Source organism: Nicotiana tabacum, chromosome 7 (assembly GCF_000715075.1).
Source record: "Nicotiana tabacum cultivar K326 chromosome 7, ASM71507v2, whole genome shotgun sequence".
Classification (NCBI taxonomy): domain Eukaryota; kingdom Viridiplantae; phylum Streptophyta; class Magnoliopsida; order Solanales; family Solanaceae; genus Nicotiana; species Nicotiana tabacum.
The window spans coordinates 152,177,228-152,248,833 of record NC_134086.1 but is presented as its reverse complement, the minus strand read 5'-3'; the positions used below and the strand labels follow the sequence as shown (position 1 = coordinate 152,248,833).

At 36.3% G+C, this 71,606-nt stretch overlaps 5 protein-coding genes and 1 long non-coding RNA gene across 10 annotated transcripts; 4 read left to right on the top strand and 2 right to left on the bottom strand.

Annotated features, from left to right (window-relative positions):
• Window positions 1-23,593: 23,593 nt before the first annotated feature.
• On the top strand, window positions 23,594-27,284 carry LOC107793822 (uncharacterized). Of its 2 annotated transcripts, none has more exons than XM_075217874.1 (2): window positions 23,594-24,579; window positions 26,873-27,284. In XM_075217874.1, the coding sequence occupies exon 1, from the start codon at window positions 23,741-23,743 to the stop codon at window positions 24,569-24,571; it is 831 nt and encodes a 276-aa protein (XP_075073975.1). In that variant the 5' UTR covers window positions 23,594-23,740; the 3' UTR covers window positions 24,572-24,579; window positions 26,873-27,284. The 2 variants fall into 2 exon arrangements, with proteins under 2 accessions (XP_075073975.1, XP_075073976.1); XM_075217875.1 differs by having other exon boundaries at window positions 26,517-27,091.
• Window positions 27,285-30,599: 3,315 nt separating this feature from the next.
• LOC107793821 (large ribosomal subunit protein eL36y-like) lies at window positions 30,600-32,309 on the bottom strand. Its single transcript, XM_016616263.2, has 4 exons — window positions 32,171-32,309; window positions 31,322-31,425; window positions 30,962-31,161; window positions 30,600-30,825 (listed from the first exon to the last, which is right to left on the bottom strand). The coding sequence occupies exons 2-4, from the start codon at window positions 31,421-31,423 to the stop codon at window positions 30,795-30,797; spliced, it is 333 nt and encodes a 110-aa protein (XP_016471749.1). The 5' UTR covers window positions 31,424-31,425; window positions 32,171-32,309; the 3' UTR covers window positions 30,600-30,794.
• Window positions 32,310-39,703: 7,394 nt separating this feature from the next.
• LOC107791631 (uncharacterized) lies at window positions 39,704-44,986 on the top strand. The gene is made up of 5 exons (XM_016613726.2): window positions 39,704-41,116; window positions 41,846-41,904; window positions 42,650-42,778; window positions 43,091-43,226; window positions 44,444-44,986. Exons 1-5 carry the CDS (start codon window positions 40,412-40,414, stop codon window positions 44,720-44,722), a joined length of 1,308 nt encoding a protein of 435 aa, XP_016469212.1. The 5' UTR covers window positions 39,704-40,411; the 3' UTR covers window positions 44,723-44,986.
• A 453-nt stretch (window positions 44,987-45,439) lies between these two features.
• LOC107791629 (beta-amylase 7-like) lies at window positions 45,440-53,895 on the bottom strand. Of its 3 annotated transcripts, none has more exons than XM_016613723.2 (11): window positions 53,545-53,895; window positions 52,177-52,764; window positions 51,680-51,964; window positions 51,340-51,417; window positions 50,890-51,093; window positions 50,436-50,630; window positions 49,512-49,676; window positions 48,819-49,079; window positions 46,880-47,098; window positions 46,510-46,729; window positions 45,440-45,828 (listed from the first exon to the last, which is right to left on the bottom strand). In XM_016613723.2, exons 2-11 carry the CDS (start codon window positions 52,603-52,605, stop codon window positions 45,800-45,802), a joined length of 2,085 nt encoding a protein of 694 aa, XP_016469209.2. In that variant the 5' UTR covers window positions 52,606-52,764; window positions 53,545-53,895; the 3' UTR covers window positions 45,440-45,799. The 3 variants fall into 3 exon arrangements, with proteins under 3 accessions (XP_016469209.2, XP_075073974.1, XP_016469210.2); XM_075217873.1 differs by having other exon boundaries at window positions 45,440-45,872; window positions 46,421-46,729; window positions 53,545-53,859; XM_016613724.2 differs by lacking the exon at window positions 51,340-51,417 and having other exon boundaries at window positions 53,545-53,859.
• A 4,620-nt stretch (window positions 53,896-58,515) lies between these two features.
• Window positions 58,516-59,372, top strand: LOC142162359 (uncharacterized). The gene is made up of 4 exons (XM_075218706.1): window positions 58,516-58,660; window positions 58,785-58,873; window positions 58,947-59,228; window positions 59,325-59,372. Exons 1-4 carry the CDS (start codon window positions 58,516-58,518, stop codon window positions 59,370-59,372), a joined length of 564 nt encoding a protein of 187 aa, XP_075074807.1.
• A 5,089-nt stretch (window positions 59,373-64,461) lies between these two features.
• LOC142182591 (uncharacterized) lies at window positions 64,462-66,746 on the top strand. 2 transcript variants are annotated; one of them, XR_012711405.1, is made up of 4 exons: window positions 64,462-64,709; window positions 65,107-65,228; window positions 65,368-65,461; window positions 65,989-66,746. It is a non-coding gene; the product is annotated as an uncharacterized LOC142182591 (long non-coding RNA). The 2 variants fall into 2 exon arrangements; XR_012711404.1 differs by lacking the exon at window positions 65,107-65,228.
• The last annotated feature ends 4,860 nt before the right edge of the window (window positions 66,747-71,606 follow it).

Here is a 71,606-nt window from a genome sequence, read left to right as displayed (position 1 = left end):
AGTATAATGCGGGTATGCAAGTGAAAATTTTCTCGGAGAATCGAGGAAACAAATTCAAATTATTCTTTACCAACTAGGTCGCCCACCAGTATAATGCGGGAATACATTTTTTGTCTTTTCATTTCATGTTCTAGGTCGCCCACCAGTATAATGCGGGTATGCATTTATGTTTTCATTTCATGTTCTAGGTCGCCCACCAGTATAATGCGGGTATGCATTTATGTTTTCATTTCATGTTCTAGGTCGCCCACCAGTATAATGCGGGAATACATTTTTTGTCTTTTCATTTCATGTTCTAGGTCGCCCACCAGTATAATGCGGGTATGCATTTATCTTTTCATTTCATGTTCTAGGTCGCCCACCAGTATAATGCGGGTATGCATTTATGTTTTCATTTCATGTTCTAGGTCGCCCACCAGTATAATGCGGGAATACATTTCTGTCTTTTCATTTCTGTTCTAGGTCGCCCACCAGTATAATGCGGGTATACATTTCTTTTTTTATTTCATGTTCTAGGTCGCCCACCAGTATAATGCGGGTATGCATTTATGTTTTCATTTCATGTCCTAGGTCGCCCACCAGTATAATGCGGGTATACATTTCTGTTTCTTTCATTTCACGTCCTAGACGCCCACCAGTATAATGCGGGAATACATTTTTGTCTTTTCATTTCATGTTCTCGGTCGCCCACCAGTATAATGCGGGAATACATTTCTGTTTTTCATTTCGTGTGCTAGGTCGCCCACCAGTATAATGTGGGCATACATTTCAATTTTTCATTTCTAGGTCGCCCACCAGTATAATGCGGGTATACATTTTCATTTCATGTCCTAGGCGCCCACCTGTATAACGAGAGAAATACTTTTCAGTCTTATACTGTAGATCTTGAAATCAGTAACCCACCGGAAGGTAGAAGGTTACAACAGGAATTCCTAGCAGGAAACAATAAAAAATCCTCAGCACCGGAAAACAGAAGGTTACAACAAGAGGTCCCAGTACAAACTCAAGCGCATGAGTCAAAAGGAAGAAAAGACGCGTCTTGAAAGAAGTGGCATGTGAATATTGAATTATGCCCTGCATAACAAAGCTTAATGAAGAAAGCCATATCCCCAGTAGACAGAACGGAATAATGAAAACTGGTATTCAGAAAAGCAAAAGGCCAGTGTCATCCCCAAAGTCTCTGAAGAAAAGCACCGGAAGAAATGCAAGCAGACAAGAAAGCATGGCAACAAGAACAAGTTGCAGATAAATGAGATCTTATGATCCGCAGTCTAGCCTAGCTTCTTGTTTTCTTTTAAGCATGGTGTAATAAGGAGGTCAGCAAACAAGTAAAAGTAGCATACAACAACAGTAACATTGCAGTCCCATGGTAGTCCCAGCTACCAAAACTTCCCGAACTACATTGACTTGATTCCTGTTTTAGCCCAGGATATGTAGGAAACCTCTGAAGCAAAGGTTCGGTTAAATCTTTTTCAAAAAATGCTTCACATGGAGTACTCGGATGGGCAAAAATCGCTCGCTTTATCTTTGCACGAAAACCCTTCGAGTCTTCGGGCAAAGAGGGGCAGCTGTAAGCACGTGATTTTTGCCCTATATGAGAATTACTCCCAAAATATTCAAAAATAAAATGATTTTCCTTGGTGTACAATTTTTTGATATTTTTGAATAATTATTTGTATTTTGTCTGTGCATGTTTATTTGTTAAATTAATAAAAATACAAAAATATGTCGTATTTTGTATGTAGGATTTAATTACACAATTGTTAGTAATTAAGTTTGTTTTACAAAAATTGAAAATTACAAAAAATAGGCATCTTCTGCATTTTTAGCATTTAATTTCCATATATACAATTTTATGCTTAATTATTACTTAATTGTGCGTTAATTGTTATTGGGAGTTAATTTGCGCTTTTATAACTTAATTTAGTTCTTAATAATAATTTAAGTATTTTTATAATTTAGTTTTAGAAAAATAAAAGAAGAAAAGAGAGCAAAAAATACAAAGAAAAATCAGATTGGGCCACTTCTTCAATTGTAAGCCAAAGGCCCAAAAAATTTCTCAACCTTCCCCATGACCCGGTCCATAACCCAAAGACCCAACACCCCTATTATCTTATATTTTTATAAAACAAACAAAAGAAAACCCTAAAAAAGGGCTAAGCCATCCGCCCCCCCTCCCTATCTTCTTCTTCTCCAAGCTTCACCAAGCTCCAACCATGGCTGCCCTTTACCCTCCATTCTCACGCCCAAACAACTCCTCGCGTCTTCTTCGTCGAACTCAAGCTTGAGCTCAGGCTGCCATGGCTTCCACCCTCCCCCACCTCGCCATCGCGTCCAACCCGTCGACCAAACAACAACTATCGACCACTCTGCCAGACGACCCCTCTACGTCCAGCCATAAGACGACCCCCTTACCATTGTGTCGTCTTCTTCTTCGACGTCTTCACGTCGATCGTCACCTCCGAACGACCCTCAGCCACTCCAGAACAACACAAACGAACCATGCTGCTATTTCTGATCCTTCGCCGCTGCTGCTGTTTCTTTTTCCTCCATTGTTGATGCTGCCGCTTCTTCGATTATCTTCTCCAACTCCTCCGAGCTGCTGCTTCTTCGCCATGGCCAGCTGCGTTTGCTTCACGTTTCTGCTTCTGCTGTTGCTTCATCTTCTTCGTCAAAGTTCGAGGGACTTTGGTTGAGTCGAGGTCCGGTACGTCGAGTTTTCTGTTCGAGTTTTGATTGGGGGTCATCAAAACAGTCCCTACATAGTCCGAGGTCGTCGTTGGTTAGTCGTTGTTCGTCGTTTCGATCCGGTTAGTAGATTTCGAGTTTTATTTTTGTCTGTATTTCGTTTTGATATTTCTCGAATCTAAAATCGGTAGATGTTTGATTTTTGTTTTGTTCATGTTCATTGTTTTGTTAATTTTTCAGTTGTTCATGTGAAATTGTTAGTTTAATATTTGTTAGATTCAAATTGAAATTTAATTAATTATTTCTTCAATTTGTTTCATGTATTTTATGTATTTTTCAGAAATTGTTAATATTGTTAGATTCAAGTTTAAGCTCATAATTGGTTCTTGTTCGATCTTGTTATTTGTCTAAAAAGAATTTAGTTGTAGTCGGGGAGTATGTTGGTTTAATCATGTGAATCCGTCATGTTTTGTTGTTTAAAAATAGATTTAATTCATGTTCATCTTTGTTTGAAGTTCGTTTTTAATTGAGTGATTTAATGAGAAGTTATGTTTTAATTTTTTTTTTGGAATCATGTATCTTTGTTATAATTTTGTTGGATTTAATTTTTAAAGATCAATTGATTATTTGAAGTATAGTGATTTGAATAAGTTTATTTGTTTTGTTTAAGCTTAATACAAGTTTAATTCGAATTTGAATAAAACTTGCTTGTTATTGTTGTTGAATCTTTTCATTAATGTTCATACTTTGTTTGATTGTTCTTGAATCCGAAATTAGTATAAGTTTGATTTTTTTTGTTTATTGTTCATCATTTATGATTATTTCTTGAGTTTGTCTCATAATCTTGTTAAGTTTAATATAGGAATTGTTGGTTGTAATGTTGTTAGAGTTGATTTTAAGTTCAAATGATTATTGAATTTAGAAATTTGAATATACTTGTTTGTTGTTGTTGTTGAATCTGAAAGTAGGTTTGTTTGTTGCTAAAAATATTGTTCAATCAAAATTTTAGTTGTTCTTTGTTTGTTCGATTTGTGTTCATGTGATATTGTTGTTGAATTGGTTCAGCAATCATGTTCATGTGATTTGTTGTTTGAACATTGTTAGAAATTGGTCATATTTGCTATATTTTGGTTGAAATTGATTAAGTGAAGTGTTTATAGCTGATGGGGGTAGTTTGGTAATTTGCAGTACGTTCAGGGGTAGTTTGGTAATTTCACTAAGGGCAGAGGGGTATTTTTGGAATTTAATTTCTGAATAATTATTTATTTTGAATGTTCTTTCCATTAAAATTAAGATAATATTAAAGTAATTAAGCATGTGGGACAAAATGTAATGGGTGAGGTTTGATATAATTGTTTAATTTAATGGGGGACAAGACATAATGTAGTGGAAGGAAATATGATAATTGTTTATGATAAGCATGGGGGACAAGATGTAATGGGGTGGGGTTGATATATTTGTTTAATTTAGTGAGATTAAAATGGGGATGAGTGGAAAGATAATGGGTTTGGTAAGAGAAAATGGGTGTTTTATTAATTAATTAAAGGGTTTGGGGATGTGATATATATAGGAGGCTTGATCAGATTTTAAAGGACGGACAGATAGAGAAGGAGAGAGAAAAAAAGCTGAGTATTTAAGAGAGAAAGAAAAAATCCGAAAAATATTAAAACTTTCAAGAAAGAAAAAGAAAAGAAAAAAAATAGAAATAAAAAGAGCTGGAAATTAGAAGAGAGAGTAGTACACACCTGATAAATATTCTGATATACGAGTTTAGAAATTAAGGGTTAAACATTAATTAACCTTTCAAATCTGAAAATTCCCTTGGTTTTTGTCCGTTGTTTGTTGACAGTGTTTCTGGATTTTATTTTGATTTTCAAATCTGTCACTGGGATTTCTGTTGACTGGATTGCTGGTTATTATTGTTGTTGCTGTGTTACGTACTACGTGGTTGACTTTCTTCTTCTTATATTGGCAATATCAGGTACACAACTGTAATTTTGACATTTTGTAAGCTGAAATGAAGAATGAAATGTTAAATTTCTAATTTAGTTTTTTTTTAATTGTATTTAGGTCATTTCATGTATTATTATTCTGTAAATCGCCGTCGTTTGCATAATTAGGCATATTGTAGCGATGTATTAAATAATGTTTTGCTTTAACCTGATTATTAGGTAGTATATATTTAAGCATGTTCATTACTGATTAAACTGTCAAATAATAAAAATAGAAGAAGATAATGTAAAAAATGGCTTTATTAAATCAGTTTGGCAAAATTGATTAAGTTCCTTATTCATAAGGGTTTTAGTATCGCCAACGTTAAGTTAATCGAAATCATGTAGCTAAATTCAGTTAAAACAGGAATTAATTTTGCGAATCAAGTATTAGGACATAATTTGAATTAAAACAAGGATAATCAAGGTTAAATTATTTAATTTGTAGAAATACGGTTTAGTAATCAAAATTATTTCTAATTTTCATTATTTGTAAATAATTAATTTCAATAGCTCAAGTCATCTAACAATATGATTTTCAATCCGACTATGGGATAATTAGTTTTGTTTTTAAAAAAAAAAATTATTTGACAATTCCATGTTGTATTTATAATTATAATTTTAGTAATATTACTTTCCATTAATATTTGTTTTAAACTAGTATCTAATATGTTATTTTAAGTACGTAGAGATTGATTTTATAATTATAGAAAAACTTAGCAATAATAAAATGTAGTCATTAAAGGATATTCATAAAATAAGGAAGGATTTCGCTAAAAATAAATAGATGTAAACAATATAAAAATTTTGCAGGATTCTCCAATCTCAATTATTTATTTATTTTAAAAAACAATACTTAGATCCCGAGATGGGCCGTTTTAGTAAATTTCACGGTCCTACCCAAAAGTATAATAACGCGTAGTCTTTTGGCGCATATTTAATAAAGTTATTTTCTTAAATATGAGTGTGCATTTATGTAATCCAAATCCCGATCTTGACGGAGTCAAAATGCGTCAACAAATCACGTGTACACTGGTTGTGACGTGGTTCGAAATGCATTTTCACGACGTTGCAATTCTTGTATAAAATAATAATAAGAATAATGATAAAAGCGGTTAAAAGTTAAATTTTGCACATAGGTTCAACATGTATTAAATCAGATAATCATGCCAAATATGACAGTTGAGCGACCGTGCTAGAACCACGAAACTCGGGAATGCCTAACACCTTCTCCCGGGTTAACAGAATTCCTTATCCGGATTTCTAGTACGCAGACTGTAATATGGAGTCATTCTTTTCCTCAATTCGGGATTAAAATTGGTGACTTGGGACACCTTAAATCTCCCAAGTGGCGACTCTGAAATAAATAAACAAATCCCGTTTTGATTGTCCTTTAATTGGAAAAAACTCCTACGCCCCTCGAGGGGGCGGAAAAGGGAGGTGTGACAATAAGAACGACGGATGTAACTCGCCATTTGATTTCGCTACAGCTTTTGATTTGGTGATAGTTAACTCGAGTTTTCCGAAGAGGGAGGAGCAGATAGTTACCTTCCGGAGTTTGGTGGCCAGCCTATGTTGGGTCATGAGGTACTCATTCGGGATGACCTTACAATCAGTAAGGCCTTGAGATCAAGAGGTGTAGGAGGAAGAGGGCGGTGTGCGGACAACCTAAGATCAAGTGTAGTAACTTGACTAAGGGCAAAGCTCTAGAGTTGGGAGAGAGGTTGCTGGCTATGAGGGTCTGGGGGAGTAGGGAGCGTGTCTATTATATGGTTCGCGACTACGAATTACATTAGGGTAGCTGCTAGAGAGGTCTTAGCTGTCACAATCCAAAATTACCGACACATTACCTGACCCGAGTGAACCAAACTATATAATGCACCCAAACTATTTACATAAAAATCAATTTAACTGCGGAAGCTCTTTGAAAGTCTTATATATTTTAAAGTTAAATGATTGAACAATTTTCCAATTCAAAATTATATATAAAGCATTTCGTCATAATAATGAGACCAAATACAACAAATGTTTTTTAATATATGTCATCTACCATCCCATTACAGAACTATCTATGGAGCCTCTATACCAAAGAATAGAATTAAACACTTGGCTAATGCTCGAGTAACATAAATTAAGAAAATAACATGACAGCTACCACAAAATAGGAGTGGTGCCTCACCATATACCTCAGAAAGAGAGTCATCCTAGACATGTTAGCATGGCACGATCATACCTTATCCTAAATCATGTAAATTAAGTGGGGCCCTGGATGGGGTCTCTGAGGTCTGAGTACACCATTGTGATACTCAATAAGTGTCATAAACTCTCTCCAACTCAAGATCCTCGAACAAGATTCTACAAAAAATATGTAACCAATATTTGATATAAAGTGATAAACAATTATTTGAATCATGCTCTTTATCATTTTGAATAAAAGACAAGTGAAATGTAAGCCTTGCTATAGAGTTTTAGAATGTCTCTATCAATCCATGATTTTTATGGAAATCATATAAAACCATTTCAATCTCATTAAGTCATTGAAATTATTTTCGGCTCCTTAGGCCTAAATATAAGAAAGTTATCTTTTACATTTTTACCGGGAGTACTATACCGATACCAACATAATGAACAACTACTAAGTGATCAATCTAGCAACAAGTATTTGGCCCTACTTGTCTGGGTGGCTTCCCGTAGTGCCGTATGAGTCGACTTAACCTTATTATTTTAAGTAATTATTATTTGCTCTCTCAATGAGGTACTTTATCCCACAAACCTTGGCTTAGCATTGGAATATGTTCCTACACTGACACGCGTAGTTTCATGGTAACGAACTCAACATTCGAACCAATCTCAGTGGTATTCACTAATAACTCCCAAAATATTTAACATATCAAAAATAAATTCATAGCATAATTACCTTAAATGATCTATTTTTATCAAATCATGATTTTCATAGCCAACCAAACCATTTGAATAAAATCAAATGAATAACATTTTTCATGTTAAAGCCTTTAGCAATTTAACATCAATTTAAAAATACAGTCAAACCTCTCTATAACATGCTCGTTTGTTCCGAAATGGCGAAGTGCTGTTATGGAGAACATATATTATAACATAACGTGAAAGTTAGTTCTGGAAAAGCTTGACTTTTATAGTGAAATGTTGTTATATAGGGATGTTGTTATAGAGAGGTCTGATTGTACAACAACTACTTCCTTTGTTTAAATTTCAAAAGACAAACTTTTTCATAGAAACATATCTTTAGCACCCAAGCGTTTATATTCTTATCAACATATAAGTTTCAATAAAACTTATAATATTTCCTTAGATGTCATTTTGCCAACAAGTTTTGAAGACAAATTTTTTATAAAATTACGTAACACTTCATAAGTAACAAATTTAGAAACACACGGTGATATCTCTCCCGCTTGTCCCCACTATTACATATGCACATTTACAAATAATTCAATGTATCAACTCAAGACATGCTTTTAAAGAGAATCCCTCAAGAAGAGTAAGTCTCAATCAACTTACCTCAAACTTCAAGCTCCAAAAATACTATAATTCTCCAATTGATTAAAGTGCTCAAATGTTGCCAACAATTCGACATCTACAATTAAATATGCCAACTACATTAAAACAAATTCGAAAAGATTCATAAATATCCATTTAAGTTTCATAAGTCGTCAACAAGCATTCAACCATCCCAAATTATCTAATAGGTTTACCCATTAGCATATTCAACTTATTTTTTATCATTTAGTACCCATTTAGAGTCATTAATGATACTATATTAATTACCCAACATTATCAAGTCACTATTTATTGTCTTCTCCAACAAAACCCTAGGTTCAAGAACTAGTGTTCTTTCTTAGCAAAACGGTGATTCCCACTTAAATTTGTTCATAAATTAAGTTATCAAGTATATTGGAATCATTAGAAACTCAAGACAATTCCATTTATATCAATTCATCACTATTCATCTTCTTTTTTGCTCAAAATATCATTTTCAAGACCCACCCTTAGGGGTCACACAATATACCATTACAATTACAACTTCAAATAAAATTCACAAACATGCTATCCATACTCCAATGTGTCGTATATATGAAGCTCAATTAAAGGGATTACCTCTTGGTGGAAGAATCTCATTTTTCCTTTTTTTGGTATTTTTGAAGACTAAACTTATTTTCTATGGATTTAATCCATAATAATGTTAGTGTTATCACTAAATGATGTTATATAATCATCCTAGTATCAAAATAACTTACCTTAAAGTGTATATATGGCGGAAGAGCTCCTCCTTCTCTCTAGAAATCAATTCCAAGTTGAAGAACTAACGTATTCTCTCTCTAAACCCATGTTTCATCCCTTCTAAAATGGCCCCTAAAGCTGTGTAGCCTACGTACAAGGCCTTCCCTTGACCAAAATATGAAATTGGCTACGCAAGTTGCGTAGCCTGCTGCGCTACCACCTTATGGTAAAAAGTCCATAACTAATTGTAGAAATATCCAAATGACAAACTGTTTGAAGCACTAAAAATTAAACCCATAAAACTTTAATTGACTATGTCATACACCATATAACTCTTCATATCTTTAGAGTTATGCTTATTTGAAGTTAAGTTTTATGCGAACTCACTTGAAACTTTAGCCCATCATATAGTTTTCAACTTGACTTAGTCTTATGTCTCTTCTTAGACTATAAATCATTCCAAATATACGTCATACACATATTATCATGTTCAAGTGATATCATTCGTATCATTATCCCTTGCTCACATGTGGATTAATAAAATTAGCACATGTCGGTCTTTTTTTAAAACCTTTAAACACTTTGAATTTTCCGAAGTTTTACATTAGCAGTCACGAATGGTTACTCCGGAGCTCACGAAGGGGACTAATGGTAGAATGGATAAGTCTAAGGTAAAGTAGAAGCCGAAAAAAGCTCATTTGAAGCTAGTAGAAAGCACAAACGAGAGGGAAAAAGGACATATCGCGAGTGTTATAAGAGGCCGAAAAAAATGTGAAGTTAGCGATGATGGCAACTAAGACTGCGGTGTTTGAACGTCTCTACGAGGAACTAGGAGGAAAAGGTGGGGACAAGAAGTTGTACCAATTATCCAAGATGATGGAGAGGAAGACTTATGACTTGAACCAAGTGAAATGCATTAAAGGCGAGGACGACATAATATTGATGGATGAGGCTCATATTAGACGAATATGACAGACATACTTTCATAATCTATTGAACAAGGAGGGGGACATAACCATTGTGTTGGTGAGCTGAAGCACGCCGAGAGTCGGCGTGATTTTAGGTATTGTAGACATATTAAGGTAGAAGAGGTGGAAGGGACGATGCGTAAGATGAGCAGGGGCATATCGACAGGGCTAGACGAAATTCTGGTGGAATTTTTAAAAGAACGCGGGCCGAGAAGGCTTGGAGTGGCTTATTAGCTTATTTAATGTTATTTTTAAGACGAAGAAGATGCCCGAATAATGGAGGTGGAGTATGATGGTTCCATTGTACAAGAACAAGGGTGATATCCAAAATTACAACAACAGTAGGGGTATAAAGTTGTTAAGCCACACTATGAAGGTTTGAGAGAGGATGGTGGAAGCTAGGGTGAGGATGAGTGTGTTTATTTTCGAGAACCAGTTCGGATTCATGCTGGGGAATTCGATTATGGAAGCTATTCATCTGATGAGGAAATTAGTGGAGCAGTATAGGAAATGGAAGAAGGACTTGCATAGATGTTCATTAACCTTGAAAAAAGTACGAAAAAGTTCTAAGAGATGTTTTGTGGAGGTGTTTGGAGGTTAGCAGTGTTTCGGTAGCGTACACTAGGGTGATCAAGAATATGTACGATGGTGCTAAGACTCGAGTGAGGATTATGGGAGGTGACTTGGAACACTTTCCAATTGTGATGGGGCTACACTAGGGATCGACCCTTAGCCTATATTTATCTGTCTTGGTGATGAACATACTGATGCGACACATTTAAGGGTAGGTGACATAGTGCAGGTTACTTGCTGATGATATAGTATTAATCGACGAGATGTGATGCGGGTTAATGCGCGGTTGGAGGTTTGGACACAAACCTTGGAGTCTAAAGATTTCAAGTTAAGCAGGACCAAAATAGAATAATTGGAGTGCAAATTCAATGATGGGATTCATAAAACAGACATAAATGTTGTTTGCCCAAGTAAAGGTGAAGCTTTGAACCAGGTCCATCTTGTGAAGCACAGTTATGATCAACTCAAACATGTGAGATGCACGTGAAGGAGATAAACCTAACTTATCAGAAGTGATATCTCCTGATCATGATCGAAAAGATTGCATATTGGATAAGGATAAAGACTCCTTACACAAAGAGAAACACGGCTCAAGAAATGGATAGAGTTAGAGGGTGAGACCAACTAAAACTTTTCCACCAAGGAAGAGTAGTATATGTATTCTAGTCAATCTCTTTTACTAACTCCATAAATATCAATGTTGTTCTCTTTTATAGGTAATGCACATAAACAGAAGTTAAACGTGAATTGAGAGCAAAATAGCAAGGCAATTTTGCAAGCAATTTATGTGTGATTCAAGTGTGCAAACCTGAAGCTACTTGAACCAGATAAAAGAACCAGTTCCAAGTGTCTGTCTTTTTATTCTAGTTCAATTGTAGTAGGAGATTTTACATTGTACCTTTTAGCTTATTTAGGACCAATTGTATTGGGTACTTAGAGTTTTCAAGTTAGAGTTAACTTGAAGTTGTCGCAACAGTTGAGGTTGTGTGCTACAACGGGATTAGAGTTAATCCTAGGTTTACAAAAGAGTTTTTGTAAATGCAATTTTTGGCTCAGTGATTTTAGTGGAGAGTATGGGAAAATCCTTCTGGAAGGTAAGTCGTGGTTTTTTCACCTTTTGAGCCAGGTGTTTTCCACGTAAACTTTGTGTTCATTATTTTTGTATTTATTATTCCGCAATAGTACTAGTTGGAACACATAGAAGAACTGGGTCTTTTTATAATCAAGTTAAGCAAAAATTAGGTATCATACAAATCACCCCCATATTGTGTGGTATTGAAGTATAAAACATCAATTGATATCAGAGCGGGTTATCTTTAAAGAGGCTAATATCTTAGGAACAGATCAAGATGAGTGCACCACCTGAAAACTGGGAAGGAAAATCTATCGTTAGGCCTCCACTTTTTAATGGCAAGTACTATTCCTGGTGGAAGAACAGGATGAGAGACCACATCATATGAGAAGACTATGAACTTTGGGACATTGTTATTGATGGTCCCTTGGCTACTACAAAGAAGAATGCTGAAGGAATATATGTGCCAAAGACTAGAGCTTACTGCACTGCTGAAGATTTGAAGAAGTGGGAAAAGAATGCTAAGGCCAAGAAATGGCTTGTGTGTGGACTAGGTCCAGACGAGTATAGCAGAATTCAAATTTGTATTATTGCTAAGGAGATCTGGGATACTCTACAAGTGGACCATGAAGAAACTCCTCGAGTAAAGAGATCAAGAGGAATACTGTTGTATTGAGAATTTCACCATGAAGGAAGGAGAAACCATCCAAGAGATGTACACAAGGTTCACAACACTAACAAATGAACTTAAGTCTCTTGGAAGAATTATCCTTGAGGAAGACAAGGTTGAGAAAATCTTGACAAGGGTCTTGCCAGTAACTTGGGAAAGCAAAATCACTGCTATTTAGGAATCAAAGAACATTGCTACTCTCAAGTTAGATGAGCTGATTGGAAATCTCACTATCTATGAACTGAGAAGGCAAACCATGAAGATGGATGCACCCAAGAAGGAAAGAAGCCTAGCTCTCAAAATAGCTAAAGATGTAGACTTAGAGGATGATGAAATGGCTACGATTACAAGGGATTTCAAGAAGTACCTAATGAGAGGAAATGGGTCTTCAAGAGGTGCAACCTTCAACAAACCAAGGGCTCCTGAAAAACAAATCAACGAGGGCTGCTACAAATGTGGTAAGACTGACCACATGATCAAGAATTGTCCTCAGTAGGAAATTGAATGGAAGAAAGAAAGGGCTGAACGAAGAAATAAGAAGAAGGAACATATTCAACCCAAGAAGAACAAAGGATCAACAAAGGCTATGGTTGCTGCTTGGGTAGAAAGCTCAGATGAGGATTCAAAAGATGAAGATGGAGATGAACAAGCATTTATGGCCATTGGAGAATCAGATAATGAACAAGAGGTAAGTGTGACTCATCTCAAAGACAAGATTAAATTTTTGTCTAAAGAAAGGGTATCTGAGTTACTACTAGATTTCATTGATGAGTCTGAGGTCATATACAATAAGAAGGAACAACTGTCTAGGGAATGCGTCATTCTAGAAGTTAAGTGCAAAAATCTGGAACTCAGGGCTAGTGAAAGTGATAGTAAAAATACTGAGTTGAAGAACCAGGTTCTTGAACTTGAAACCACAGTCTTAGAACTTAGATCTGAAATTTAAAACTGAAATTAGGAACAGGTAAAAAGAAAGTTGATCACACACACCTCACCTTAGAAGAAAATTTAGGAAAAATGAAGGATGAGTTGTACAATAGAGATGAGCAGATAAGAGTCCTAAAATAAGATCTAGGCAAGGTGAAGCATGAACTAGACAAAACTTGCAAATGGAATAAGTCCTCTGATGCAATATCCTGGCTACAAGAGCATCACAATAGCAATAAGAGAGGACTTGACTATGGGACTCTAGCACCTAAAAGGTATCCCAAAAGCAAGTATATCACACTTCTTGAAAACAAAATCTGCACACATTGTGGAAAGACTGGTCACTTTAAAAGTGAATGTAATGCAAAAAAAAAAGCCAGTCAGAAGAACAAAATCTTTGTTCAAGGAAAAAATAGGCTTCCAAGATGGGCTAAAAAGAATTTAATTCACCATTTTGCCTATAGAAAGGGACCCAAACTAGTTTGAGTTCCTAAGACTAACCCCTGATTTTCTCTTGCAGGTCAAAGTAAAGGGAAGCAACCAAATATGGTACATGGACAGTGGCTGCTCAAAGCATATGACTGGTAGTAAGAACTAGTTCCTTTCACTTGAGGTTCTCAAAGGAGGAAATGTCTCCTTTGGAAATGGTAAGAAAGGTGAGATCATTGGGGTTGGAAAGGTAGGTAAGATAGACTCACACTCCATTGAGAATGTCTACTTGATAGATGGCTTGAAATATAGCCTAATTAGTGTATCACAACTATGTGACAGAGGTAACTTGGTAGCATTCATCTCTACCAAATATTTTGTGATAAATCTTACCACTGATAAGATGTTTTGCAGGGAAAAAGAGTAAACAATATATACATTGTAGATCTGTCCACTCTTTCAGAAAATGAACTCACTTGTCTAAGTATGTTGGATAAGGATCCCCTCCTTTGGCATAAAAGACTAGGACATGCAAGTCTAAGTCAACTCAACAAATTAGTCTCCAACGACCTGGTGATAGGGATACTTAATATCAAGTTTAAGGAAGACAAAGTTTGTGAGGCTTGTGCAAGGGGGAAGTAAGGTCCTCTTTTAAAAGCAAGAAAGTAGTAAACACGACCAGGTCGATGGAACTGGTTCATATGGATCTCTGTGGTCCAATGAGAACATTAAGCAGAGATGGTAAAATTTATGTGCTGGTGCTTGTTGATAATTACTCTAGGTTTACTTGGACATTCATCTAAGGATGAAGCATTTGACATGTTTATTGCCTTTGTTAGAAAATCTCAGAAACAACTAGGTAATCAACTTGCATCTATTAGATCTGATCATGGAGCTGAATTTGAAAATGCTAAGTTTTCTGAATCATGTGATGAGCATGGTATAGATCATAATTTTTCTGTCCCTAGGACTCCTCAACAAAATGGAGTAGTTGAAAGAAAGAATAGGACCCTTGAAGATATGGCTAGGACTATGCTTCTTTCTAGTAAACTGCCCCATAGCTTCTGGGCAGAGGTTATAAATACTGCATGTTACATCATAAATAGGTGCATGACTAGACCTCTTGTAGAGAAGACTCCCTATGAATTACTTAAAGGGAGAAAACCAAATATATCCCATCTTAGGGCATTTAGATGCAAGTGCTTTATGCACAATAATGGAAAGGACTCCCTAGGTAAGTTTGATCCCAAAAGTGATGAGGGGGTATTCTTAGGATATTCTTCATTTAGCAAAGCTTATAAAGTGTACAACAAAATAACTATGTGTATAGAAGAAAGTGTACGTGTTATTTTTTATGAAACTAACATTCTTTCTGAGAGACATGAACATGAAGATGAAGCCATTGGGCTAGTAAAAGAATTAAGTGAAGGCATAGCTCAAGCTGAAATAACACCAAAAGAAGGAACATGTGATGGAATAGGTTCTTCCATCCAGGGCAACATGACAGGGGGAACTGAACAAAGAAGAACTGAAACTAATCCCTGAATGGAACTTGTCCATGAGCTTGTTCCTTAGCAATAAAACATGGGAGAAACATCAAACAGAAATTAGTTGGTTGTGAAACCATACAAGTATCAAAGTTCTCATCCCATTGAGAACATAATTACTGATCCAACCTCTAGAGTTAAAGCTAGATCACAATTAAAGAATCTGTGTGCTTTTGATGTTTTCTTATCTCTTATTGAACCTAAAAATGTTATTGAGGCTTTGCAGGATGCAAACTGGGTAAATGTAATGCAAGAGGAACTCAATCAGCTTGAAAGAAGTTAAGTTTGGCATCTGGTTCCAAAACCCAAGGACATATCAGTAATTGGCACTAAATGGGTCTTCAGAAACAAACTTGATGAAGATGGAACTGTTACAAGGAACAAGGCAAGGTTGGTGGTTCAAGGTTACAGCCAGGAGGAAGGCATAGACTATGATGAGACATTTGCTCCAGTTGTAAGATTGGAAGTAATAAGACTCCTCATAGCCTTTGCAGCACACATGAAATTTATTCTTCATCATATGGATGTCAAAAGTGCTTTCCTAAATAGCTACCTAAAGGATGAGGTGTTTGTCAAACAACCTCCAGGTTTTGAGAGCAAGGAATGTCCGGAACATGTGTACAATTTAGACAAGGCTCTCTATGGACTCAAGCAGGCTCCTAGAGCATGGTATGAACGACTGTCCAAATTTCTGCTTGAACATGGTTACAAGAGAGGTAAAATTGACAATACTCTATTCTTGAGGGAAAAATGTAAGGACCTTCTTGTAGTACAAATATATGTTGATGACATAATTTTTAGGGCAACCACTGAAAAATTAAGTAAGGAATTTGCAAAACTTATGGGGAGTGAATTTGAAATGAGTATGATGGGTGAACTTAATTTCTTCTTAGGCTTGCAGATTAAGCAAAACTCAAATGGAACCATGATCCATCAGCAGAAATATGCAAGAGAGTTGATTAAGAAGTTTAAAATGGAAGAATAAAAAGAAATAGACACTCCTATTGCAACAGCCACAAAATTGGACATGGATGAACCTGGTTCATCTGTTGATCAGAAGTTGTATAGGGGTATGATTGGTTTACTTTTGTATCTTACTGCTAGCAGACATGACATTGTTTTCAGTGTAGGGCTTTGTGCTCGATTTCAAAAAAATCCAAAGGAATCCCACTTGACTGCGGTCAACAGAATATTGAGATACTTGAAAGGCACTACTGACCTTTATCTTTGGCATCCAAAAGGTAGTAACTTTAACCTAATGGGATATGCTGATGCTGACTATGCAAGTTTCCTGGTGGATAGGAAGAGCACCTCAGGTATGGCACATTTCCTTGGGTCATGTCTAGTATTATGGGCCACTAAAAAGCAGAATTCAGTGGCCTTATCCACTGCTGAGGCTGAGTATGTTGTTGCTGCCCCCTGTTGTGCTCAACTGTTGTGGATCAAACAACAGTTGATAGATTTTGGCATTGAAGTTGGTTACATCCCTATATTTTGTGATAACACTAGTGCTATTAGTATGACTAAGAATCTCGTTCATCATAAAAGGACTAATCACATAGATGTTAGGCACACTTCTTAAGGGACAACTATGAGAAATGATTGATTACTATAGAATTCTGTGCTACTGATAAACAGATTGTTGACATCTTTACTAAAGCGCTGTATAGAGAAAGCTTTGAAAGGAACATGTTAGAATTAGGGATGATTAAGATCATCTAATAGGACCTGCTCAGAATGCACCGTGAAAAAAAAATAAAAAAAAATTGGCTAGGAAATCTGGAACTTGTGTAAATATCTAGATTAATTTTTGCTCATTTCATACTGTAAATAGTATACTCCTGTAACATGTGTTGATATGACTCATTGATCTCTAACAAAATTTTCTTTATTTTTGGTAAATTGAGGCATGATCAAGAGGATTCTAAGTGAAGAACCTGGTTTATCAGTATTGGTTCATCCGAATAATGAGGTATGTTTTCTATATTCTGCACAATTAGAAATATAAATATTTAAATCATGAGCAGATTCCTACCTATGCTCAAAAATATCAGAAAATCCTATCCGTTTATTTTTTGAACCAGTTCCGTTTCTACTATAATTCTCACCACAAAAATTGCCTAAAATCTAGGGAAGCTTAACCGCTCATTCAACCTAAAATTTCAGGTTGATTGGACTTCTAATTGACTGCAGAAAGCTACTTTTAGTCATTAATTAAGCTTCTCTCTTTAAAAAACCATCATCCCCGTCTGCCACCCTCATTATTCTAAAACCGTGAAATTTTTTACTCTCAATTATTCTCTCTTCCAAAAGCCAAGCTCACAAATTCTCTCAAGAAATCAGTCACAATGTCGAACCCTCAAGATAACCCAGGAACTCCTCCACAACCTACCTCTTCTGATTCCTCCAGACCTTCTCAACCCAGTACAACCCCCAACCTAGGAGGAGACATGTTAAGATGTTTGCTCGTAAAACTGTGGCTACAGGTGCACTGTCAAAAATATTGAACGCACAATTGAAGGATAGCCAAGCCAAGAATCTGAAAACTCAGACGATTCGTTCAAGTCTGCGAGTGAGGGGGAAGGAACTGAGTCTTCTGACTCTGAGAAGGCTCAAAACTCCCCTTCTGAGGTACGTTCTACCTTGGTTGAGAATTTAGACAATAGGTTTGTTCTGGTTGGGTCTGTTAGAGATGTGGAAATGCTTGAGTTGAGAAGGAAAGGAGGTAAAAATAAAAATGAAAAAGAAAAGAGAGAGAGGGTACGAGCTGTGATGTGAGGGGAGCAGGGGTAGAAGTAGTTGATTCGTCACCCACCTCTGAGATGATTAGACCAACAATTTGTGGGACTGAGGATGAAATTGTAGGATAAAGTGGCAAGAAAACAAGGGGAAGTGGATCAGGGGAGGCTGCTGAGGGTTTGGTAAATTTAAGTTCTCAAGTGGATGAACCCGGTTCATCTATTGAATAAACCCTAGTAGACCTTTTGAAGAAAGTATGTGCCAGTTATAATCCTAAGAAAAGGAGAACACCAACACCTAAGGTTCCCAGTACTACAAAGAATACCAGGAAAAGAAAGGCTAATTCCCCAATAATTGCTGAAATTTCCTTGCCAAAAGGGAGAGCCACAAGAAGTATAGTGAAATAGAGTGAGAGTGAATTACAAAAGGCTTTGGCTGAAAGCAAGAAGAAGAGGGTGGATAAAGGAAAAACTAAGGTTGCAGAGTCCTCTGAGGCTATTGATGTTGAGGAGATGGAACAGGTCCATCAGGAGAAATATACAACTGTGGAGGTTCAGATCCCAAAGCCCAAAAAGACCAAGACTTCTTCTAAGAAGTCTTCATATGTGTCTGAAACTACTGAACCTTCATTGGCCAAGAGGACAAGGTTTGCAGTGAAAACCAAATAAGTTAGAATTACCGAGGAGGAATGGAGTGGTGAAGAAGAGAGTGAGTCTGATGGTGAACAAGACAAGCTGGCCAAGTTTGGCAAAAGAAAATTTTTGAATGGGAGATTGCTGAAAAACTTTGTAGAACCAGGAATGGTTTGATTGGTTGATGCACTAGCTGTTCAGGGCTGGAAGGACATGGTCCTTCAGATGGATGGAGGGCTAGCTAGGAATGAAATCATTGAATTCATGGCCAATGCAGAGGTCAAGGATGGCAGAGTCACCAGCCAAGTACAAGGGGTTCAAGTGACCTTCGATGCAGAAAAGCTGAGTGAGATTCTTGACATCCCTGCTGAGGGATATGATGACTACGCAAGGCAAATATGGAAAAGTTTGGAATCCCTTCCTAATGCCCTTGAAATCACCAGGAGATTTTATGATGTCCCTAAAGTGAATGAGGCCAAATTTGTGCATACGAGTGAAATGAAGCCACAACACAAAGTTCTGTTTGAATTTGTCAACAAGTACTTGCTGCGTAGGTAAGAAAGACGACACATTGCTAACTATATGGAATTGGTGTTAATGGAGTGTCTTAAAAGTGGAAGGCAGATCAACTAACCTGCATTTATTATCAAGCTACTAGACAAGGTTATAAATGGCTCCAAAGCCCATGCTACTCCTTATGGATTTATTCTGACTATTGTGCTTGATAGTTGTAACCTGGTTCATCTAGGAAGACACCTATAAACAACAAAGTTAGAGCCCTAGTGCAGGAGAGTGGAGCAAAGGATGCTGAGATAGTTAGGTTGAAGGCTCGCTTAGCGGGGGTTGAATCTGAGAGGGATGCTCTCAGAATTGAGCTCACCAAGGAAAAAGAGAAGAATGATGCCATTCTTCAAAATATGTTGACCCTTCTCCAAGCCCAAAACCAACCCTCTAGCTCTCCCAAGCCTTAGGACTCCTAGCCTTAATTTCCTGACCTTGTCTAGTACCACCAGTGGTCCAGATTAGGGATTTCTCTTTCTTTTGCTCATGTTTTGAATATTTTTGCTTTCTTTTTGTGGATTGTGGCAGAATCATATTTTCTATCAATGAATTCAACTGTTTTTGCTCTTGTTGACTGTTAATATTTCCTTGATAGTTGAATATGTTTGTTTGATTACTGATGATTAATCCATGATTGCACTTGCAGTTGCCCTAGTGACCATGGGTAATTGTTACAATTCTGGGAATCACACTTTGTTTATGCAACTTTTCGATGATGCCAAAAGGGGAAGAGATATTGTGCTTTATATATTCTGAATAAGTGATGTTTATAACCTAATGAACCTGGTCTTTGATGATAAGTAAATTTTTCTAACTTTGTATTGATGGATAAGGTGAGTTCTGACATGGCCTAAGTGAGTGAAACGCACAGAGTTTGTCATTATCAAAAAGGGGGAATTTATTGGCCCAAGTAAAGGTAAAGTTTTGAAGACTGACAAAGGAACTCAAATATGGACCGGGTCCATCTTGTGAAGCACAGTTATGATCAACTCAAACATGTGAGATGCACGTGAAGGAGATAAACCTAACTTATCAGAAGTGATATCTCCTGATCATGATCGAAAAGGTTGCATATTGGATAAAGAGAAAGACTCCTTACACAAAGAGAAACACGGCTCAAGAAATGGATAGAGTTAGAGGATGAGACAAACTAGAACTCTTCCACCAAAGAAGAGCAGTATCTGTATTCTAGTCAATCTCTTTTACTAACTCCATAAATATCAATGTTGTTCTCTTTTATAGGTAATGCACATAAGCAGAAGTTAAACGTGAATTGAGAGCAAAATAGCAAGGCAATTTTGCAAGCAATTTATGTGTGATTCAAGCGTGCAAACTTGTAGCTACTTGAACTAGATAAAAGAACCAATTCCAAGCATCTGTCTTTTTATTCTAGTTCAATTGTAGTAAGTAATTTTACATTGTACCCTTTAGCTTATTTATAAGCAATTGTATTAGGTATTTAAAGTTTTCAAGTTAGAGTTAACTTGAAATTGTCGCAACAGTTGAGGCTATGTGCCACAATAGGATTAGAGTTAATCCTAGGTTTACAAAAGAGTTTTTGTAAAAGCAGTTTTTGGCTCAGTGATTTTAGTGGAGAGTTTGGAAAAATCCTACTGGAAGGTAGGTCGTAGTTTTTTCACCTTTTGAGCCAGGTGTTTTTCACGTAAAATCTCCGTGTTCTTTATTTTCTGTATTTATTATTCCGCAACAGTACTAGTTGGAACACATAGACGAACCAGGTCCTTCTATAATCAAGTTAAGCGAAAATTGGGTACCACACAAATCACTCCCCTATTGTGTCGTATTGAAGTATAAAATATCAAGTTAAGCAAGACCAAAACAGAATATTTGGAGTGCAAATTCAGTGATGAGATTCATGAAACAGACATAGATGTGAAGCTTGATACTGAAGTCATCCCCAATAGAGGTAGTTTCAAGTATCTCAGGTCTATTGTCCAAGGTAATGGAGAGATCGACGAGGATGTCACACATCGTTTTGGAGCGGGATTGATGAAATAAAGGCTCGCATCCGATGTTCTATGTGATAAGAATGTGCCACCAAAATTTAAGGGTATATTTTACAGAGTAGTGGTCCGATCAGTTATGTTGTATGGGGCTGAATGTTGGTTAGTAAAGAACTCTCATGTGCAAAAGATGAGAGTAACTGAGATGAGGATGTTGAGATGGATGATTGTTTATACCAAGAGATATAAGATTATGAATGAAGTTATTCGGGATAAAGTGGGAGTGGCCTCCGTGAAAGACAAGATGTGGGAGTCAAGGCTGAGATATGGGCATGTTAAGAGGGGAAACATTTAATGCTCCTGTTAGAAAGTGTGAGAGACTGACTATGACGGGTTTGAAAAGAGGTCGAGGTGGGCTAAAGAAGTGCTGGGGAGAGGTGATTAGGTAGTACATGACGCTGCTCCACCTTACTGAGGACATGACCCTTGATAGGAAGGTGTGAACGTCAATGATTAGGGTAGAAAGGTAGTTAGTAGTTGATAGTTTCTCCTTTTCTTACCTATAGTATTAGTAACACTCATGTCGCTTCATATTTTTAGATTTATATTGCATCATGTTGTTTAGTTCGTTTCAGTTATCGTATTTCTCTGTTGTTATTATTTAGTACTATTTATTCTTTTCTCCTTCTTTTTCTTCTCTCTTCCTTTTCATACTTTTCCCCTCCTTCTTTCTTCTCCCTCTTTTTCTTCTTCTTCTTCCTCACACTTTCTCTGAGCCAAGGATCTATTGGAAACAACTTATCTATCTTCACTAGGTAGACATAAGGTCTGCGTACACACTATCTTCCTCAGACCCCATTTGTAAAAATATAATACTAGTTTCTTTTGTTGTTGTTGTTGTAACTTTTAAGATTAAATTGATTGATCACAAACATCCAATATTGGGTACACACCTATGTTGGATCGGTATGCGCGGATTGAATGCAACCATTGTAATAGCTACGTTAGAGAGTAACACTTCACCTATTTTCACCTACAGGCTACAGTCGAGCCAGCCAATCCTGAAGATTGAGATCGAGCTTTAGTTGATCATTGACCAAACCAAACTTTGTCCAAAATCGAGCCGCAAACTAGACAAGTTGTGACGTTAATTGAATCAAGCTAAAATGCGAGTGCCAAACAAAGCCTCCAGACATTTCAACCTCGTAAGCATAATTTTCACAAATTTAATAAGTTTTCTTGTAAAATAAGAATGAAAGTATCAACAATACTTATTTAAAACAGAAAAAATGAGTAACCACGTGATTTTATATTCAAAAGAGTTTTTCAACTTTTAAAAGTTTGTAAATGAAAGGTGCAAAATTTATTGAAAGTTAAATATGTTGTCAGATAGCACAAAGACCAAATTTGGTGTATTTCCTATTCCAAATCTGTCCATTTTTATTTTTGTGTTTCTCTTTTATACGTATCTTAAGAAACTATTAATGAGAACAAATATTTTACTATTATACCTTTATTTATTCGTCATATTTAGACTTTCTATATTATGTAATATTTTTTACATAAAAAAATAATTAATACTAAAGACAAAATAAAAAAATAATTATATTTTAATTGTCTAAAGTAATAAATATTTTAGGCCAATTATTTTTAATAATCACAATAATTAAAATGGACTTGTGAAAGTAATAATTAAGGACCAAAAGCATATGTCCGAAATTCTCCGAGAAAAAAAAAGAAAACTTACACAAATGTCTCAAATAAGTCTCAACTTACCAACCTCTAGCCATTAGTTATAGACTTACCAAAACTAGCCAAGCGCATATAAAAGTTGAAAAATCAAATAAATAAGGTTTTTTCTTTCAAAGAATCACATGCAAAAATCTCTCTCCATATTTTAAGCGTGATTAGCAACATTAGATGCAAGACGGAAATAAAGTGATGAAATTCATTGAAAACATATAGATAAGTCAATATATAAAATTTGAGGAAGATTGGAGGTGATTTGGACTGGTTTTGTATCAAAATTTGTAGTTAAATCGAGTTCAAAAAATTCTTCTGCAACACATGTATCAAACATGTATCACACATGTATCTCACACACAGATATACATGTGATACACAATTGATACAAATATGATACATATGTGATACACAAATGATACATAGTGTGATATACATATCATTTTTTCATGTTCAGTTTTTACTTAGAATTTTCAATTCAAACCATCTCAAAACTTCACCAAATCATCCCAAAACCGAGATTCAAGATCTTAAAGATGTAACCAATCTATTCTAATAACACCCACTTAAAAGAAAGTAAAAAATTTGACATTTTTTTGTTACAAATAGCTAATTGGCTAATATTATTAATATTTTATGGATTGACCAATTTTTATAATGAACTACTTATAAATGGACATATCTAATAATTTTTTTTTTTTAAAAAAAAAAAAAAGAAACAAAACTAGAATGTGCTAACTTGAAAAGACCGAGGAAAAAAATTGAAAAGACCGACATGGAAAAAAAAACATGATAAGACCAAGAGAACCCCACCATTTTCAACATATATCAATGACTACCCCCATAAAACCCTAATTCTCAAACCTCTTCAAAACTGCACTTCCTTTTAGCGGAGCCTCTCCTCCGTGCCACCCCTTCTCCGTCGTCTAATCTCAAATCCACCCAGAACCCCATTTTTGTTTCTGGCTCAAATTCAGCCAAAATGTCGATGTCGAAGAGTTCCAAAATGCTTCAATACATCAATTACCGTATGCGTGTAACAATCCAAGACGGCCGTCAATTGATCGGAAAATTCATGGCTTTCGACCGACACATGAACCTCGTGCTTGGCGACTGTGAAGAGTTCCGCAAACTTCCTCCGACAAAAGGATCCAAAGAAGAACGTGAAGACCGGCGTACACTTGGTCTCGTACTTCTCCGTGGTGAAGAGGTTATTTCAATGACTGTTGAGGGCCCACCTCCTCCTGATGAATCCCGGGTTAAGTCTACTGCTGCCGGTTCTGCTGTTCCCGGCCCGGGGCTCGGTCGGGCTGCTGGTCGTGGTGTTCCTACTGGGCCTTTAGTTCATGCTCAGCCTGGACTTGCTGGGCCTGTTCGTGGTGTTGGTGGGCCTGCTCCTGGTATGATGCAGCCTCAAATTTCCCGGCCTCCGATGCCGAATGTCTCTGCTCCCCCAATGAATTACCCGCCGCCGGTGATGAGGCCGCCTGGTGGTGGCCCACCAATGCAAATGCAGATGCAGAGACCTGGGGGTCCACCACCGCCTATGGCGCCTCCACCACAGTTCAGGCCTGGTGGTGGCCCACCACAGTTCCCGCCGCAGTTTGGTCAGCGGCCAATGGTTCCTCCGCCTCCCATGATGAGGGGCCCACCTCCACCTGGTGCTCCACCTCGACCAGGAATGCCTGGTGGTCCTCCTGGTCAACCGCCTCGCCCGGGTATGCCACCCCCGCCTCCTGGCGGTCAGGTTCCTGTTTATGGGCCTCCTCGTCCTGGTATGCCTCCACCACCTAATCAGCAGAATCAGCAGTAATATAACCGGTAAGTACTGCCAACTGACTTCAAATGTCTGTGTTTTATACTCCTTCATTATGCATAAATGTGTTTCATTATGTTTTAATTTTGTATGCTAATTTGAGTTATTATGATGTTAGTGGTAGTTGACCTTTTTTCTTAATTGAAGTAATAGTTGAAATTATAGAGAATTACATCTAAGTTTAAAATATAAAAAGCTTAATGAATCTGAGTTCTAGGAAATTACGCGAGCTGTAGATGTGACGTTATTAATGGAATAGTGTAAAAATTTAGTATCATATAAAAATGGAAGTGAAGGGAGTTGTTACGACATTTGACATGCTCAAGAAGTATGAGTTTCGTTTACTGCTGTCTAGCTTCAAACTTCAAATGTAGTTCTTTAAATCTAATCTTACGTTCAAAGTTTACAGACTCAGATGTCGGAGTAGGAATTTACTAACTCGCCTAATTTCTTTTAGGCGATGGAACTTGGGCTTACTGAAAAAATGGCTAGTATGATATACTCTATGTTGCTGTCTAGCATGAATCTTTAAGTTTAGCTCTATAATACTTATCTTAGCTCAAATTCTTGTAATTCGTTGATGAGAAATTTTGTTTCTAGAGTATATTTTGCTATTAAACTTCGAATGTTAAACACAGCTATCTCAAGGTTGAGCTAGAGTATGAGAAAAAAATTGGATGGTAGGTGCTCTTAATATTTGTTACTACTTTTATGGTTATAGCGCATAGTTCTAGCTCTAGCATCAGGTGTTATTTGATAGGGCTCTTTTTCTCTAAAGTTGATTAGAGGCTCTTTTAGTTTTCATTACCAATATCATATGAGAAAAGAATAATTTACGTGATCTGTTTAACTAGCTCTCATGTCCATGATTCTTCTGAAGGTTTTAAGAATTTCTTTGTTATCGAATTGAGAAGGAAGTACTCAAACTTTAATTCCTGTATAAAGTCATTTGAGGACATTTTCTTTTTCGGATGTGTGATTCTAGGACATATGCTGAACTACTATCCAACCGCTAATAATTAACATCTTTTGGAAAGATACTTCTTATCATTTGCTTGTTGCAGTTAGGTTTTATATGGTTTCTCTTGTGTTCAATTGTGTGGTGATCTGCAATAAGATTGGTTCTATGTCAACTGAACGGGATCTCTTCTTTGATTTGGTTTCTGTTTTATGTTAGATAGCAGGTTTGTCAGACATGAAATCATGTGCGTTGTGCATATTGTAGGCATATATATGTTGATGAGTTTGTGATATTTGATGTAGTGTGTGCCCTTTTGGAAAGACAACTAGACTAAACATTCTTTTTCAGGAGTTTCCACCTTTTAAGGTCATAGCACACGTAGTTGAACACTTGTTATACTTGTCAGGTTAGCCTTTTCTTGGATGCCCTTGGTTCTTGTTTGAAACCAGTTGTTGAACACAGAACAAGCACCATAGCTGACCTTTGGCATTAAATAATTTAGGTTCGTTTTGTTTGTGTAAAACTTTTTTTATTTTTTGTTATTGCAAAAAGTGAAGTTATTTTTTGGAAACAAGCTTGTGTGTTTCAAAATTATAACCTTTTTTCTTGTGTAGAAAGATGAAAATTTATTTTGAAGTTGAAGTGTGAAGGAGTTGTTTTTCACCAAATAAACAAACTCTTCTTCCACTCGCATTCTCAGTAATAAAAGGACTACTACTACTACAGAACACATCAACTTCCTTAAACTTTTTTTGAGAAGGAAACTTCCATAAACTTTCCTTCCAATCAAATTCATCAAAAAACTTTTTTCCAGATGTCATCCAATGGGCTTCTTAGTCCCGATTGCATTTGCTAGTAACTTGTATAATTACGTGAGAAGCTGAAATCCTTAACTATTTTTTTTATGTCCGAGAAATCCATATGAAATGTAGAACTAATGTGAGTTCTTTCCATCATTTTTCTTCTTTCTTCATCTTTTAGGTTGCTACTGGTTCCTATTTCCTATTGCACTGATGATCTTCGAGCATGGCCAAGATTTTGAGTAATTTGTGGGATATCATTTCAGAGGCTCATTTTTTCCTTTGTTATGTGTACACGACAAACTTATGGTTACTTTGTGAATTGAAAGTGTGATACTACTGCCTAGATATACAGAAAATGCGTGTGAATCATTTTTCTTGCATTACTAGGAAAAACCTCGGTTTTCTAGGAATGCTCCAGTCATTTTATCAATGAATTCTCTGGAAGAATTGTTCTCTCTTTCCCCTCCCGTTCCTTGGCTCTGTTCCTGGTCCATCTTGAATGATAACTCATTTGTATTGTTTTTCTGTGAGCAGTGTAGGGCTTACTGTAAAGGTCAACTAGTCATATCTTCTCCTGCATGCGTGAATGGTGGTGTTACAAGTATCACTGGGCTAAGGCGGTTTCTATTATGTTGAGCTGGTCAGATGATCTATCTTCATGCTGTATGCACCCAATGTTCGTCGGTGTTTGCTAGAGTCCTGTAACTTTGCGATATAGGAGATTTCAGACGGATGTAGTTAACAGTATTTTTCTTTTCTCCTTTTCTTTTGAATATTAAAACTGTGTTACTATTTTGATGTGACTGAATGAGAACTTAAGTGGTGCTAGACGGAGCTGGAATGTGCGGCTTGCATCTTTATTTCTTCCATTCCCTGGATGGCAAGAATAATTGCAGATGCTCAGTACTAGGTTATTTTTTCAATTCATTTGAAATTTTCTGCCAAATATGAATGTCGAGCTTTTAGTGTGAGGGAAAGGGGTGGATGATGCTTCAGTGAATGGGAAAGAATTTAGGGGTGGCAAACGGGCGGGTCAAAATGGGTAATTTAAAAACGGATAAATTATCTGATTCGACCCATAATTAATACGGATAAAAAAGTGGGTTATCTGGTGGATAATATGGATATATCCATGGCTTTTTGAATATGATCACTTTTGGGAGAATTCTTAATCTCTCAAACTTGAGGAACTCCCAATTTTGAGTCTTTACAAATGTAAAAGTTAACCCGTTAGTTATCCATTTTCTAGGTGGATGATATGATTTTTATCCATATTCGACCTGTTATTAAAAAGTTAAAGTTTATTATCCAACTCATTTTTTAACGGATAATATAGGTGAATAATTATTTTCGTTTAACTATTTTGTTACCTCTATGAAAGATAAAGGCGTGGCATGGAAAGGATTATATAGGCTATGAAGTCTCAAGTGGAAGAGGATTTTGTAGGTGTTTATATCTGGTGGAAGAGTATGACTTGGTAGATTATTTTGTGGCTCGGGTTTGGGGAGAAATTAGGGATCTGTGCTGGCCATAGTCAGCTGAGCTTAAGCCTACTGATACTCCTCTACTATCCCTTGTCTTTACCCCGTAAGCCCTAACCACAGTTATAGAATTTTTTTGTTATAATAGCAATTCGTCGTTCTGAGGTTGCCACAAAAGGTGGTTCCACTGTTATTTTGGTTATGTTGAGCTGCTAAAATAATTGCATACTATTCATTGCTCAAGTCATTTTTTCGTTCCACTTGTCTACGACAAATTTCTACTGACAAAGGTCGTGTTTTAATGGAAGAATAGCGGCTTACTCTGAAATGGCTTTAGTGGCAGAGGCATAAATCGCCTCGCGACTTTTCAAGGAGCTCCATTGAAATTTTTCGTTCCTTCTTGAGTTTGCGGCCATAAATATCCCTGCTATTCTGGGGTTCGCCTAACTTTACCCCTTAAATGTGAATATAAGCACCATTTGTCTTCTAGGTTTGCAAAAAAAGAGCATATATTATCCAATTACCAGAAGACACCCACAAAACTGTTAAAACTACCCTAAACTCATTTCATTTGCATTGAAATTTCAAGAAGAAAAACCAGCTTTGTATACCCCCCCCCCCCAACAACCACCACCACCAGTGGATTCTCACTTCTTTTGGGACCCCTCCAAAAATTCCTGTTTTCATCTCGCTCATGCAAATCTCCGTAAAAGAGACAATTCTATGCAATAGAAGGTCCATCTGCTGCAATTTAGCTGAGGAACCGAATTATCTCGAGCTACTCTTCTGACTTCTCATTAGCATCCCAGCTATAGCATGTTCCTGACCTTTTCAATTATGAAATGGATGGCTCCAAGCTGCTTAAAGGAGGCATTCTGCTGCAGGTTGAGATGGAAGTTGGAGAAACAATTAAGTAAAATCCTACACTATCTCCTGATCTTATTTCTTCAACTTTTCTAAATTGACAAATTCATGAGGATTACAAGATAAACTTTCACACCTTCCGTAAGAATTAGTGAGGCAATATATTACACCCCCACCACCACCACCACACACAAAATTATCCGCCCACAATCTACTAGCATCCGAAATTCCTTAATGCAAGACGGTACCATCACAGATGAAAAGGTGAATTGGAAAAGAGAAGTTCTTGAAGGAAGATAAAAATTGACATACTCGAAGGTGAAAGAGAGTTGTGATATCGTTTATTTTTTTAAAAAAAATTACGTGTAAATCAATCAGTTCAGTGTTAGATTAAACAATGCTTGTGCTGTTCTCTATTAGTTGGACCATATGTGTCATGTTTTACGAACTTATAAAGCAAGTGGTGCTCAGGATAAAATTTGGAAAATAAAGTTAAACTCGCCCTTAAAGATAAGGCATAATTTAGGCCAAACATTCTTCCTTATCTCTGTTTTAAGGATTGAGGGGATTTATTGACTACTCAAATCTGCTTTTCTAATATATTAAAAGGAAAATAAATATTTTGAAATGACCAGGTCGCACTTGAGTCCTAATTTAAGAGACTATCAAGCTGAATGGCAAACTATCTTCAAACATTACAAATAATATCAAGCTGAAAAATCAAAGATTTCAACATGAACCTGGCGTTTAGAGAAGAATAAGGCCTGGGTCAACATGTCAAAACTACAGCAAAATTGAGAACCATTAAGAGCCGCTCAGAAAATCCTTTGCAATTTCATTGAATCAGACTCTGGATTGCCCAGAATCATAGTTTTAGACTTCATCATTGCGGGAAGAAGATACAGTGACCAGCCATTATTGGCTAATCTCCAAGAGTCCTAATTAAAAAGAGACTATCAAGCTAATGGCAAAAAATCTTAGAACATTCCAAAGTATATATCGGGCTGAAAAACCAAAGATTTCAACATGAAGCTGGCATTTAGAAAAGTGTAAGGCATGGTTTAACATTTCAAAACTAGAGGAAATATTGAGAACCATTCAGTGCCACTCAGAAAATCCTTTGCAATTTCACTGAATCAGATTCAGGATTCCCCTAAATCATAGTTTTAGGACTTAATCATTGCGGGAAGAAGATAAATATCCATTGCCTTGACCAGCCATTATTGGCAAATCTCTAGAGTCTAGACTACCTATATATCAATTGCATTTGAGTTCTAATTAAAAAGAGACTTCAAGCTGAATGGCAAACAATCTTCAAATAGTATCAAGCTGAACCACCAAATGTTTCAACATGAATCTATCGTTCAGAAAAGGACAGGTTCAACATTTCAACACTATTAAGCACCGCTCAGAAAATCCCTTGCAATTTCACTGAATCAGATTCAGGATTCCCCCAAATCATAGTTTTAGGACTTCATCATAGCGGGAAGAAGATAAACATCACTGCCTTGACCAGCCATTATTGGCAAACCTCTAGTCTAGACTACCTATATATCAATTGCATTTGAGTCCTAATTAAAAAGAGACTTTAACCTGAATGGCAAACAATCTTCGAATAGTACCAAGCTGAACCACCAAATGTTTCAAAATGAATCTATCATTTCGAAAAGGTCTGGTTCAACATTTCAACACTATTGAGTACCGCTCAGAAAATCCTTTGCAATTTCACTGAATCAGATTCAGGATTCCCCCAAATCATAGTTTTAGGACTTCATCATAGCGGGAAGAAGATATTCCTCATTGTCTTGACCAGCTATTATTGGAGAATCTCTAGAGTCTAGAGTACCTATATATCTTATACATCAGTAATATGTGTATACATTTTAATTCACATGGTACAAATGAGTTGCAAAATATAAACGTTAAGAATTTCGAACCATTTTCATTCTGAAACAACAAATTACAAAAAGCTAAGGGTTAAGTGCTTCAACATCCAAATAAAAAGAAAAATGATAAATCAAAAATTTTCAGTTAAGAAAAGATACTAAAATAAATCTTTGCTAAGCAGTTTTCTGTGCCTAAAATTTCATGAAGAGGTCTTAACATGCAACTCATTTCTTCTTTTCACCACCTCCGGCAGCCCTGGATCATAAAAGACAAAGATAAGCACTTAGTCAGACACACAATGGGTATGAGAACGCAGGGAGAGGGGAATCAAGGAAAACAATGATCGAGAATCCTAAAGTATAATATCCGAGTTGAAAATGCTGTCAATTACCTCATTTTACGGAGAACATTAGACATCTCTTCACGTTTCTTCTTTGCTCTCTTGTGAGTGCCCAGCTTCCTCTTGGCTACTTTAAGAGCACGTTTGTCCTTTCCAACTTTCAGAAGTTCAGTAATTCTCTTCTCATAAGGTGCAAAACCAGCTACTTCCCTGATAAGGCCTCTAACAAAATGTACTCTTTTGCTGATTTTCTAAACAAGAGACAAAGAGCAACAAAACTATTAGAAGTCATCTAAATGGATTTAGATATTGGAGAATCGCTTTTTCTTTTTGATCAGTTAGATATCCAGAATGTCTAACATCCAAAACATTAAAAGACAAAGAGATCAAGTATGAAAACGAACGACTTACCCCTTTCCTATCAGAAGGGCGGGGCACCAACTCTTTCTTAGTAACAACATGCCCTTTGTTAAGGCCCACAGAAAGGCCTGTATTTGGCTGCTTCGGAGCCATCCCTACAAATACACAAGGCACATTAAAAAAAAACAGGCTACTAATTGTAAGCAGCAATTATTCAACTATGATAGGCACATGATCAAGTGTCTGGGTCTGGTCATACACACTACTTTAACACTATACATGCACCAACACTCATACTTAACTAATACTATAACATATGGAGTAGAAAATGTATCAAACTAACTTTATTTCTTCCTGCAATGCTCTTTAAGTAATATAACCAAAATGGAGAACTATCCTTTTGAGTCAAACTGATTAAAAACGGAAACTTAAATCTCTATCCATTTCTTCTGTTTTATACCGAAGATTACACCTCTACTCATCAAAACAACCCTGACCTTAACAAACTAAGTAATTTCATCTCCAATAAAATCACTAAATTAGATATTCAACTGCCCTTTATGTCAAATAGCTTAACACTACAAAAATTGCATCCCTCTTCATCAAGTACTCCCTGGCCTAACTTTATATAACAAGAAAGAATAAAAGAAAACTGCAGAAGCTGAACAATCTCCTTTTCGAAAGATCACTTTGATAATATCTAAAATTATATGTCAATTCTAATATAGTAAAAGAAGCACAGAATTACTAATTAAGCAGATAATATTACACACTAACCCAATCATCTCCAATTGAAATATTGAATTACTAATTAAGCAGAATATATAAAAACAGAATTGTAAGAGAGAAAAAAACAGCAGAGGTTTTATATTTTCATTTTGATTTAGCTAGGGTTCTGACCTTTGGAAGAAAAGTTGCGGTGAGAAGAAATCTAGGGTTTTTCTGATTGCAATATATACAGCATTTTATATATATTCTGCATGCTGACAGGAAGAAGGGTAGTTATGGTATTTGGTATTAATGAAATAAGTACGATAATGTTTTGATGATAAAGCCCACGCGGTTTCTATTTGTGGAGATAGCACCTTCAAAACTTGTAAATGTAGCAAAGGCACTCTTTCTGAGAAAATGTGGAGTTGTATTATTGTTATAAATAGAATTTTATTTATGGTGAATATCTATATTTAGAGATATTCTAGGGTTCATTACTTGGTGGCTAAGTCACTCTCTCCTTATAAATAGATGGTTTTATTCCATTGTAATTCATCTCAAAGCAATAAGAATTCCCCCTCTCTCTACTTTGCTCTGCAATACTCTTCTTCTTCTTTTATTATTTTATAATACGTTATAAGCACGAGACTCTAATCAATTGAGTAGAAATTTTGGGATTGAGCATAATGATTGTCAATTGTTCCATGAAATTCCTTCGTGATTAAATTATGGATTTAAGGTAAGTATTTTACTTTTCTCTTTCAAATTTTTGACATTCTATAATTTGATTTTAAATACAAGCAAAGACGATTAATTGTGATTGTAACTCTAATGGAGTTTGAAATAAATTATAACCACCCAAAGTGGTAAAATTTCTATGCCTTGCCATAATCAAATTCATATATGATTGTGGGCAAAGAATTAAAAACTCATCCCATTGAATTTGTTCCATTCTCATTCCCTTAAGAGAATGTGATAACAGTATGTAATAAGTTTGAAAGAAGACAAAATTATTACTATGAATGTATCAATGAATGTGGACGTGACAATAGACGAAATTATAATCGTCATTATTGTGACAATGAGAACAATAAGGATTCTCAAAATAATTCTTCACTATGTGAAAGTAATATTTGTCATCGATTTGACATGAGATTTTGTAAAGCACATATAGATGATTATGGTTCATTCATGATGTGAATGTGACAACATATGATTTATGAATACATATTCATTCTTGGAAGGATATGAGTGTGCTAGTGGTATATACCACACTTACCTCTAGAAGGAGCTTTGAGAGGAAATAAGAAAATAATGTCATTATTATGGCATAAATGGTCATTGGTAACGTACTTATTATACGCCAAAATATTTTGGCAATATGATTATTTAAAGACAACGGTAATGCAAGAAACAGATCTTGCATATAATTTTGACCATAACCATAATGGTATAACTTCCTTCTTAAAAGAGATATTCACCATATGGATGTTGATGAATATGTGGTACTACAAAATTAATTGGGAACTCGGCAAGAGCCAATTATACTATTTTGGAGAAACACAATTGATTACCAATAAGGTATTATGTTGTAGTAAGTATCAAAGAAGCTTATTCAGTTTCCAAATTATATGCGAAAGCAGTTGGTTATATTGAGACTATAAATAAAGGAAAGATTTGATATCTTCTATTACTACAATTTGTAGCGGGGTAATATGTATATAAAAAATTACCCGCTTTATTCTCCAGTTTGTACTACACAAATAAAAGAATACCACACTAAAGTGGATGTTTATTGATATAAAAACTCATATCATAATAAACTTGGAGTTTATTGATAATTGCACACGTCATGGTGTAAACCTGAAGTTTATCAATATTGATAATTTATTCAGTTGGCACAATTGGTTTAACCATATCAATTTAAGTATGATGTGCAAAAATAATAGAGAATTCACATGGATAAATATTAAAGAACTAGAAAGTCCTTTATGAATTCTCTTATGTTGACTGTTCTCATTAGTTAATATACCGACTAAAATTGGGATTGAATCCCATGAATGCTGAAAATATCAAAGGTGAATACGGGTACATTCACCTGCCATGTATACTACGCAAGATGCATCTATGAGATGGTTACATGTGCGATTATTATTAACCTGCAACCTGGTGTTTGCGAGGTAACTGCTCAATAATTTAATTTAGAGCATATTCCAATTTTTTTTTATTCAAGATAGTTCATCTTGATAAGTTGGTTTACATCACAGTTGGTTTAGCAAAATGATTTATTGAGTGTCTCCACTTAATAGCTAAACAATTGCTTATGAGAATAAAGTTATCTATATATGTTTGGTATAGGTTATATACGAAAGTATATTACATTATCCCCTCACAAGTGGTTCATGGTCAGGAACTAAATAATTCTATCTTATTATTATTGATGTGCGGTGTATATTTTGATTAACACCATGACACACAAAAATGAACTTTCAAAGTTGAGAAAGCAAGTTAGTTTTTCTAACACGAGGGGGAGACATGATAAACAGTTGAGAAAATGTTACGTAGAATGAATTATCATTTGTATGTCTAGATCCTCAAATACGATAATATGAACTTGAAGTTCATAAAAAGATAATTCATCAGCAATATATTGCAAAGTATGCTAGACGCATTTGCTGGCCAAAAGAAAGTAACTATATTCCCATTGCAAATGCTCATATTAAGTCCTAGAAGGACAAAATCTATAGTACGCTTAAACCCTATAGACAAATCGGTTTCAACTAAACTTCTTGATAAAGAAGATGATCAAATGATCATAATAAATGAGGCAAGTGATCTAGAAGATCACATGACATAACACTTCATAAAATCTCATGAAAGATTCAGGTACCTGAATATATGAATAAAGAGATCTCTATGTTATGTCTTTATGAAAAAATATTGGAACCGATATAAAATGTTTGTCGACGACATCTATCATAACGCTAAGTATAGATGAGGATCTTAAGTCTATCGAATATAGACACAAAAGTATTGTCCAAATGGAAGAGACACAATTCAAGTAGAATTGATTCCATATGAAAAACATATAGTTTTGGACCTGTAGTTCAAACACTTGAAAGTATAAAGTGAATGATATGTGCAATCAGTTTTCGATATCTTATCTGTCTAGCATGACATGAAAATTTGATATGCATCTAATTAAAGTCTATTATATGACTATCCTTATATGACAATTCTTAAATGATTTAAATCGCTTAAAGCATATACAATTCTTGGTCCTGAAGTACCATATCCTAAGTACTATTTACGCACATATGCTATAAGCATGATAATGTGATAGCGACGATTTTCAAGGTGCAACATATTCATTGGACTTAATATGGCTATTTTATTCACCAAATCTCTGTTGACGTCAACCTTCAAGAAGCTAGTGCACAAGATTGGAATGTGAAGGCTTAAAGATGTGAATTGATGCTCTTATCAGGGGGAGTTAATGCGCGTTGTACTCTTTTTCCCTTTCAAGGTTTTGTCCCATTGGGTTTTCCTTGCAAGGTTTTTAACGAGGCAACCAAAAGGCGTATTATTAGATATGCGTACTCTTTTTCCTTCTCTAGAAATTTTTCCCACTGGGTTTTATTTAGTTAATGTTTTAACGAGGCACATTATCTGTTGAATAGACATTCAAGGGGGAGTGTTATAAATAGAATTTTATTTATGGTGAATGTCTATATTTAGAGAGATTCTAGGGTTCATTACTTGGTGGCTAAGTCATCCTCTCCCTGTAAATAGATGGTTCTATTCCATTATAATTCAACTCAAAGCAATAAGAAGTCACTTTGTACTTTGCTCTGCAATACTCTTCTTCTTTTATTATTTTATAATAATTATAAAATTATTACGTTTTATAAGACAGTATTTATGATTTTTTAAATATTAGATTAACTTTATTTTGTTTATAAAAATCATAAGTTATAGCTTATAATTGTACTTCAAGTGCATTAAAATACATCTTTGAATTTCACATTGAAATTTAAATAATTTGACCCCATTACCCAAAATCAGTCATGTTTCTTTTCTAGATAAATTACTTTTATACTTGAACAAGGGTCTTTCTCATAATGATAAAGTTCTGGAATTTTGGTGTGTTGATGTACCTGTATCGGTGGGAAAAAACATGTATTCGTTAGATAGTTAAGACATACACAAATTGATCCATACACTATCATTAGTAAAAATTAATGAACTTCTGAGAATCTTGTATTTTATGCGACAAAAGTTTTTACTTGCTACATGATTGTATCTCTTGTAATAATTTATTCATATTTAAAAGAAAAAAGCAATGTAAAATTCTCACTAATTTTCTATAAAAATTTCATTATTGTCAAATATAAAACATGTCTTCAATTTGTGCTTGTTGTATTGGTGCTTTCCATTTATCAGTTTGTCCATTATTTATCAAGGAATGAGACGATAGTAATGGTTTTGAAGAAGTCATTTGAAATTAAAATGCCTCAAAGAGAAAAAGGAATTTAAATTGATTTGTAAGAAAATAAATTAGCACAATAATGTTTTCTGTATTTATTGGATTGACTAGATTATCGATACATGCAATGCACGTGTATCTCATGTCAATCAATACAAACATTTTAAAATAATTTTATTGTTTAAAGTATACATGAGAGTGACGAGTAACGTGAAGTTTTTATGTAACATTACTTGACATATTCCCTATGAAGTTGAAGCTGGTTAGTACAGTGTGTCAATGTGTAATGAAATTAATTTTGATGTTATTAGGTCCAAACATGTTGTACAATCGTATCTCACACCTAATATTTTATTTGAAATAATATATATTTCATTTTCACGTTTTAATTGGTATATCATGATCAGAACTTTTGGCATCTATGTAATTTTTGATTCACAATTTGTACATACACGACATGTATTATCATGTGATAATTATTAAAAAGCTTATACACGTCAAGACAACAAAATTATGATAGAATCAAATGAAATCTAATATTGTTCATGGAAAAATCATTTGCATTTACCTGCTCATTAAAAAGCTAACTATTGAGGCCAGTTCTTACAATTCTTGCAACCTTATTTTTCCAACTAAAACGACCAAGCATGACAGCCTGATTGAAGAGCTCTAGATCTTAATTTTTCACCCACCTAATAATTCTACTTTATTAGGGTTGTCATATGATTGATATTAACTAACCCGCTAGAATTTATAGAACATAAAATGATAAAACTAAATTTAAAGTAAAACTACTCAAATATTAAACAGATTAAGCATTTGCACAGATTATCATTACCAAATCACTACCATAATCTTTATTTTCCTTTCACATATATAAAAGAGTATAATTTCCGACATATATTCAAATACTATCTTTACATAAATTTATAAATAACCATATATTGATGCTTTATGTTGTTTTAGAATATCTAAAGATGATGTAATAAATACGACACAATGAAACAGAAGTAGCCACCTAAAAAAAATCCTTTAAAAAAGAATCTTCAAGCTAAAAATAAAATCACCAGCGAAATAAAAATAAATGTATACACATACAGAAAAAGAGGTGGTGGTGCAGTACTTTTTCCAACATACAGACATAAAAAAGTAACAAATATATATCCTTTTAATTTTTATGTGCCAGATTTATACTATCAAGAAAAAATAGTTGTTAACACATTAATTTGGAATAGGACTATGCATTACAAGAATTACAAAACTTAAACTTATGACAGAAATAATTGCTCACTCAGATGGTTACTCCATAGAGTTGAAGATTAGAAGATGAATAATGAAGAAGAAGAAGAATGAGTATTAAAACTCCTTGAAGAGAACGTTAATGACAATGGTTCAATAGTTTGGCAAAATGTGTAAGTTTACTTCGGGAAGTCTAAAACATTGAATAAATATAGGAAAGATAAAAAGCAATTAAGGCATTGAATAGGCTGCAGTCCGCAGTAGTAACTAGTAAGGAAATTATTCCACTCGATTCATTATACAACTTAATAATCATTTATTGGAAGGTAGGTTTTTGGTACAAAATATTTTAAAAATAGTGTTTAAGTGAGGGGTAAAATAGCCATTCAATTTTTTATGGGCATTATAGTAAATCAACTTTACCCAATAATCTTCGCACTTGTAATATACTAGTATGATATGATATAGATATCCGAGTAAGTATTTACCTTTAAAGAAAACACACATTTATGGCGTATGCTGTTTACTAATTGCAGGTCATATCTTATCCTAATAAAAGTTAAAAGTCCAAAAAACTTAATAATTTTGCTAACATTATAAATAAGCAAAATAAATCTCTCACTATTGTTTTTTTAAAAAAAAATTTCATTATCGTCAAATATAAAACATGTCATCAATTTGTGCTTGTTGTATTGTTGCTTTCCATTTATCATTTGTCCATTGTTCATCAAGGAATGGAAAGATAGTAATGGTTTTGAAGAAGTCATTTGAAATTAAAATGCCTCAAAGAGATAAAAAAAGGTTATTTAAATTGATTTGTAAGAAAATAAATTAGCACAACAATGTGTTCTATATTTATTGGATTGGTATAAACCTTCCGGTACGATTAAGTATTTTCCTCTAAAGAGAATACTCATTTATGGCTTCTGTTGTTTACTAATAACAGATCATTTCTTATCCTAATAAAAGTTGAAAATCACATAAACTTAGGGAGAAATTCAAAAATAGCCAGATTTACAAGTGATCATTTAAAAATAGTCACAGTTTCAAAAGTAATTGAAATTTAGCCACTTTTCATGTAAAGATAAATCTGAACAAAAACACTATTCAAAATCCGAAAATATACTCTAGTATAATATACCAGTCCAGGATAATATACTGGAGATGGGAGCACCAGTTCATACACAGGTGCACCAATCTCTAGTATATGTTAGCTGAAACGTAAAAGAAAGAACACAAAATTTAACGTGGTTCGGATCAAAATAATCCTACGTCCACCAGAGAACAATTGCCCTTTTAATATTAACAAAGGAAGGGGAGATTTCCCAATTACACTTAAGAGAATTTCTCTCTTAACTCTCTACTCACTACAATGTATTGTATTATTTTGGGATGATTTCTACAAGTGAAGGAGTGCATCTATTTATAGAGGTAAAGACCTCCTCTTGATGTCATTGGTGACATCAAACTACCTCCTCTTGATGTCATGGGTGACATCAAAGGAGGAAGCTTCCTCCTAGCATCCACACCAACTCTTTCCACCAACTCTTCCAATTGGCATGTCATTGTTGACTAAACATAAACCAACATTTTCAGCATGCCATTGTTGACTAAACATAAACCAACATTTTCAGTATATTATGCTGAAACTTTCCGTGTTGCAATAAAATAACGGCTATTTTTTAGTGACTTTGCAAACGCTAGCTATTTCTGAATGACCAGTCCGAAAACTGACTAGCCCTTGCTATTTTTACAGAAACTTAGTAATATGTTTAAGGGTATATTTAAGGGACCAAAATAGACCTATCTCAAAGATAAGTGACAATATTGACCAAAAACTCCGGAGTACAATATTACCAAAAAGAAAGGAATGCATGCACATGACAACTTCTATTTTTATCAAAATTAAAGTAGAAATATTTGCTACAATACAAAACTAGAAGTATGACAAAAGTTAACAGATGGCAATAATTCACAAGAAACTACCCCCTTTCCCGTTTCTTTTGTTTTTTTTTTTGTTATTTGCTCCCTTCAGAGGAAACTTCTACCAAACCTGAGAAAAATTTAGTACGAAAATTAAAGAAACTATCTTCCACAGAAATTACAACTAAGCAGAAGCCATCATCATAAGCTATTCTACTTGCAAATCAGAAAAAAGTTACTGTAGTACGTAATTAATTAGAAAACCAGTGCCATTAGACAGGGATCTACGCATAATCCCAAAATATTCTTTCACTCAATTGTAAGGGACCCCACTTAAAATGGTGGGTTTGACAAGTAGTTGCAGGTGTGCTACTGCTTTTTCTCCATTTTTCTCTTAAATTTTCAGTCATTTTTCTCTTTTCAAGATTCAAAAGCAACCCCTTTTTCTATCTTTATTCAATATATTATGTTCCTTTTTTGAAGTTTGTATTGATGATTACAACTGTTACCTGCCCAGTTTCTCCAAAGTTCAGTTCTTGTAATGGTAATTTTATGCCCTTTCTTTGTTATTTAATGAATAAAAATTCAATTTTGATACCTTTAGTTAGTAAAGATTCAATTTTGATCACTGAGTTAGCTCAAGTACTTACTATCTTGATACCCCATAAGGTGAACCTCAACAAAAAAATGACCCCCATTTGCAGAAACAGTGTTAGGATTCATTTTATTGGAAGTAATTGTCATTCTTGAACTGTTAGAAGATGACTGTATGGTAGGCACCAATGTCATTTGCCTGTTGTGTTCCAGTTATTGAATGTGTATACTGTTTAGCTTGTGTTCGTTGGGTGTGGAAGAAGTTCCTTTATACCGCTGGCCGTGAGAGTGAAAATTGGGGACTTGCAATTGCTAGTGAGTTTGAGCCAGTGCCACGGTTTTGTCGATATATTATAGCTGTATATGAGGATGATATTAGAAACCCCATATGGACTCCCCCTGGAGGATATGGTATTCATCCTGATTGGGTTATTGTAAAGAAAAATCATGAAGATACTCAAGGGAGGGTATCTCCTTATTTGATCTATGTTGATCATGAGAATGCCGACATAGTTGTAGCAATTAGGGGTCTTAATTTGGCTAAGGAAAGTGATTTTTTGGTCCTACTTGATGATAAACTCGGGCAAGCAGAATTTGATGGGGGCTATGTTCATAATGGTTTGTTGAAGGCAGCTCAATGGGTTTGGGAAGCAGAATCACAAATTTTAAGGGAATTAGTGGAGAAGTATCCGGATTATACCTTGACATTTGCTGGGCATTCTTTAGGGGCGGGGGTGGTAACACTATTGACAATGTTGGCTGTGAAGAACAGAGAAAAGTTGGGATTCTTAGAGAGAAAAAGGATCAGATGCTTTGCAATTGCTCCTGCAAGGTGTGTCTCACTGAATTTGGCTGTGAGATATGCGGATATCATAAACTCTATTGTGCTTCAGGTAAGCATGTGTAGGTCCTCTTTGTTGTCTGATACACTTATTTGCTTCAGTTTGACTGGTATTATTAGACTTATCTTACTGAAAAGGTGAACCAGATATTTGAGTTCGATGATGTTTTTCTTTTTCTGATATTAGACCATGTAATCCTTCTACTAAAGAACATACCATAAGCGAAGCTTATTTTCTTCTTTTAGAATTTATCCTTGAAGTGCAATGTTAATAGGATTGAGCTTGTTGCATGTTGTAAATGAATCTGTAATTATTAGTTAGTTTACCGTCACCATAAACTATATCTCTTCAAACATATGCCACGTAAGAAGCATTTGAATGGTGATTATCTTTTGATAAGTTTCGTGTCATATCAATGTTGTGGGATTAAGTAACTCGCACATTTTTGAGCAAAGAGTTGCTCCCCCGCAATTAGTGAAGCAAATGTTAGTTTGAAGGAACTGAATTGTCATTTGGAAGCAAAATCTACTGGATTGTAGGTAGAGCTACAGTTATACATAACATATGAAAGAAGGCAGAAGCTTTGTTCTTGGGAATCAATTCCTGCTAGAAAAGGTAGGTCTGGTTCAGAATTTAGGAAGGGTACTTTTGTTGATCATCAACAAGGTCTAATATCTTATGTATATTTCTTGTATTGTTGGATAATCTTTTTCCAAAGTCATACCTATTCGCTTAGAATTTATCATCACATTTTGACACACTTTTTCCATGACCAATCAGGATGATTTCTTACCTCGGACTACTGTAGCATTGGAACATGCTTTCAAGTCACTTTTCTGGTAAAAGATTGCAGGTCTTCTCTCGTTTCAGTATGACTTTTGATGTATATATCGTATGTGATCAAATATGCATGAATCAAAATTAAGCAGTCGTTAATAGCTTATGCCACGTGATAGTTTTGATTTCCCAATCTATAATTACTGAATCCCCTAGGAAGAAGAGTCAAGACTTTTGATAATAATGTAACTGTGTCCATTTGCTCGTGTCTTTTTGGAATCACATATTCAATTTATCTTTGATATGATAAAACCCACACCCCAAAACCCTTGACCGAGTCAATTGTAACCCTTTTCCTATTTGCTCCCTTGGTAGCTCGAATCCCCAACCTCTTGGTTGGAGGTGTAAGGTCCTTTTTCCTAGCACTTTGTGATCATGAAATGGAGAAAATATAAAGTCCAAAAGCAAAATCTTTTAGCGTGACAGAATCAATGACAGTCCTAGACAAAATCTTTTCCTTCTGACTGCAAAATAAGAGTTTCTTGCCAATTTGAAGATTGCCACTTATACAAACAGACATTTCCTAGTAATGTTATCAAATATACTTCCTTCAATAAGAAGCCCAAAGTTTCTTATTAACATCCGATGCAACTTGGAAGGCTTGATGAATCGAGTTATTTTCACTGTTTACTTTCAGTTTGTTGATACATAAATATTTGGTTCAACACTGTATCAGGTTATATTTTTATGATACCAAGAGACTAGTGTGACAAGCCATAGGCTGACAAGCAGTGTTTTTCTCTATAGTTTCCCGTGCTTGATGTGCATAATGTGCCTGAAAGATACATTCACCCTGGAGGAGAAGATGCTAAAAGATCCAAGACGCCTTTATGCTCCTGGTCGTCTTTATCACATTATTGTCAGGAAGCCCTTCAGGTATATGAAATTCCATTTACATATAGATTTGTGAAGTAAAATGTAAAACTTTTGCAGGATTTGATGCGCTCTCTTTTTTACTAGTAGACATTAGAAATTTAGAATTTTGGTATCATTTAAGGACTTAGCTTGGCAACAGTATTTATACTTGGTGGAGCCAAGTTGAAGAGCAAAAAGTAGCATCCCATTGGGGGAGATGTTCTTCTCTCTGAAAAAGAAAAATCCTTTGTTTCAATCACTTGGATAAATTTCATTTCTCAAATATAGCTGTTTTAGTAGCTAAGCCTTAACCTGTTTTTGCCTCTGCTGCAGCTTTGCTAATATTAGACCCATTGTGAGGACTGCTATACCTGTTGATGGACGGTTTGAGCACATAGTTCTCTCTTGCAACATGACATCTGATCATGCCATTATTCGGATATTGACAGAATCACAAAGAACAATTGATGTAAGTTTTATGCAGCTCCGTTCTTAAACATCAGATATAACTTCCTTTTCTGTCAGCCATATCTTCTGACGTTTCTAAAGAACTCCAAGTTGATTGAGAAATTAAACCTAGCTTTATCTTCTTTTTCCTTCTTTCATTGAGGAGGGTCAAGGAAGACTGAGGAGAAAAAGGAAGAGGCAATTCGAGACATTTTGAATTACAGAAGAGATGTTAGGCATCCTTGGAAATCCTGAGAGTTTATTTCCGCCTTTGGTAGCCCTTGTTTTTTTCAGTTAGGAAAATATCTCAAACTGTAGCACCTTATCCCCCGCCCGAATAAAAGAAATCTCAAGGTCTAGCAATTACAACTTAATTGTTTGACCTTAACTATGGTTTAGAAGATGAGCAACCTAACTGGCAAAGAAGAGCTCATCAATCGTGCCTACAGTAGTCATTCTGGGGTATTTAATAATGTTTGTTGAACATGTATGTTCTATACCTACTGGTAATGGAAAGCAATATCGTCTTGGTGAGCTGACCTTGAGGCCGGCATGTTTTACCAAGCCACCTTATGTGCACCTCGAATGATCGATCGGGAAATTTGTTGTTATTCACAAGCAAATATGCAGGATAAATAAGGCTGAAACAAATGGACTCACACTGAGTGTTAGTGGTGGAATCTAAACCTGGTTTCCCCAGGTTATTCCTTGACGTCTCAGCATCTGTGACATGCGACAGACCAATCAGTAGCATTTGTGAGTTGATGTCATAGCTAAGACATGATTGGAGACTTAATAGGGCGTAGCTTAATGCTTTCAGACTGAAGTACGGAATGTCATATGAAATCGAAAAAGTTTTTCTTGCTGTTGGCACAATGTTAAAATGCTTTAAGATTCTATAGGATTAGGTTTGAATTGCTAGAGGACCTTGTTAGAACAAACACATGGGAAAAATCAGTTTTTAGAGAGTTGACATTTTGTTTTTTTCCCTTTTAGAAGTCATGGTTGGGATTGATGCATAGTAGGTATCGTTGTGGAAGTGTTGTTAAATGCGTAATATATTTAATGTATAAATGCAGTTTTATGAGCACTAATGGAGGAGCCCCTTTCTATAGCATCCAGAAAACAAATTCTTGTCCTGCCTGATTTTTTTAATTGTGAGAGAATTTGTGGAAATGATACTAAGAGCTAACATTCATATCGTTATTCATGAAATTATTTCATTTTCTCTATCCACAGTCGATGTTGGAGAGGCATCAAATTGCAGAATCTATGAATTTCCCTGTGCAGCAGAGAATGGAGCGACAGGCGTCTCTCAAGGAGGAACACAAGGCTGCATTGCAGAGGGCAGTTGCACTGGATGTTCCTCAAGCATATTCTCCTTCTGCATATGGAACTTTCCGTGACATAGAGGAAGGGCAGGATTTTGAAAAACCAGGGGAGTCCTCTCTCACAATTTCCAAAAAGAGGAGAGAAAGCTGGGATGATTTAGCAGGGCGTCTTTTTTTACACAGATGAGTCCAGACGAACTGGGTCAAGAAGTCTTTAATTGGTCAGTGTCATATTCATTTTTTTTCATAGGGTCCCTTAGAATACATTTGATGCCTTGTATAGGTTAGTAGGACGGCGTTTGGTAGAGAATAGGTTAGTTCACTAGTTGGAATCATGAATGATAGCACGTCCGGATCACTTTGGTTATTATCTCCAAGGGACAAAATTTTGGGTGCCCAAATATCAGTACATAGATATTTAAAAGAATCAGTTAAGGTTTCAATTACATAATTCACTGATGTTGTCATGTTTAGTAATTATGCCTCTTCATTTGGTCAGTTTCACGTTGTTTGTATCATGTTAACGTACTATCTTGGAACACGGCTAATATTTAGACTATATTCGCGAATTCACATCGGAAGTAACAGCAGACCTACCAGTTTAACGAAAGAGCAGGTGGCTAATATATATAGACCATATCACCTTAAAAGTAATACTAGACCTATCAGCTTAACAGACAATTATGATGGGTAGGAGATGCTGGCCAATATTCAGTGTATAATTGCTAATTCACCTTGAAATTAACTATTGTTTAGACATGCAAAGTTTGATTGTTGAACTGAATATATGTTTAAAATACTTTGTATAATTACAGAATTCCTATACCATTCAAGCGGATTATATAATCATTGTGCAAGGTCTCACTGTTTCAAGATCCAGTTTCCTCATGCTAACAATCCATTCTTTGAGCACCTTGAAAACTAGTTTTGTTTTCTACAACTGAAATTGTTTAAGATAGTATGTCAACATGAATCACACATCTTAGGTCAAGTTACGGTATTTGATCATCTTCAACATGAATATACATCTTACGTCAAATTGCAGTTCGACACTGCCAGCTTCATATTTCCTATGGAAGTGTATTCTTACATTCTACTACAGAAATATAATCCCACAGAGAGGATTTGCTCACAAGCTGAAGACTGCCTGCTCTCCTGAACTATGCTTAAATTATACTGAAATATATATATAATCCTGCTTTCCCTAAGGAAGAGGGAAGTCAGGGAACTTATGCACATAGTGAAGATTGCCTGCTCTCCCGAACTACGATTGGAACTCAAGGACTGCTTCTCCTGCAAAACAGACAGGAGGAACCAATGACAAAGTCACCATAATACTGCCTATGAGATGATCTTGGGGATGACAGGTCAATAAATAGCTGGCAGAACAACCACCATCATTAAGGAATAATATACTTGCACCGAGATAAATAACATGCTTTATAATCTATTTGTTCACTGGAAGAACCATAGACGATAAAGGCAAGGAGCTGACTTATCGATATGATGAACATTAGCCATGATTTCAACTAGCATCTCCCCGTGGTTAACTGGTTATCAATTATCATCTTCCAAGACGACGTTTCCTCCTCTACTAGTTGCTTTTTCTTTTTCCTCAGCTCGATCTGTTATTCTGTTTCGAAGCAAACTCAGGGTGGCGGTGTGAAATCAAACTCTTCTGTGGCTGAAGGGGTGACTAATCTCTATCTCATCCTTGGAGATTGGAGTTAATCAAGTTTATGGTGAGCTAGAGCCACAACACTACAGATGTAACTAATATTCAAATCTTAGACAATATCACTGATCCTAATTCTATAATTCATTTCGAAATCTAAGTTTTGTAGACTTGTTTTGAACCCTCAAGTCTTGACCCAACTATTTCTACCCAAATAAATCACAAACTAGTCAACCACAAAACTACCAAATATGAAAATGCAAAATTGACACAAGAGTAGAAGACTTCCAATTCTTTACCATGCATGCGCTTAACAAATCGTTCAAATTCCATGAAGTTCTGTCCGTCAATGAGAAGGGGACCGAGCCTAAGGTAGGTAAAAGCAAAAATATGCTTCCCATCCGGATCATTCAAGAGCTTAGCTTTTTCCAATAAACAATTATAGCCACCTCTATCATGACACAGGAGTGCATTCTCACTGCAAACTGGTAGAGAAACATCCCAAGCCGCATTCAGCACCTGCAATGAGATGTTCGAAGGCAAAGTGAGTTAATCTGTAGTTAACATAATGGTCAACAGATTTGCAAGTATAGCAAAGCAAACTGTCCTTTTAGTAGATATTTATCTTTCAGCAGAGATGAAACTCAAGCTATAGTGTTCGAAGCTTACTTGCCACGCTAATCCTTCAGGATCACCTAAAGCTTCAGAGAAATCCACTGCCTGCTCTAACATGCTCATTTCAGCACATTTGAAGTTCAGTGCAGCTCCATGCTTCTTCAGCATTGCCGCAATTGCAACATAACCATCTCGATTGCTCGGGTTATAAAAACCAGCTGTTAATTCGGCAGCATGGCTAGATGTCTTATACCACCAATGAATTCCTGATAGCTGTTCAGATTTAAAATATGGTAGAAACTGGATCAACTATACCTAATATAAAAGAAGTCTTTTCTCTTCTAGCGAACTTCAACTAAAAGACAAAGCAAGCATATAAAACTTTCTATTTCAAGTGCATGAATTTCATCAAAGGGTGTATGCGAGAAAAACCTGAATGATTATCATTCACAAGCTTTTGAAAATTAACAAAAGAAGATTTGTGAGTACTGGCAGGCGAAACAGTATTAGAAAGTTAGCCAAAGCACTTCCGGCAGAAAGAAGAAAAAAAAAGCATACTTACAACATCTAATTATTTACCCATAAAAAAAACATATAATATTCTCATTCCTAATTGCATTTGGATTAGAAAACAGTCCGAATTGAGAAGAAATAAAAAAAAATGTTTGGAATTGAATTTGAGAAAATTAGTTTTGTTTTTATTTTTGGAGAATTTATGTTGGCTGGTCATCTGCAAAAATACCATTAAAGCTCTAAACTATTTTCTTGGGAGAACGATATTCTGAGTGTTTGGATTGAATTTGAGCAATTTGTTTTTTTTTTTAGTTTTGGCGAATAAATGTTGGGCTTGTCATCTGGGAAAACAGCAATAGCTATAAACTAGTTCGGAGGCTTTCATAACTGACTAATGCTATTTTATGCAGAAAATATTTGTTTTCTGCTTTGGCTTTGGAGACCAAAGTGCAGAATTGCAACAAACATTTGCTCCTAAAATATTTCGGTCAGTGGAAAACCTTGAAGTCATTAATGGTTTCTGGACCAGCAATTAATTAATCAACAATGCCTCAATTCTGAACTAGCTGGGTCAACTATATAAATTTTCTACATCCATCAATCTGATCATAGGCGGAATCTTCAAAGCGTAAAGCCGTGAACTTTATACTACGAAGTCCAGGAGTAGAATTGAGTCCTTTTTTTTTTGATGAGATAAGTTGCTTCATTGCAAGCATCAAGAAGGTAGAATTGAGTCCTAGAATTCTTTAATCGCTTAAAAGTAATTATTCATATTATCATTTAAAGGATAAACTTTATGCACAACCTATCTTACTCAGCTAGATGAATAATGCAAGTTAGTTTGCAATGGCTTGGTGGGTTGCCACCTCTGAGTCATTTGTAACTGCCAAATTGATTTCCACAAGTAAAGGCTACCAAGGTTGGGCAAGAGGATAGATGGAGAGAATAAATAAGGTGACAGCAATATGATCATGACAAGAACAGAAGGCTGGTTACTCCTTTTCAATTTTTCAAGTAAAAGTAACAGCCCATTGCCTGTTAAGTGCCTTTCATAGTACATTGTACAGTTGAGACTTGACTGCTGGCTCTTCTACTATAATTTTGGTTGAATCCGTCCTTGATTCAAGCTTCTTGAAATTTGTTAAGAAAAAACTTTTAGTTACTAAGACAACATCAATGCATACTAAACAGTACTCTCTAATGTGCATAAGGACAATGACAGAAAAGCTTGAAACATATCATGCACCGGCCCTGTTTATTTAGATTATAGTAAGGAGGATTTTTCTGGATAAAGAAAATCATTAGTAAAAAGGTATAGAGAATTAAAGGAAATTACTTATCAACAGAAGAAAAAGCAAAATTATAATACTCCATTATTTATTAGTATTGTTTATATTATTGTCATTGTTTTTTGTGGTGAGAAGAATATAGCAACCGATAATATATCATATATTAAATTCTTTCCCTAAAGATGACTAACCTTTGCGGCAATGCATGTTCCATCAAAAGCTAACTTGGCCAAAGAAAGCACCCGATCTGCATGGTCAACCAGAACTTGAGAGTACCAGTTGAGGAAAAACCGACCATAATATCCATCATAATCACCCCCGTCACAAAAGAATCCAGTCTCTTGTGGCTGTGAATTGTAGGAACCAGCATTATCGGGTCCTCGTGCCCAGAATGAGTGTCCTCTTGCTTCAGCCGCCTTGCGCAGGCTTTTCAGCAAATACTGGTCGTAACACTATGGGAGACAAGAAAGTCATATTGATGCAATAAATGGTCACAAGGATGTGATTGAAATACACATTTTGGCTATAATTTTTGACAGAGATCCTAACAACTAGTGCAATCACTTAAGAGGAGAATAAGTGCTACAACAACATCTAAGCAAAGAGAGGTAGACAAAGCTTTTCCTTTGAGAAATGCATATTTTTAGTCACTCCAAAACATAATAGCCGACAAAATGTCTATTTTTTGTATGTTAGCGAATGCAATTAGTTCCGGCCGACCTACCAATTTTGTATTTTGCCCTTTCTTTTTCAAGTCTGACTTCATGCAGGAATATGGTGATGCATAAACAGATAAAGATTTGACAATCAAATCCTTTTGCATGGCATTCATACAAATCTAAGCTACTGCCCTCAACTTAAAAGAGAATAAGGAAAAAAATTACCTGGAATTCACCAACTCCAGGATACCTCCAGCCATGCTTTACAGGATTAGAGGGATATCTTAGTTCCCCACATGGGCCTAGTCCTACTTCAACCATGGAAATAATACCATCCTCAAAGAACTCATCAAATTCAACTCGAAAGCTTCTCATATAATCAAAGTAGACCTACATTGGTCAAAAAGACAAACATCTGGGTAAGATATACAAAGGTAGTCACACAAAGAAGAAAACTGGAGTTCTATGAATTTTAAAACCTCTTGAAAGAAATCTAATATGCAAGTATAGCATGGCACAAATCTTCTCAAAAGAGAATATCCACATCTCAATTGCTGTGTTTTTCATTTTTCTGCAGTAATCCATTGACAATTCAGCAACAGTAACTCCTAATCAATTATTGTCGTTAAGCATAAAATATACTGAGAACAATAAAGAATCTCCAGAACTGACGAGTTAAAATGGCAAAAACACCTTGTGCCAGCACTGAACCCATGTTAGATTTCCTGTTCATTACAATCACTAATTTTTTTTTGCTAATGATAAAAGAATTATTACAATCTAATTATACACTCTACATCTTCTTTTTGCTAGATAGATAAAATTGCCATTACTTATCACAAAAAATAAAAATAAAAAAAATACATATTGCGCGAGCATTAGTGGTCAGTAAAGCTTTCAACATGAAAAAGATTTCCAACTCGGATTTCTGGCAAATTTGACCGGGAGCAAAATTGGAGGTTTTTGTGGTCAGTAGAGGCTGTTCGTCGGCCCCATCCTCAATCCAAAAAGAATAAAGAAAGAGAAATGTTCTCTTAACCTCAAAATAACTAGAAGACATTCATTTACTACACAAATATTCTTCTCATTATCCTAAACAACTAGGGCATAATCATAAGAGTGCATTCTGACCGAGGTCGCATAACATACCTCTACAGCAGTGCGCCCTTTCAAAACCCGCTCTTTATCAATTCCCCACGAGAGACATTCAGGGTTTCGCCGTCCTGCTCTGTCTGTAAAATATATATCAGGATTGCTTCGACCGATTTCAGATACCCAGTGAGGCAGTGGAATACAAACATCATCACCAATGTTACCTCCACATTCATGGAAGGACATCACAACCTGTTTTCAGATAAAACCTCAATAATTTGCAGTCCAAATGATGCAATAACTATGGTGACAATCACAAGCCCCGAAAGATCACTTCCTTTAAAAATTGTAATATTCAGATAGAAATTAATTGAAGTCCTTATCTTAAATATTTGATGGTAAAAGGATCATCTTTTCCCCATTATTACACTCATTCACAATTTCACATAAACCAATAATGGGATAAAGTGGAAGAACAAGGGAGTCACAACAAAGCGCGTGTGAATCTCACCTTTATTTTGAGTTTATGCTCCCTCACAACTTGAAACAGCCTTTTATATCCATTCCAGTTATAATCCTGTGGAGCATTTGCCTCTACTATGCCCCACCAGCAGTCCACCATCACACCATCAACATTTATTGACTTTAACACTCTCAGTTGCTTCACTAGACCATCCGCATCAACAAGCTCAGACTTCATATTAATCACTCCTAACTGCCAATATAACATGGAAAAAAGCATCAGGTTAACCACATATGACTTGAGGAAAGCTGTACAACAATAAATTCTCCTCTTCTAAAGGTTTAATAACAATGCAAGTGGAATGAAGACACAAGTTACACATGTCAAAGGATCAAGTTGCTAGAGAAACAGAGATGAGATACAAGAGGCCCCTGAACAGTAATTGACAAAAGGGAAGAATAAGGAAGAATTAACAAGGTTCAAGTTCAGAAACCTCACAGGTAGCATAACATAAACAGGAATGTAGGGTGTCCCAGCAAAATCACGCTTCTGTAACTTTGTGTGTATGTCAATAACCTAACAAAATATTTCAGAAACATCAACAATAGCAGAATGCTCTTATAGGCCTGTTGAAACAGCAAAACTAAAGTTCCAAAAGTATTCAAACAAAAATGTCAATTTCACACATATGATACTATCCACCACCCATACGGGATTGCCATGGTAATTTTTTATTGTTTTGGTACTTCAAGATATTTCACGCAAATGTATTGGCAAAGTGAAAATGTATTCCTAAATAATTTACAAGTTTTACAATACGTTAAGCCACCCATTTCACCTGCTTGTCAAGTGAATCCCCAGACCCTACAAGAAATGGGTCATTTTGTGTGTCTTGTCCATCTGCAACCATGGCTGAAGTTTGCGATCGGGCAGTGGAGGATGAATCATAAGGGGATGAAGTAGGTATAAACACACTTTTCACTTGACAGGCACTGTGATCGGCTGTGTTCTGAAACCCAGAAGGCGTGCCTTTCAACGAAGCAGGTGGAGTATGTTGTGTTGGTATATGTGAAGATGATGAAGTCACCATTGTGGTGGGTGTCCCACCAGTAGCTCCAGTGACCTGTAGATGTTGAAAAAACAACACCATATTGAGTTTTCTTGGGATCTACTAGAAACAAAATAATATTGATGCATATGCCCCGTTGACAAATTTCCTCCGTAACGCTAAATTTTTCATCTTGCCTAACTTAAACTCCATGAGACTATCTGTGAACTTTGTTATATTGGAAAAAGATAAGAAATACTTTGCTTAGAATGGAGGAGGAGAGTTACCTGTGAATGTGATTTTGAGGGAAAGGTGGTTCCATCTGGAAGGACAACCCAGCCTGCTTCCCTTGCCAAAGCAGCAATAACATCATTGATATCAGCCCTAACTCTAAGGTTATAGTTCCCGTGCCTTCGGAGACCAGCCAAGATCTTAGCAGTAATAGCTCTACGTTGTCGCTCCCTAAGCTTTGTTCGTTCCTTCTCTTCTAATGGCCTACATCTACGAGATCCCCCTTGTGGGGTTGGCGGCTCTTGATATTGCTGATGGTGTTGAAACCTATTACTGCTGCTAGATCCATGTGCCCCATCGAAACCTGCCATTGCATTAAAGGTGCCATTCTTATCTTCATCATCATCATCCTCATCATCTTCTTCTTTCACATCCATCTCTTCGTCATCTTCATTTGTATCATATCTCTGCATCTCTGATGCCATTTTCAAGCTTTTCTTTTTCCACTTCGTTTGCTTGAGCTTTATTACATTTCAAACTTCACATGCAGATGACATTCTACTAGCCCAGCGTCATGCTTCAGCATAATAATTTGACTAAAGTATTTCAGAAGACATTTTTTAGAGGCTTGGCTCTTTAGCTCCCTGGTTTAGCAAAAAATTTCAAAGTCAAAATATCAATATGATTAGACCACAAAAAGCATTTCAAAGGAAAGACATGCAGAACGGAGCCACTACTTCAGGTATTCCATTAGGACAAATGACTACAGAAATTCTGAACACCTAAATCCAACTTACAACAAATAGGAATCTCATGCTTCCAAAATGCAAGTCAATATTCATGCAGGTTTAAATTTTATAAACTACTGCTAACAAATAATAAGAAATTCTACACTATTAGATTACTTAAAAACAATTAAGATAGTCTACAATATGCATGTTTGATAACAGTAAGTAACCTGCTACAACTCGTTAAAATTATGGATCATGTAAGAACACACTATTGGGTGCGTATAACTTAAATCCCATGCAGAGAATGAAAGAACATCCCACGCTATTGCTATCTTCCCAAAACCATACCAACTATCCATCTACTTCAACTATCTGAGCTAACAAATAAGCATGATCTTTGGCACCATCCAATGAAAGCTCAATTTTTGCTTATACTACCACCTTTTTAGTTTTTATAATCAGCTACACCTCAATCCCAAATAACTTGATCTCGGCTACAAGACTCCCTTTTCCATTCAGCTCTATTCAGGCCCATTAATATGACCACTCTTAAGTTTGTTTACTTTTCTTTTCTTTTTTTTCTTTTCCTTTTTGCAATGGCGTTCTAAAAAGATGATAAATTTATCCAAAAATTCATCCTTTAGATCGTTTTCAGCAATTTTTCTCATAAGAAAAAAGAGAGAGATGACTTACAATGTGTCATTTCACATCTAATTGCTCTGGAACATGAACAGAAGCCGACGAGCATCACTTGTAGAAATCAGATCCATATAAATACAATAATAAATATTCCGGCGAATTGGCCGGAGCAGAGTGACGGAAGGAAAATTGATATTCTCTACAGAAAGAACCTGAAGGATAGGAGAGGAATTCGCGGGAAGTTTTTCCGGCGAAGATCCGGCGGAACACGGCGAGCATGCGAAGGCTAGGGTTTCTCACGCGTGTGAAGGAAGCCAAGCGTGTCTAAGCATATGCGTGACACGGATGAAGTGCTTTGTGTGACCTTATCTTCGGAGCGTGCGATTCACACGTGGTACACGTGCCAAGCAAAAAGAGCAAGTATTGAAGTTATGGCTATGGAATGAATGGGCAGCAAGAACAAGTCGCAGGTGTTTATCGGGCGGGCTGGGACGGGTTGGACACAAAAATGGTCTGTCCGTTAGAGTTACGGGCGGGTTGTTAGCATGCTGAAGTTAACGGGCTAGTGGCGGGCTGGGATTTTTCGGGTTCTATAGGGCCCGTATGGGTTCGGGCCTAGCGGGTTCGGGCGGGTCGGGCTTTCGTTTTTTTTAATATATTATTTTTAACTATCTTATATTTTTCTTTTAACGGTCAGATTTAATTTAAAAATAAATAAATAAAAATTAGGCGGTTTTGCGGGCTGCACCGTTAAGAACCCGTTAAGGGCTTAACGGGTTGTGGCTGGTTCGCGTACCCGTTTGGCGAAAACTTAACGTTACTAGCCCGCCCCCCGTCCAACCCGTCCCAACCCGCACACATATGCATAGTAACGAGCTGGACCGAGCTGAACCCGGGTTGAACCGGGTTGTTAGCGGGTCAGTCCGCCCGATTAACACCTCTTATCAAGAATGGGTGGAATTAGGAAAAAAGAACAAACCTTTTGTGATCCCAACTTTTAGGATGCACAAGAAATGTGATCCTCCTTCTTAACATATTTATTTATAAGTTTAAGATGTAAAAATAATTATACTATCAAATCACTTATATAAGATAATTATAAACAAATTTTTGTAATAAACATTAGTTGGTATCCTAGTAAAATAAACTAGGTTGCTATCAGACGATAAATTGTACCATAATATAAAAAATTATAATATCAATGTCTATAATTAAATTCTTTATTTTAATACAATTTAAGATTGTTTGCATTGTTTGTTAAAAGAATTTGCCTAGTTGTAAAATCTGAGTACTCCATTGAAAACAACCAACTTCCATATTTTCATCACCCACTAACTTCCATGTTTTCAGCTTAGCATCCCATTGCATTTCAGGAGGGCTAAGGACCAACTGTTCAACAAGATTAACCTGTTCTTTCTGTTCATCAAGAATATACAAGCCATTTTCATTAGATATATTTGTCCAAGTTCAAAAGATTATAGTACAAACAAGGGAGGGGTTCCAAAATACATGATATCCGAAAATTAGGCTACTGTTTTAACCATCACCTATTCATTGCAATAGATTATGGTTTCCTAGCAATCAATTTTCCCCATAATTCTTTTTCCTCGCATCTTCTTCTATCCAGATAGTTGTACACCTCTAAAGAAGAATGCGTTCATTCTCAATTAGATGTGGCAAAATGATTAAAAGAAAACAGTTATTCACCCATATTATCCGTTAAAAATGGGTTGGATAATGAATTTTTTTAAAAACGAATCGAATATGGATAATAATCATATTATCAATTTAGAAAATGGTTAACCAAATGGATAACTAATATGCTTAACTTTTATATTTGTAAAGCCTCAAATTAGGGATTCCTCAAGTTTAGGAGACTAGGAATCATCCCATAAGACGGATAACCTATTTTTTATCCGTCTCAAATACGGGTCGGGTCGGATAATTTTATCCGTTTTTTGAATTACCCGTTTTTGACATGCTCATATCCGACCCGACCCGACTCGTTTGCCACCCCTACTCTCAATCATAGATTACAAACAACTCACTACATTTTAGTTGGTAGTTGCATAGATTTTTAGTGAATCCTCAACAATTTTTCTTTATGCATCCTCTGCACAAGTTGTTCAAACTCCATGAGATTGTGTTTCTCCAATAAAGTTGGGCTCAGCCTGAGGTAAGTAAAAGCCGATAAGTGTCTACTAACTGGATCATTCAAATGCTAGGCATTTATCATGACCTTGTTGTAACCTTCTCTATGGTAACACGAAGGTGCATTCTCACTAGCAATTGTTGTGTTGACATCCCATGCAACATTTAGGACCTGCAATTTTGTGAAATCCTTTTGAACAAAGAGAGTGATGCAGAGAGCTAGAGACAACACATGAAAATTACACTGCGCTATCAATTTAACATCAAACTTCACCCAAATCAACTTTTTCAAAAACTATTTGGGAATCTGTGTCCAGACATGTCCTTAATATAATTCTTATTTGATTACTTAGAATTCTTATTCAAACAACTTCGAATTTTAAAATTAGAATCTAAAAAATTAATGAGGGTTTGAATAATTTCACAAATAACGCGTTTGTTTGATATAACCATTCTATTAGAAATTGAATATGGAAAAGGCCCATTTATGTCAGCGAACTATACGAAATTGAGCACATTTGCCCGTCGTTAAAAGGTGGTGTCAATCATGCCCTTGCCGTGTATAAGGTGGCTCACATATGCCATATTTTAGACGGACAACCCTAATAAAATAAATAGCACTGGATTTTGTCACGTGTCACAATCTGGCGCAATCCACTATACCTTAATTTAAATAACAAACCAACACGATCCATCACCCTTATTTTAATAAACCAACCGGACCTAGTACTATAATTTAATAAACCCCAATTCTATTTTATTTCCCCCACTCTCTCTCTCACCTCGCTTTATTCCAAATACCAATTTCTCCGCAGTCGACCACACTACAAAGCTGGACCTCTAGGGTTTCGTTTTCAGAGACAAGTCGAAGGCTTAATGCTTTTAACCGGTATGTCATGTTTCAGTCTTCTTCTTCTTTTTCTATTTGTGGGTCAGAGATTCGTTTATTTGAATTTTATATGTGGGGTTAGGGTTTCTTGCTTATAATGGGATTGTTGTTTATTGATATCTTTTTGGCACTTTATCCTACTAAAGAATAAAATAAAATGAATAATGTGTTGTAATTGATGATTTTGTTGTCTGGTTGTGGTCATTACCGTATGTTTTTGAATTATTTTTACTCGAACTGGTTGTGGTCCTGCTTATGCATTTCTACTTACTGTTATGGACCGTGTCACTCTTTTTATTCCTTTGCATGTGATATAAACAGAAGATGATGGCTAAAGTGGACTTGGTATTTAATTATGGGGGTAATTGGATATTTTCACCTGAAATAGTGTATGATCAGAAGCATGTGTACACTTTGTCTGGTTATGATGCTTGCCTTGTCAACTATAAAAGTGTTTGTGAAGAATTTATCAAAAATTTAGGATTTAGCTTAGTCGAGCAACTTTTAGTGACTGGACCTTCGGGGAGGTACCACCTGGTATCTGATGATGATGGTGTGAGGACTCTTCAGTACTTATTCTCTAATGAGTTCAATGTGAATAACCTTTTTGCTGTGGATGAGTTTGAAGCTAGGGTGTTTGCTCAAAATATTGTTCATCATAAAGAGAAATATTCTGTAGACATTGATGCAACTCATGAATGAGAAAGTAGTTTGGGTGGTGGTATTTTTGATGATTTAGAAGGTTCTGACCATGATTATTCAGAAATTGAAGCTATTAGTAAAGAAAACAGAGGGTTATAACTGATAGGTTAGAATATTTTAAGGAGCTGGAGTTAGGTATTATATTTAAGGATATTGAAGAAGCTAGAAGGACAGTGAACTTCTATGTATTGGCTAATAGAAGAGGGTTGCAGGTGATCAAAACTGATTCAACTAGGGCTAGCTATAAGTGTGCTCCTGGTTGTCCATTTAGATGTTATATCTCACAGGATGGCAATAGTGATAACTATCAAATGAAGATGTGGAAATATGTCCATACATGTAATCCTTGCTTCAAAAATCCTAGGGCTGATAAGAATACTTTAGCATACCTGTTTAAGAGAAAAATATAATACAATCCTCAGTATAGCCTGAAGGAAATAAAAGATGATATAGAGATTGGGTTTGAATTAAATGTGTCGATTCTAAGCTTAAAAGGGCTAAGAATTTGGCACTTAAGAAGTTAGAGGACAATTTTGTTGGTGACTACAAGAAACGTGAGGCCTATGGGCAAGAACTTAGACAATCTAATCCTGGTACTGATGTTGTAGTTAATATTTCTAAAAATGCTCTTGAAGAAGGGAAAAAAAGTTCTTAAGGATGTACATATACTTCAATGAATTGAAGATGGGTTGGAAAGATATCTTGAGACCACTTATTAGGCTGGATGGTATTTTTCGTAAGGGGAGATATAAAGGCCAGTCGCTAGTGGCTATTGGTCAAGATAACATGAATCATTTTTACCCATTTGCATGGGTTGTGGTAGACAAGAAAAATGCTAGAACTTGGGAATAAAGTTTATTGAGCTTCTGAAGCTTTTTTTGGGATCTAAATGATGGTCATGGAGTTACTTTTATCTCAGATATACAAAAGGTACTACTTTCATCTTTTATTTGTTCTCTTTTTCTATTTTGTCTAGTTTTCTTTCTCACATTTATGTTTCTTTTTCAATAGGGTTACTTGATGCTGTGAGGAATGTACTTTCTAATGCTCACCATAGATTTTGTGTGAGACATATTGAAGCTAATTGGCAGAAAAGATGGGGAAATGGACACATGGAGAAACTTTAATGGTGGAGTGCTTGGAGCACTTATGAAGAAGATTTCAAAGATCAACTTAAGAAGCTGGGTGAAATATCTGATGATGGTGCTGCTGCTAGAAACCTATTGCATTATCCACCACAAGCTTGGTGCAAAGCATATTTTGATACTCAATATAAAAACGTGATGGTTGACAACAATTACACCGAACCATTCAATGCATGTATTCTGAAAGCAAGACATGTTCCAATCATCAAGATGTTAGAGGAGATAAGGATAAAAGTTATGAATTTGTTGGCTACAAATGGAGATGACATTATTAAATGGAATGGTGACTTCAATCCATATGCTTTGAAGTTGTATAATGACTATAGGAAAATAATACATTACTGCTAGGTTGAGTTTAATGGTGACTTTAGATATGAAATTAGTGAATGTGATAAGACATATTGTAGATCTTAGAAAGAAAAGATGCACATGTAGAGTGTGGCAATTATCTGGTATCACATGCCCCCATGCAATCAAGGATATATTATATGACAAGGTATGAGACACAACTATATTTTACTGAATCATTCTAATGTTATCTAATTACCAACATATTTTTACTTTGGTAGGATGAGCCACTGTCACAAATTCACTGGTACTATAGCAAAGAGGCATATTCATTGACTTATAATCACAAACTCCAGCCAGTTAGGGGGAAATTTTTTTGGAAAGTAGAACCAGCTCATGCAATGAAATCTCCTGATATTTCCAAGAATGTGGGTAGACTTAGAGCGAAGAGAACCAGGGAAAGCAAAGAAGAGGGTAGGGAGTGGAATTACTCAAGGAAGAGAGTTATGATGACATGCAACAATTGTGGTGGTGAAAATCACAATGCTATGGGTTGTTTCAAGGTAAAGAATTCTGATGTGTCACATCTTCTAAGAGTTTTGATTTGTCATAATTCAAGGAAGTTGTCACATCTTCTAATAATTTTTTTTGGGTGCCAGGAGAAAACTATTGCAGAGACTTCAAAATCAAGGAAAAAGAAACAATAGAAAGGTGGTTCAAGTCAAACCTCAGCTCCAGAATTTATACTTGCATCTGCTGCTTCTGAAGATGAAGGAATGGACTTTGACAGTGAACCTGTGACAGAAAAGATAAAAGAATTCTCTTATACCACTACTGATTTATTACAAGGTTATGGTCCTATTATTGGTACTAATGGAGATCCACCTCTAAGGCCAATGGTTATTGCTGAATCAGAAACAAGACTTGTAATTAGAAAGCTGAATGTAAGGCCACCAACAGGAACAAGAAGAATTCAATTTTGTGAAGATGCATATGGAGTGGCAGTGCCATCAAATTTGCCTTACTCACCAACTAAGGCAACTTGGAAGGGGAAGCCAAATGTCACACTCAAGCAGATCCAAGATGAAACAAGAAAAAAGAAAAAATTGAAGATGGCGTCAACTTGTGAAGTTTAGCAAGTTTAGGAACTTTTTTGGGATAAATGTCTTTGTGTTAAGAACTTACATTAAGGTTGTTGGTTTTTAGTTAACATGTTGTTGGTTTTTGATGAAATTCTAGCTGCTGGCTTTTGGTGAATTCAAACCTCTTATTTGACTTGAAATGATTTTATGCAAATGAATATTGTTCTAAATGTTGTTTAGGTTGTTGTTCAAGCTATTGGTTTGTAGCCAATTCCCTTGAACTGTGACAAATCAGAATGTTTGTAGCCCCTATATAGTGTTGCTAATTTCATATGCACTATCATAGCCAGAACAACTCCCTTGAACATTTGTAACCAACTCCCTCTATTTGTTTGTAGCCAAAAATATATAGGATGACTATTGTTTTAAATATTGATTGTGTATGTTTAGGTTGCGTATGTTCAAATTGTGTATGTTAAGAGACTGTATGTTCAGGTTGTGTATGTTCAGGTTATTTGTAGTTGTTGGTGTGTAGTTGGAACCTGTGGTGGGTATGTTTGTTCAATAGCGTTTAGTTGAAGGGCATATTTGAACTGTTTGCAGTTACACACTATTAACATGTCAATTTTGCTGAAAGTCATTCTAAGCTGCACATTATAAGCTCAAACCATCATTTTGGGTTAAACCATTGCACTTAGGTTGTTGTAAACTCATTACATTAAGATCAAACTATTACACAAGCAAAATTTACATAAAGTCATACATTTCGTTCATTCATATAGTCACAAAATATGACTACATTCCATCCAATATTCAAAGCTTACATAACTTAACTATGTAATACATAACCAACAACAAACCCAACCAGGAAACACAATAACATAACATATACATTTTCTCTCTTCTTTGCATATCTCCCATCATTTTTAATATAGGAAGGAAGATTTTCAATAATAGAAGATGCCTCCAAATCAGCAACTATATACCTTAATGATTTAGTTTCAAGTTGAATATCAACAACTTTTTCCTTCAAATACATGATTTCTCTCTAAAAAAATCAGTTTTTTTCTTCAAGTAATCGTTTTCACCAATGTTTGACCAAAAATGTATGGGACCTTTTTGTTAAACTAATTAAATAAGAAGATAGAGAGTAAATCCTAGTTAAGGATAATTAATTCTAGATCTGAGATGAATAACATGAATAAAAAAATATAGTTGAGTAAATGCTGGCAGTGATTATGGCCAGATTTAATAGTATGAAAAAAGATGTATTAAGTAACATTAAATGACAATAAAATATAAATAAAGGAAAAGATTCACCAATCTTGAGTGAGGCGGATCCTCTTTCATTTGATAAAGATGAATGATAGACAAATACACGAATCTTAGGATCCTTTTCGGATCTGATGGGGGGTATGGGATAAAAGATCATCTAATCTCTTTAGAGAGATGTGTTTGTATATTTTCTAGAGAGAGAGTCTGCTTCTCAGAAGTTCCTCCCTCCCCCATCCATTCTTCTCTCATACCCTTTATATGAGATATCTTAAGGAGCCCTAAACAGTACAATTAAAGAGAATATTCAGTAGATTATTCCCTTTAAAGATTCCAAAGCAAAACTAGCTACTTCTATATGTACTGCTCGACCTCGGCCTTGTTGTTGATCATTGCTCGACCTCGGCCTTGTTGTTGGTTACTGCTCGACATCGGCCTTGTTGTTGATCACTGTTTGACCTCGGCCTTGTTGTTGATCACTGCTCGACCGCATGTCGAATTTCTCTGGTTTGATTTTGACCCATACAGTTAGTCCCTCCGCTTATCGAGGTCGTCTTTTGGTCGAGCTCGATGAGCGGACTTCATTAATCGTATTTCAACAAATTTGGATGGGGAGGTCGACTAGTGAGGATCGCGGTTGAGGGTGCCGATCTTCAGGTTAAAATGGTATCCCCGCAGTCTGAACTTGAGTAGAATTCGATCAGGGCCAATGACTCGAGTGATGAGTTGATCGAGAAGACATTAGAGTTGGATATGGTTGACGAGGCCAGGATGGTGGCTTTGGCAAGGATGGCAGCATCAAAGGAGGTCATCCGCGTCCTCAGATCTGGACGGGCGATTAAGCCCTTGTAAGATGCCTTTTCTGATACCTATTTTGATTTGGAATGCTACTTTTGCTTCTTATTTCTGATTCTATTTTTCTTTTCCTTGAACGTTTTCCTCGATTGATGGTTTCAAAGGAATCGTTGGTAGGCATTAATTTGAAAGTGATTGAGTGTCTTTGATTAGTCCGAGTGAAGTCAAATTTTGTAATATTTAACTCGAACGAGGTTTAGTTGTGAATCAAGTTCGAGCTAGGTCGAATACGAGTTAAATTCGAGAGAGGTCGAATGTCACTCAACTAGTTTGGACTGTCAAATTTGTCTTAATCAGTTCGAACGAGGTCGAGTGTGAGATAATTCGAGTGAGGTCAAAGGTTAATTCAAGCGAGATCGAATGAGAGTTAATTCGAGCGAGGTCAAATGTTAGTTAATTCGAGAGAGGTCAAATGTGATTCGAGCGAGGTCGAATGTGATTCGAGCGAGATCGAATGTTAATTTGAGCAAGGTCGAATGTGATTTGAGCGAGGTCGAATGTTAATTCAAGTGAGGTTGAATGTGATTCGAGCAAGGTTGAATGTTAATTCGAGCGAGACCGAATGTGATTCGGGCGAGGAGGCCGAATGTGATTCGAGCGAGGTCAAATGTTGATTCGAGGGCCTGAGGTCGAATGTGATTCGAGCGAGGTCGACTGTTGATTCGAGCAAGGTCGGACGTTGATTCGAGCGAGGTCAGACGTTGATTTGAACGAGGTCGGATGTTGATTCGAGCGAGGTCGAATGTTCATTCGAGGAGGCCGAATGTTGATCCGAGCGAGAAGGCCGAGTGTTGATCCGGGCAAGGCCGAGTGTTGGTCCAGGAGAGGCCGAGTGGTGGTCCGGCGAGGCCTTGTGTTTGTCCGGGCGTGGCTGAATGTTGGTCTAGGCATGGCTGAATGTTGATTCGAGCAAGACCGAATGTTGGTTCGAGCGAGGCCGAGTGTTATTTTGTTTAATTGATGCAGCGTCACTTCAGCCAAAATGCAGGTGAACTTTATGCACTCATGCTTTGCCTACATATATCAGAGAGATTTGCATGTTTTCTGGTATGGCAAACCAGTCCTAGTCTATATGGTCTCTTGGCATCTTGGAATTTACTTTGACGACGATCGTTCCCTGTTCGCGTATCGGGGAGAATGCTCCTGCTTCTATTCCACTTAGAGAAATAGTCAGTTAAAACCAAATGAAATCATTCGTTACCTCGATTTGATCGATCGATGAGTGGAGGGGAGTGACCACGTTCCCTTCTCCGGTTATGCTTTTAGTGGCCGCTACCAATTTGGCAAGGCCGTCCATTTTGATATTCTGCGCTCGAGGGATCTGGTCGAGCTGACATTCATCGAACTCGAGTAATAGCTTCGGCATGGTATTTTTGCAGTCTTTGTTCCTTGATTTGGAAAGTCCCCGTGATTTGATTGACAACGAGTTGAGAGTCGCATCGTAGGACGACTCGTTCTGCTGCGTACTCGAGTGCTAGCTTTAGACCTGCTATCATGACCTCATGTTCGGCTACATTGTTAGTTATATCTGGGCATCTTATGGACTATAAAATTACTTTGCCTGATGGGACCTCGAGTTCGAGTCCCAGTCCCGATCCCGGCGCGTTTGTAACCCAATCTCGGGTGCACACAACTGAAGGATACGTAAGCCATATCATAAGCATAAAGGTAGGACAAGTTTATCATTTCCAGAAAATAACTTTTATTTTTTTATTTTTTATGACCAAAGAGTTCCAGAAAACATCATGAGAATTAGTTGTAGCAGAAACATTAGCAATCGAGTAGTCCGCTCCAACAGACCAAGAGCAAAGTAACAAGATATTCACAATGACAAATGGCCAACAAACTAGGTCTCAAAATCCGAAATGAAAGTGACTAAACAGTACCAATGTAAGTCCAAATGACTTCACAAAATATCACAAGCAGCCAACAGAAAGGCAACGAGACAAGCAAACAGAGAATAAGTAATAACTAAACCAACATGAAATTATTGTAAAATTAACAAGGAACCACTGGTTTTGCAAGCGTTGCCGGAGTTAGAGTTGTTACATCTTGCGTTTTCGTACGTTAAAGTTTCGCCTTCAGTTAACCGACGTGGACTCGGAATGAGATTATCTTGAGGTTAACGTATTTATGCTATTTATAACAAGCGATAAGTAAGTGTCATGAATGATAAAGGACACACAAATTAAAGAAAATAAGTTTCGTTGAAGGTGACCGATTTGTGATAAAATACGGGTCGAGTGATAATACCCGATAATTATGGACTAATACCATGCAAGGTACCATATGACCACAGTAGTACGATGTATAAAGTATATTAAATAATAAATAGAATTTTAAGTAATTTGATATAATTCTTAATTATACGAATAATTGGTTAATTATCGGGTAACGGAATATTACCTAGTTAATTAATAAAATAAGTAGATAAGATTAACCCCTTCTTCCCTTCCAAAAACGTGGCACAAAGCCACCAATTAAGAAAATGACTCATAGTCATTTACGAGTAGGTGTCTGCCTAAGGTTAATTGAACTATTAACAAAGTAAGACTTATTATCTTGTTTCCATTTTCATTTGGACAAGAGATCAGAACGTCCTTAAGTCCAAAATAGGAATCATATATCATTTCATTCTTCCTAGTTCCAAATACCTCAAGAACAGACGCTAACGAGAATTTTGCAAATAATTCCAACGAAATTGGCTTCCAACGAAATTTTGCAAACAATTTCAACGAGAATTGTTAGAACCATAACAATGTAAAATTTTGCGGTTCTAAAGGAGTACGGTGCAATCTTCTCCAAGAGTATTATACAGAGTTTTTCCTATTTCAGGTATGTTAAGGCCATCCCTTTTTTCTTTTTGGCATGGTCCAAGTTATATAGAAGAAATGAGCAAATGCACAGTTTTCATAAACGACTCTATTCATAGAAATATTAGGGGTCTCTGTGTTCTTGATTTCCCATGTGACATATTATTATATCTTTTGTTCATGGGTCTCAAAATAATACACAGTTGATAAAGCTTATACGAAAAGAATATTGAGATTTTTAACATATTTTCATGCATTTTATTCATTTATGCATGTACATTGACCCATGACCAGACGATATTATATACGCATATTTATATGTATATATTTATGTATATGGGATATGGAAAAAAAGGTTATGTCGTTATATACGCACCACCACCTGATCAGTTGGTATATATTGATGATGTTGCCCACAGTGCCCGAGACGATATGATGGGATGCCCTCTGAGGCTTGATGATATTATGTACACCATACCTATGCATGACACGACATTCATATGCACGTGCATGACATTATAAATATTTCAGAATTTATAAGGTGATTCAGACTTACAACTGGATTTCTTTATTCCATATTTCATCTATGTCCTTTATGTACTGAATTTTATGCCTTACATACTCAGTACATTATTCGTACTGACACCCTATTTCACGGGGCCTGCGTTTCATGCTCGCAGGTGCAGGTAGGCAAACTGATGGTCCCCCTTTTTAGGATCCTTGATCAGCGAGAGTTGGCGTACTCCACTTGATCCTGAGCTGCTTTTGATTTTGGTACGATATGTTTGTATATGTATGGGTATGACGTGGCTCAATACCGTCTTTATATAGTTATATCTCTATTAGAGGTCTTTAAACAGTATGTCTAGTTGAATAGTATGTGACCTTGCCGACTTCCAATTTTGAGGTGCATAGTTGGCTACAGCAGCCTTGTCGGCTCGCCCTACGTGTGTTGCACGTATATGTACATATGCCTTTTTTTCTTCATGTATATTATTCTCGTAATTCAGCAGATGTTATTCATGTTTATATCATAGACTCATGCTTAGGGGTGTTCGACAGGTAGGACTCGGGCACCCGTCGCGGCCCATCGGTTTGGGTCGTGACAAAAGTGGTATCATAGCAGTTCTATCCTAGGATTGTCTACAGACCGTGTCTAGTAGAGTCTTGTTTATGGGTGTGTTGTGAAATCACACTTATAGACAAGAGGCTACAGAACATATAGGATGTTATCCTGTCTTTTTTATCTTAGATCGTGTGATATAAGAATTCATGTTCCTAATGATATGTTACGTTTTCAGTAATGCCTTTGAATACTACAACTGCTAGTACGGGTTAGAAGGCTATGAACATGTTAGAAAGAGATATAAGTTACACTATGGAGTCAGACCCATCGGAGATCATGGGTTCTATTGAGGAGGATCCATATGAGTCATCTGTTCGAACTGTTTCGGCCACTCCGACAACAGATGGGGTGAGAGGAGTCCCGACCTCACCAAGGCCCTTAGTTTCATTATTACAGCCCGTTGATCAGGGTATGAGGAGAGTAGTACATGGATCACAGCTGGGTTTCCTTCAAGCTCAAAACTATGTCAAGGTATTTGTGGACACCATCTCTTCTGAGGTTCCAGATAGTCCACAGTCTTCGGAGTCCGTCAATCTAGGTTCGCCAGTGTATGCTATGAGATACGTAGAGGAAGAAGATAGTAGTCAGGCCAAGAGGAAGAAGGTAACTGATAAGGACATGAAGATTCCATTTCGAAGTGTGTCCGATCGAGGTTCTCATATAGGACGAGGCAAGGACCCTCTACTCTAGACTTCCTCCAAATGTCAGCTTTTGGTTGGTGAGCTCCACTTCTTTTGGGAATATTACCAATTCACGGATCGGCATATGTTAGGTTGTTTTATAAGGACGTAGGGAGCTCTGTCCCGACTTGTAGATATACTATGGTTATGTTTACTTAGAGATTTTGCAGACAATATCTTGTATATAGTTTTGGGTATGACATATCTATGGCCTGGTCGACCCCTATGTATATAAACCCTTTTTATAAGTTAGTTATGCAAGTTATGTTTTAATATTGTTACCTATATATACGGATGCGACCCGAAATAACCCATGATAGATTTGAGAATAAACAAGGATAAAGTACATGGTGTTCAGTTGGGCAAAACTTGATATTATAATGGGTATGGATTGGTTGTTTTTTTGTTATTCTAACATCAAGTGTAGATCAAAGATGGTTTGATTTCAGTTCCTATCTCAAGGCAAAAAAGATGATCAGAAAGGACCATATTTATCACTGAATTCAGGTTTGGGATATGGAAGTAGAGTTATCAACCATTCAGTCCTTCCCTGTGGTTAATAGGTTTCTCGATGAACATTAGGGTCTTTCGCCAGAGCGAGAAATTGAGTTGCTATTGACCTACTACAATATACACATCCAATATCTATTCCTCCCTATAGAATGGCCCTTGCAGAACTAAAAGAGTTGAAGGAATAACTAAAGGATTTGCTTGAAAAAGGCTTTATCAGACCTAGTACATCACCATAGGGAGCTTCTATGTTATTTGTGAGGAAGAAAGATGGTTCCTTACGGATATGTATTGATTATAAACAATAGAATAAGGTGATGATCAAGAATAAGTACCCCACTACTGAGGATTGATGATTTATTTGATCAGTTGCAAGGTGACAAGTGTTTTTTTAAGATAGACTTGAGGTCCGGGTACCCATCAGGTAAGGGTTAAGGAGGAAGATATTCCAAAGACAGCATTCAGGACCATATACGGGCACTTTTAGTTTCATGTTATGTCATTCGGTTTGACCAAATGCCCCAGCAGTATCATGGATTTGATGAACCGTGTGTTCGGGATCTTCTTAGATCTGTTCGTAATTGTATTTATCGACAATATATATATTGGTATATTCTCGTTTAGAGGTTGAGCATGCAGATCACTTGCGTACTGTGCTTAGAGTTCTACAAAAGGGAAGTTGTATGCAAAACTCTCTAAATGTGAATTTTGGTTGAACTCTGTAGCTTTCCTTGGGCATATCATTTCGGGTGAAGGCATCCGGGTGGATACACAAAAGATTGAGGCAGTGAAGACTTGGCCTAGACCCACAACACCGATGGAGGTTCGTAGCTTCTCCGTTTGGCAGGTTATTACAGGAAACCTGTAACGGAATTTTCTTCTCTTTTAGCATCTTTGACCAACGTGGTATGTGGTGTCTTGCTTGATGTTCCAGAATAATATAAGGAAATCTATGGTGCAAGCACGTTGAAGGAAGTTGGGAATAAGTATAAATAGATATGTGTAGGTCGCAAGCTAAAGTATGGTAGAGCGGCAAGGTTTTAGGAAGACAGGAGGAAAGATAAGAAAAGATGAGTAAGGTGACGAGAATGAATAAGTCTTGGGGTTAAGCTCATAAGAGAGCTAATGGTTTCTCTAAGTTATAGAAGGCTCAGTATAACCTAAATAAACTCAAAGGAGTCTAAGACTAGTAACGTTTAGAATAGATGAAATGCTGCCCTAGTAGTGGAATAAAAGCGTAATTGTGATGAATAAAGAATGAAGTTTGGGCCTTCGAAGAGCGAAATTTCATGAATTGTAAAAAGAATAGAATACCCATGTAAGTTAACTCAGAAGGGAGCTAAGTTTCGATGGACTGATACTTGTGAATGGAGTTTCTAGGTATTGAAGGACAGATTAACTTCAGCACTGGTTCTAATGCTCCCAGAAGGGACCGATGGTTATGTTATCTATTGTTACGCTTCAGGTGTTGGATTGGGTTGTGTGCTGATGCAGCATGGTAAGGTTGTAGCTTATGCTTCTATACAACTAAGAAAGCACGAGAAGAATTACCCCGACCCACGATTTAGAGTTAGCTGCAGTGATTCATGCACTAAAGGTGTGGAGGCACTACTTGTATGGCATTCATATTGATATCTATACGGATCATAAGAGCCTCTAGTATATCTTCAAGCAAAAGGAATTGAATTTACGTCAAAGGAGATGGTTGGAGCTACTTAAAGACTATGACATTGATATTTTATACCATCCGGGGAAGGCGAACATAGTAGCCGATGCCCTCAATCGTAGATCCATGGGTAGCCTGTCATATTTACAGCCAGAAAAGAGGGGAATTGCCCATGAGATTCATTAGCTAGCTAGTCTTGGAATTCGGTTACGGGACTCAGGTGATATTGGAATTACTATTCAGGATACAACAACATCCTCTTTAGTAACTGAAGCAAAGGAATGCCAGTACGAGGATCTTGTGTTAGTTCATTATAGGGATACCTCCCCCCCAGAAAAAAAGACACCGTTTGAAATTACAGAAGATGGGTTCCTCAGATATCGAGGACGATTATGTGTCCCTAATGTTGCAGCGCTGTGTCGGTAGGTTATGGGAGAAACTCGCTATTCTCGTTATCCTATCCATCCAGGAGCGACAAAGATGTATCATGATATCAGGGAAGTATATTGGTGGGGCGGAATGAAAAAGGATATAGTAGAGTTTGTTGCCCAGTGTCCTAATTGTCAGCAAGTTAAGATTAAACACCAAAAATCCGGTGGATTATTGCAGGCTATGGAGATTCTGACTTGGAAATGGGAAGTAATCAATACGAATTTCATCGTAGGCTCACCTCGTACCCAACATAAGTTCGATTCGATATAGTTGATTGTTGATAGGCTTACAAAGTCAGCCTATTTTCTGCCCATTAGGACTACATATTCCGCCGAGGATTATGCAAGGTTTTATATTAAGGAGATAGTACGACTGCATAGTGTCCCTGTATCTATTATCTCGAATAAAGGAGCTCAATTTACAGCTAACTTTTGGAGGAGGATTGGGGATTCAGGTAAGTCTTAGTATGGCATTCCATCCCCAGACAGACGGACAGGCTAAGCGTATTATTCAGACACTTGAAGATATGTTACGAGCTTGTGTGATAGACTTCAAGGGTAGCTGGGATGATCATCTGTCGCTTATTGAGTTCGCATATAATACTAGCTACCATTCCAGTATTCAGATGGCTCCATACGAAGCTTTATATGGACAGAAGTGTAGATCGCCTATTGTCACGATCCCAAACCAGACCCGGTCGTGATGGCGCCTCTTGTGAAGACAAGGCTAGCTGACACAGTTCCCAAATTCAGTTTTTAACAGTTTAATAAGTCAATTTAAGTCATTTATAAGGATAAATCCCCAACAAGTATAGATTTAGCGAAATAAACAAGTGCGGAAATAAATACAGCCCGATGTCACACCTCCTTTTTACCACCCGAGAGGGGGAAATATATGGACTTTTTTCCAATTTAAGTGACAATCGAAACGGGATAATTTATTTATTAAATTCAGAGTCGCCACTTGGGATGATTTATGGTGTCCCAAGTTACCGGTTTGGAATCCCGAATCGAGGAAAGATTAACTCTGTATTACAGTCCGCGAACACAAAAATTCGGGTAAGGAATTCTGTTAACCCGGGAGAAGGTATGAGGCATTCCCAGATTCAGTGGTTCTAGCACGGTCGCTCAACTATTATAATTGGCCTATTATCTGATTTTAATACATCTTTGAAACCTATGTGCATTTTAACTTTAAAATCGCTTATATATTTTTTGTGAAAATTCAAGGTTATTTAAAACACATCGTAAGCCACGCTACATGAAATGCACCCGCGGTTCACGACACGCTTTATTTAACCTTGTTGGAAGTTGGAGTCGGGTCACATGAAATGAACACCCGAACCTCTTTAATCTAATTTGACGTAGTTCAGTTGATGGATAGCAACCCAATTTCTATATTGTGACAAAATCATGTTCAGTTATAACCAATTCGAATAAACACGAACATATAACTGAGCAAGCAAATTCAAAACCACGGAAAATATTTACAGAAACAACGGGATTGCATCACCAAACAAATAATTAACATCAAGCTCGAATAAAACAAATAGAGAATGAAAGAGTTGACCTTAATATAGTCGGAAAATTGATCGTTTCGCTGTTTTGAACTCATAAATGTGACAAACCGCAGACGGACCTCAACTTAGCACCACAAAACTCAAACAAACCCGGATTCAACCCCAAACGAGCTCCACCAATGAACTTCCGACATTAAAACTCCAACTCAGTTTCTGTTTTGATTTTGCTCTTTTCGAAATGATATTAAATCAAAAGGAACCAGCAAAGAGGAACCAACAAATCAGTTGTCACCGCATAGGTACAAAGAGACATGAAAATGGCTACTTATGCAAAATCAGCAGAAACAGAAAAGAAGAAACCAATAGAACAGATTAAGGTGAGCTCTCTTCAATTAAAATTTCCCTCTGAGTAGTATACACAAGCAAAAACGAAACCATGGCCAACTCTTTCACTATGTGAAAATCAGCAAGTACACATAAATCCGACAATGAAAATTTGAACGAAAACAACAACAAATCGCTACAAGGACTTAAACCAACAAAAATCGACCTCGACTAACACCTCAGATAGGAATCTGAATAAAAAATCAGAAGAAAACCAGAAGTCGACATGAAAATCGAAAGGATTGAGTTCGAAATCTAATGAAATAAAAGAAAATCCCGTCCGTTCACCTCCCCTGTTCTCACTGTCCGTTTGGTGTGTTCAGAGGAAGACGAGTCCTTGTTTTTGAGGTCTAGGTTTGCTGTTCTCTTTTTCAGTAAGAGTGAGATGTGGGAGATGGGAGCTTGGCGAAGGTGAGTAGGGGTGTGTGTTCAACGGCTGGTCTTGAATGGTCGACCAGACCCACCAGTGATCAAATCCGGCGACTGGTGAGAGAAGCTTAGGGAGTTTGACCTTCTGCTTCGGAGATGTTGATAAGGATGTGGCTCTGGAGGAATTAAGAGTGGCTCTTTGGCGTGTAGGTCTGGAGGTGATCAACGGCTGG

Bases quoted from the DNA above. Each gene is read 5' to 3' on its own strand.
- LOC107791629 (XM_075217873.1), bottom strand. From the start codon at position 52,605: ATGGCATCAGAGATGCAGAGATATGATACAAATGAAGATGACGAAGAG. The intron at 51,418-51,679 runs GTGAAATGGGTG...ATATTTTGTTAG, and splicing joins GGGATTCACTTGACAAGCAG to GTTATTGACATACACACAAA. The intron at 46,730-46,879 runs GTAAGCTTCGAA...ATCTCATTGCAG, and splicing joins CTGAAGGATTAGCGTGGCAA to GTGCTGAATGCGGCTTGGGA.
- LOC107793821 (XM_016616263.2), bottom strand. From the start codon at position 31,423: ATGGCTCCGAAGCAGCCAAATACAGGCCTTTCTGTGGGCCTTAACAAA. The intron at 31,162-31,321 runs GTAAGTCGTTCG...TCTCTTGTTTAG, and splicing joins GCCCTTCTGATAGGAAAGGG to AAAATCAGCAAAAGAGTACA. The intron at 30,826-30,961 runs GTAATTGACAGC...TTTATGATCCAG, and splicing joins AATGTTCTCCGTAAAATGAG to GGCTGCCGGAGGTGGTGAAA.
- LOC107793822 (XM_075217874.1), top strand. From the start codon at position 23,741: ATGTCGATGTCGAAGAGTTCCAAAATGCTTCAATACATCAATTACCGT.
- LOC142162359 (XM_075218706.1), top strand. From the start codon at position 58,516: ATGGTTGACAACAATTACACCGAACCATTCAATGCATGTATTCTGAAA. The intron at 58,661-58,784 runs GTGACTTCAATC...GACATATTGTAG, and splicing joins TGACATTATTAAATGGAATG to ATCTTAGAAAGAAAAGATGC. The intron at 58,874-58,946 runs GTATGAGACACA...TTACTTTGGTAG, and splicing joins AGGATATATTATATGACAAG to GATGAGCCACTGTCACAAAT.
- LOC107791631 (XM_016613726.2), top strand. From the start codon at position 40,412: ATGTCATTTGCCTGTTGTGTTCCAGTTATTGAATGTGTATACTGTTTA. The intron at 41,117-41,845 runs GTAAGCATGTGT...ATGACCAATCAG, and splicing joins TAAACTCTATTGTGCTTCAG to GATGATTTCTTACCTCGGAC. The intron at 41,905-42,649 runs GTAAAAGATTGC...TTTTCTCTATAG, and splicing joins GCTTTCAAGTCACTTTTCTG to TTTCCCGTGCTTGATGTGCA.